Source organism: Thamnophis sirtalis, unplaced genomic scaffold (genome assembly GCF_051295495.1).
Source record: "Thamnophis sirtalis isolate CommonGarterSnake01/CBP01778 unplaced genomic scaffold, rThaSir2_p1.2 scaffold_18, whole genome shotgun sequence".
NCBI classification, from domain to species: domain Eukaryota; kingdom Metazoa; phylum Chordata; class Lepidosauria; order Squamata; family Natricidae; genus Thamnophis; species Thamnophis sirtalis.
This window is the reverse complement of record NW_028261398.1, coordinates 2,115,326-2,186,363: the sequence shown is the minus strand read 5'-3', so window position 1 is coordinate 2,186,363 and position 71,038 is coordinate 2,115,326. Positions and strand designations below refer to the sequence as shown.

General features: G+C 45.8%; 3 protein-coding genes across 3 annotated transcripts in view; all 3 read right to left on the bottom strand.

Annotated features, from left to right (window-relative positions):
• LOC148042340 (uncharacterized) overlaps positions 1-4,793 on the bottom strand; it is a 13,617-nt gene extending 8,824 nt beyond the window's left edge. Inside the window, exons 1-2 of the mRNA XM_087703034.1 lie at positions 4,512-4,793; positions 2,224-2,430 (exon numbers count right to left, since the gene is read on the bottom strand). Coding sequence (XP_087559160.1) covers positions 2,224-2,430; positions 4,512-4,551 — 247 coding nt within the window. The 5' untranslated portion in view covers positions 4,552-4,793. The remainder of the gene's footprint in view (positions 1-2,223; positions 2,431-4,511) is intronic.
• A 5,553-nt stretch (positions 4,794-10,346) lies between these two features.
• Positions 10,347-28,822, bottom strand: LOC148042339 (uncharacterized). Its single transcript, XM_087703033.1, has 7 exons — positions 28,819-28,822; positions 26,454-26,555; positions 23,650-23,685; positions 18,401-18,453; positions 15,751-15,849; positions 13,026-13,121; positions 10,347-11,530 (listed from the first exon to the last, which is right to left on the bottom strand). The coding sequence occupies exons 1-7, from the start codon at positions 28,820-28,822 to the stop codon at positions 11,444-11,446; spliced, it is 477 nt and encodes a 158-aa protein (XP_087559159.1). The 3' UTR covers positions 10,347-11,443.
• A 12,246-nt stretch (positions 28,823-41,068) lies between these two features.
• Positions 41,069-45,603, bottom strand: LOC148042338 (SLAM family member 6-like; the record flags this gene model as incomplete). The annotated part of the gene is made up of 3 exons (XM_087702940.1): positions 41,069-41,710; positions 44,347-44,604; positions 45,246-45,603. Coding segments are annotated over 3 exons (693 nt in total), but the record flags the coding sequence as incomplete, so codon positions are not given.
• Positions 45,604-71,038: the final 25,435 nt, after the last annotated feature.

Here is a 71,038-nt window from a genome sequence, read left to right as displayed (position 1 = left end):
TATCCTCGGCTTCTCATGACTGCAATAGACATCCAGAAGTGGCGGGGGCTGTCAGGCTGGAAACCCAAGCCCATTAGCCCCAAAAGCCACTTCTGGACATGTATTGGAGTCACGAGGAGCGCACGGGGAAGAGCACGAAGTCCAGCAGAGGCAGGAAGGTTCTCGGTGCTCCCAAGAACCTTCCTGCCTCCGCTGGTTGCTGGTTGCCCAGCTGGCATGGCCCCGCGTGCATCTCCTCCTCTTCCCTCCTCTTCCTCTTCACTCCCCAAAGGCTCTTCTCCTCCTTACCGGAGCTCAGCGGGAGCCGGGCACAAGAGATGGGAGGAAAACCACACCTTGGTAAACTTCGCCGGGAAGGGAGGTGGGGAACCAGAGGGGGGGACACCCTGGAATACCCCTGTGCTTTTCTCGTGGCCACACCTCCAAGGGAAGTTCGGGGAGGTCCTAGGAGGCCGGCCACACCACACAAGCTACTGCCCGCGAGCAGCGACAGAACAGGCGGGGGAAGTGTGCGAGGGGGCGGGCAGGTGCTCTGTGACGAACCTCTTCTAACCGGTTTGGTAGATTTCTGGAACATCTTCTACTGAAGAGGTTAGAACCGGCAGAAACCCACCCCTGGTCATGGGGGATTTTTATTTCTTGGGATACGGGGTCTTTTGATTTACCGTATTTTTCGGAGTATAAAACGCACCTTTTCCCCTAAAAAAGAGGGTAAATATCTGGGTGTGTCTTATACACTGAAAACAGCATTTTTGGCCTGCCCCCTTTGCAAAAATGGATGTGCATAACCTTTAGGAGGCTTTCAGAGTGCTCCCGGGGACTGGGGAGGGCAAAAACGAGCAGAAAATGGGCCGTTTTTGCTCATTTTTGCCCCCCCAAGCCTCCAGGAGCATTCTACAAGCCTCCCAAAACTCTGCATGCCCCCCCTTTTTTTTGCAAAAAAATGAGGCATGCAGAGGAGTGCAAAAACTTTTTTTTTTAATTTACCTCTTCAAAATCATGGTGCGTCTTATACTCCAGTGCCTCTTATAGTCTGAAAAATATGGTACTTAAGATGCTTTGGGGGGCTTTTGTTGATTTTTGATGACAGATAAAAATATTGCCATCAGCTATCTCTGCAGAATTCTTTGAGGGCGAACAAGGAGCATCTAAGTTCATTTAGCATTTAGCCTCACTTTGGATAGTGAGATGAGCGATGAATACATGCAATGAATAAATATTTCTAAACATCATAATTGTAAATAGTGATATAATAAATCTCCATCTTCTTCCAAATGGATGTTTTTGACTGGCACAGGTACGGCACAGCCATGATGTGAGTCTGCCCAGCCTTTGCCCTCCCAATTTCAAATGTGCCCCTTGGGCATCCCCAAACATTGCTGTCCCTCTAGGTCAGTATTTCTCAACCTTGGCCACTTAAAGTCCTGTGGACTTCAACTCCCAGAATTCCCCAGCGAATGCTGGCTGGGGAATTCTGGGAGTTGAAGTCCGGACATCTTCAAGTTGCCAAGGTTGAGAAACACTGACATAATCCATTGTTAATTCCTAACTTGTCTGTCTATCCATCCTTGTCTGTCTGTCTATCTAATCTCTTATCTATCATCTAATCTATCTACCTGTCGGTCTGTCTAATCCAGTGTTTCTCAACCTTAGCAACTTGAAGATGTCCGGACTTCAACTTCCAGAATTCCCCAGCCAGCGAATGCTGGCTGGGGAATTCTGGGAGTTGAAGTCCGGACATCTTCAAGTTGCCAAGGTTGAGAAACACTGCTCTAGGCTATCCTATTCAGCCCCCTTTTGGGGGCCAAGTGCCCTTTTGAGGCTGGGTGTGAAGCGAGTGGGTGGTCGCAGGGCGAACCAGTGGTGACAGAATGTGAAACCCACCGCTGTTTCCATTGTGGTTGTTAAGCTGAGGACTACAGTATGGTGTAAAAATAGCACCTTTGAGGCTGCAATGTTATTACTTTCTAAAGGGAAAGAGTCGGAAATCAATGCCTTTCTTCCTCCTTTTTCCCCTTCTATCCCACCCTTTCTCCTCTTCCCCTTTTTCCTCCCCTAGATTCCAATTATTTTCACTTCCTTTGTATTTTATATTCCAATGAACTAATACAATTTTAATCGCAGGAAAGAAAGACCTCTGTTATTCTGCATTTGGTCATTCTTTGCTGTGCAACTTCAGAGAAACCCCATGATAGCTAATGTTGGTTCTCCTGAGAAGCTCACAGGGGTCTGGGGCTTGTCTTCTCTCCCTCCCCTCCTTTTGAAGCTTACTGGCTTTGTAGTCGATGCTGCTTTGCACGGTGAGGAGGGGGGCAGTTGTGCTGATTGTTGATCTCCCATGGGTGCTTGTCTCATTTTCCATCCTGTCCTGAAGCCCCTGCAGAATCCCTTTGGAGACCTCCCTGGAATCATGTTCCACCCCTTGGAAGGCTGTAAAAATAAAATAAAATAAAATAAATATCTCAAGACCTTCAAGAAAGAGAATATCTCCCCTCTAATTTTTAATCATATGTTATTTTCCATTGTTTTTCAGAGGTCTGGATTGTGGTTCCAAAGCTGTCAATGCAATCCTGCTGAAATCTCAGACATTCAGACGAACAAAGCATTCTGCTATTTAGCCAACATTTCATGAATCAGCCTGGAATGATTGTCCTGGTTGATAAACCACATCATCTGTTCCGAACCACGATTTGCCACGTGCCCTAAATGTGGTATAATTTTAACAAATGTTGCTCCATCGCCCCCAGATGCTCTGCACCTCAAGGTAGGGTATTTTCCCTCCCAAGCATCACAATTGATAATAAATAAAATAGAATACTGGATTAACCAAAACAAATAAATAAAACAACTAAATTATTAAGATCAGGGAGAGGACCCTTCAGGTGCCAGGCAAAATACCCATAGAAATACCGATGCTCCCAGTCCTGTTTATCCCCAAGTTTGACTCCTTTTCTGCAACCAGAGCTGGCTGGGGCCCGGGGATGGAGGCCTCCGGACTGATGGTGCAATTCCCACACCCAGAGGGGGTGTGACACACAAGCAGTGCCACTCCAGGGTTGTGAAAGAAATGCCACCCTACCATTCTGAAGATGGCAGTGCCTGTGTAGCTTGAATGCCCAGCGTTAATCCCCTGCTCCAAGTTGCTTGGAACTCAGTTGCAAAGAGAACCTCCGATTCTTATAGTGGATCGCAGATAGTCCTCAATTTACAACTGCAATTGAGCCTGGAATTATAGTTGTAAATCATGGCAGTTGTTCATTGAGTCACCACACTTGATTTGATAACCTTTTCTTTGCGGTGGCCGTTAAGAAGATACTGCAGTCACTAACTGGATCATTGTAGCCAATGAGGGTTTTTTTTCTAAATACCAGTTGCCATTAAAAAAAAACAACATCATAAATTACAGTTTTGTTATTGCAGGACTCTGCCATTAATGGCCATAAATACAGGCCAGTTGCCAAAGACCCAAAATGTGATCCTATGGCCATGGGGGGGTATATGTGTCCAACATAAATTCAAAACAGGGCATAAGTGGCTCCATTGTGGCCGTCAGCCGAGGACTACCCCTAATATGAGCTTTCTCACACATTGCAAAGAACTGAAGCAGGAGATTTTTCATGCTCTTTCGACCTCCTCAATTCCTTCATCTCTCCAAAGTGCCCGAAAGGAGAATTCTGCAGAATCTCTAGAAAGGACAGGCAGCCACGCGTGGCCCTTTCTAGATAAATCGCCAATCTCAGTTATTCAACTGACCCATTTTCTGAGCATTCCGTCCTTTGAACCTTAAACCAGTGGCTCCCAAACTTGGCAACTTTAAGACTTGTGGATTTCAACTCCGAGAATTCTCCAGCCAGCTCTGCTGGCTGGAGAATTCTGGGAGTTGAAGTCCACAAGTCTTAAAAGTTGCCAAGTTTGGGAACCACTGCCTTAATCCAACCAAACAAGCTGGATTTGCACACCTGGCTTAGCTGCTCCCTTCCCCCCCCCAAAAAAGGTCAGAAACGACCTTCATTCTAGCCACACTTGACATGGAATGGAAACGCAGCTGCTGCTCCTTTCGCACAAGGGACGCCTGCCTCGTGAATTCAACTCCCGCATTCCTTTTCACCTGGTGCTTTCACCGGTTTTCTTTCAAGCTGATTCAAACGGGGAGATTTGGAGGGAAGTGGTTAGTACAGTTTTTAATGGTGTCTTTTTCGCAGGGCTTCTGAGAAGTGTCTCAGACACCCTGTGAAGCGTTAACCTCAGTTTTTGGAGATGACTCCTTGTACTGACACAATCTGTGCTGTTTTGGGGTTTTTCCTTTTGGTTTTGCTTCTGCTGCTGTCCCCTTCCCCAGGCCCCTTCCTCTCGTGAAGTTCCTCTTGGACACAGGGAGGGAAACCGAGAGGAGTCACAAGCCCTCCTCCTGCCAGCCTCGCCCAACGTCTTTCTCCCGTTCCTTCCAGGGTTTAGGAAGCAGAAACGGGGCTCCTCTCCACCCAGAAATCTTTTGAGACTCGAGAACTTACCTGCAAGATGGAAGAGGGCCGCGATCCAAAGTGGCCACATGGTTCTCTCTGGGTTTTCCTTGACTCGGGTGGGACAGAAGGAACCGAGAGAGTTCCTCTTTCAGGCTGGCTCCGCTTCCTCTTCGCAGGAGGAAGTGAAGAAGATCTGAAGAAATCCCAAGGTGATTAAGGCGAAGTTGTAGAGAGGGCATGTCTCTTCTTGCACTTCCCTGTTGGCTCAGGCACCCGGCTGCATCCAGGCTGAACTTCCGTTGCTGAAGTCCTCTTCCAGCTGTCCTGAGGGCCTCCTCACTCCACCCAACTGGCCACCTTTCCAAGGAGGCCACTTAGGTCCTCCCCATCTTCTAAACCAGTGGTTCCCAAACTTGGCAACTTTAAGACTTGTGGACTGGCTGGAGAATTCTGGGAGTTGAAGTCCATAAGTCTTAAAGTTGCCAAGTTTGGGAACCACTGTTCTAAACCAGGGGTCTCCAACCTTTATGACTTTGGACTTCAATTCCCAGAGTTCCTCGGTCAGCCACGCTGAGTCGAAGTTGTATTCTGGGAGCTGAAGTCCACAAGTCTTAAAGTTGCCAAGTTTGGGAACCACTGTTCTAAACCAGGGGTCTCCAACCTTTATGACTTTGGACATCAACTTCCAGAGTTCCTCGGTCAGCCACGCTGAGTCAAAGTTGTATTCTGGGAGTTGAAGTCCACAAGTCGTAAAGTGGCCAAGGTTGGAGATCCCTGTTCTAAAACCTTCTCGTGTTCTAAGTCAGTGTTTCTCAACCTTGTCAACTTGAAGATGTCTGGACTTCAACTCCCAGAATTCCCCAGCCAGCGAATGCTGGCTGGGGAATTCTGGGAGTTGAAGTCCAGACATCTTCAAGTTGACAAGGTTGAGAAACACTGTTCTAAGCTTTGGAAGAAAGAGATGGTGGCAATCCCTCCCCTGCTAGCAGTTTGCTTTGTGGAGAAGAATGTGGACCTCCAAAGACCTCCTCTTCCTTCCCCCCTCTCCCCCCTGCTCTCTCAAAGGAAGGAGGAAGAAGAAAGAGGAAAGTGAACACAGGTGCCAAAACAGAGGAAGGGTAAACTCTGCAGATGGGCAGGTGGCTCCACCTTTGGATGGAGGCAGCTAGATAAGAAGAGCTGCTGACCCACTTGTTAAAGTTTGTCGCTCCCCACCTGCCCCCCAAAGGCTTCAAACTGCAGATTTCGACAGCAAGAGCCCCAAATGGACTCCTTGCAGCTCAGGGTCAGTTTTTGGAACAAGGTGTAGGAAGAAATATCCATCTGGTTCAGTTCCAAGCACATGGTTTGAGGCCCTGGGCAGATGCCCACATGGAGTGGAAAGTGAAGGTTATTTATACCCTTTTGGGCTCTTTAGCTTCCTGTTCCTGTGCAATAAATGCATTCTATTGGCTGTAATCAGACTCCCCTGCTAGGAGTTGTCATCTGAGATAAGTTTGGTTGAAGCTTGCTGGGTGATGCAATGATGTCCCCAGGTGGTTTTGTGAGCCCTGCGGCTAGAGAATCCTATGATGTCCTGGAGGGGGTCTTGTCTTCATCCCATCACCCTGGAGCTGGATATCTTTTGTTCTGCAGATAGGCTGGCCCAGTCCTTCTCAACGGGCACCAAATATCTGCTGGGGGCAGAGAACTGAAGCTCTGAGTTTCCGTCTCCCTTAAGATTTCTATTTCTCTTTTAGGGGAAATATAATATTCTGCCTTTTTAATGTTTCCTAAAATATTTCATTCTTCCAGGAGGGGTGGGGGATAACTTTCTGCAAAGGTTTTTTTTTCAAGATTTACAAATTATAGCAATAGCAATAGCAGTTAGACTTATATACCGCTTCAAGGGGCTTTCAGCCCTCTCTAAGCGGTTTACAGAGTCAGCATATTGCCCCCAACAACGATCCGGGTCCTCATTTTACCCACCTCGGAAGGATGGAAGGCTGAGTCAACCTTGAGCCGGTGAGATTAGAACCGCTGAACTGCAGATAAAAGTTAGCTGAAGTGGCCTGCAGTACTGCACCCTAACCACTGCGCCACCTCGGCTCTTTTTAAATTTTAAATTTAAAACGGGTGGCCTTCAACTCCCAGAAATCCCCAGCCAGCATGCTTAACCCTAACCCCAACCCTTCTCCTCAATCCCACCACAATCCTGACCCCAGGCCCCATCCCACAGCCACCCTCCCAATTTCCTGGGAGTTGGAAGTCTACCCCTTTTACAGTCCCTAAAGTTGACACACCCTGTCCCAGAGCAGTGATGCCTAACCTTTTTTCTAAAGGCCGGCCCAAATTGTGCACGCGGTCCCAGACCCCAAATGGGATGCTCCGCATCCACCTGCACATGTGTGCGCCTCCCCCAATACAGGGGGGAGTTTTCATTGTCCACAGGCACCAGGGGCTTTCCTGAAGCCTGGGGAGGGTGAAAAGGGCCCAGCGGCCCAGCCGGAAGTTTGGGAATGGAGCTGAGGGCTGGTGTGCTGGCAAATATGACTCCCTGTCCCACCTGTGTGCTATAAGTTCGCCATTATGGTCCCAGAGGAATAACTGTGAGTAGAAGTCCCCAAAGAACTTTGATTTCTTCAGAAACGTCGGAGGTTCTCCAGGTGTTTATGAACGTTTAAAATGGATTTTTTTGGGCGGACTACACTGGATGCTCGATGAACCCAAAGATCGAACATGGCGATTTCTCCTTCGTTCCCCTCCCTTAAGCATGACGGAGAACAGGAGGACGGGTGGCCTCTTCCATCAACGTTTCTCAATATGGGTCACTCCTATTTTCCTGTTTCCTGTTTCCAACTGGAAGGGACCTTGGAGGTCTTCTAGCCCAGTGGTTCCCAAACTTGGCAACTTTAAGACTTGTGGACTTCTGGCTGGAGAATTCTGGGAGTTGAAGTACACAAGTCTTAAAGTTGCCAAGTTTGGGAACCACTGGTGTAGGGCCGTGATGGCAAAGCTATGGCATGCATGCCAGAGGAGGTACCCAGAGCCCTCTCTGTGGCCATGTGAGCCATTGCCAGCAGCTGTTCTTGTGGGCGTGGCTTGATGTGGCATGGCTTGGTGGGCGTGGCTTGGTGGGTGTGGCAGGGGAAGGTTACTGCAAAATCTCCCTTCCTTCCTGATCAGCTGGGACTCAGGAGGCAGAGAATAGATGGGGCGTGGCCAGCCAGAGGTGGCATTTGCCGGTTCTCTGAACTACTCAAAATTTCCACTCCCGGGTCTCCAGAACCTGTCAGAACCTGCTGGATTTCACCTCTGGGTGGTACCCTTTTTGCCCTTCATCATGTCACTGAGAAACACCCGGATGGGGAAAAAGTTTTGCTGCTCTTTTGTGGAGTTAGAGAGAGAAAAAGGATGGCGGGAGAGCTTTGTCGAAAGAGGGACTGTTGATGGTTTGAGTTCTGAGTTGAGAGCTGATGACCGAAGGGGAGAAGAGCAGGAAGGAAGGATGGAAATAAAAGCACGCAGAGAATAAATAGAATGTGAAGTAAAAGGATCAACTGTGCTCAGGAGGAAGTGAGAGAGAAGGACATGCGAATTGTCCATGATGATTCCGTGCAGGGATGAATAAACATATAAAAGCCGTGTTGCTCAACTTCAACCACAAGGTAGGTGGACTTCAACTCCCAGAATTCCCAAACTGGGACATCATCAGTGCTAGAAGGAAACGGGGTATCCGGAGCAAAGGAAGAGGAGGAAGGGAGGAGGAAGGGAGGAGGAGGAGGAGGAGGAGAAGGACTGTGGGGTCCTTGGGGTCCTTCTCTGAACGTGGTTGTTTTCTTGTCAACATTTCATTACCCAAGTAGGTAACATCATCAGTGCTATCGAGTGTGGGGTTTGCTGCCTATTTATGTACAGTAGCTTGCCCTGCCAGTATTGGAGTGGGGCAGGGTGGAGTTTCTCCTTGGGGGTTCCTTGATTGGAGTATTGTTTTCTGCAGGATTGTTTGTCTGGTGTTAATCCCTGCTTGCCCATTGTGAAGGCGATGTGTTTCTGGTGTGATGTTGTTACGTAGTTGGGTTATGAAACATCTGCAGGAAAACAGCCACGCTCAGAGTGCCTTCAGCAGAGCTGGCTGGAGAATTCTGGGAGTTGAAGTCCACAAGTCTTAAAGTTGCCAAGTTTGGGAACCACTGTTCTAGCCCAACCCCTGCTCAAACAGGAGATCCTATACCAGGGGCCGTTCTGACCTAAGCTTAATAAAATCACAAAACAGACTCCTTTTCCTGCAAAAAAAACCTTTTTATTTTGTTAATGTGAATTCCTAGCATTCATACCTAGAAAAGTCCCAGCATTCAGCCTTTTGATGTTTCATTGCAACCACAGACCTATATCCCACATAGGATCCGCCCAGTGTGGTATGAAATGATACTAACGCTTCTTGTGATCTTGAAGCTATCGCTCAGAGTCCCAAAGGGAGTGGGCGGCATACAAATTTCATTAAACATTAAACTAAACTCTGTTCAGGGGTGGGTTACTGGCGGCACTACTGCTGGTTCGGCGCGCACAAAAAAGCTCCGCGCCTGTGCGCATTTGCAACTTAAAAGGTCTGCGCATGTGCAAAACATTATAAAAGGGGGGAAAATACATTTATGCAGTGAAAATTGTTCTCCGCATGCGCAGAACTGAAAATCAAGATGGCAGCACCGGAGGAGAACCGGTTTGGGGGCGTGTCAGGCCTGGGTCCACGCGGGTTCCAACAAGCCAAGTTGCCAAGTTACTACTGGTTTCATACCATAAATATTGGGGAGCCCATTTATCTTTAAAAAAAGCACTTTTTTACACAAAATATCTACCAAGAAAAGCTGCCCTCCTATAAAGCTATACATTATTTCACAGAATTATACACTTACAATTTGACTTACGACTTACAATGGAGCCTGCCCATCGTAGTTGTAATTTGGGACGATTGTCAAATAGCCCACCCACGAGAGTGACCTGCTCTTGTGAGCTTTCTCTGCTGGCTGGAGAATTCTGGGAGTTGAAGTCCACAAGTCTTAAAGTTGCCAAGTTTGGGAACCACTGCATTAAGTGAATCAACAGTTTGCTATTATGAGATGAAAACAGCCCTTTATTCAGAAGTAGAGGACCTTGGTGGAAACTCCTATACTGATTGTCAGTAGGCACCACTTTATAATTAGGATAACCACGCATTCATAACCCAGAGTAACCTAGCCTAAAGGCTGGTCATAAGTCGAGGACTATCTGTACACAGATTCCCCCACTTAATGCCTTTTCTTTTTAATGCTGGTGAAACAATAGTGTAAACTTCAAAGGGCTTCAGAGTGGAATGGATACGGTTCCATTTAGATTTAGATTTAGATTTAGAAGGTTTATTTATATGCCGCCCTTTTCCCTGGGGGGACTCAGGGCGGCTCACAATCCAAAAAGGAAAGGGGGGAAACAGACTTTTTACATATAAGACAATACATAATTAAAACACAACATTCATACCATTCGGGTGGGTTACAATCTTAGCCCCAGGCCTGACGGGATAGCCAGATTCTGAGGGCTGTGCGGAAGGTCTGGAGGGTGGTGAGGGTACGAATCTCCACGGGGAGATCGTTCCATAGGGTTGGAGCTGCCACCGAGAAGGCTTTCCTCCGCGTAGTTGCCAGTCGGCATTGACCAGCAGATGGAACTCAGAGGAGGCCTAATTGATGAGATCTAATAGGTCGTGTGGAGGTAATTGGCAGTAGGCGGTCTCTCAAGTACCCATTTGCGCATCATTTGGAATTATGGAACAAAGAAGAAATAAATTGTTCCTTCGCTCCCCGCTTCCCCTCGAGGGGGTCTAGGACAACTCACCACCACCAAGTCACTGTGGGAAAAGTCAACGCTGTATTAATTGTTTCACTCAGTTACTTTTATTATTGGGGACCAAGAAATTCTTGTCACTCTTGTTTTTCTGGATTGGCTCTTCTTCTTTGTCATTTAATGACCCCCTTTTTCTGGATCGACTATTTCAGGGGTCAGCAAACGTAAACACTTAAAGAGCCACAAAGGTCCTAATCGGAAGCCCCCCATTCAATTCTGGAGCTGACCGGAAGTCTGGTTCTCCCACCATAGATTCCTCTCCTAGAGCGGCGTCCTCTACCTGTCCTAATCGAAAGCCCTATCAGTTGTGGAGCTGACTGGCAAAAGGGAGCCACAGCAGATGGATGAAAGAGCCACATGCAGCTCCAGAGCTACAGATTGCTGACCTTTGCTGTAGAGTCTCCTCCTAGCATGGTGTCCTTATTCCTCTGCTGACTGGAAGTCCACTTCTCTCCCACCATAGATTCTTCTTCTAGCGTGGCGTCCTCTACCTGTCCTAATCGAAAGCCCTATCAGTTGTGGAACTGACCGGCAAAAGGGAGCCACAGCAGATGGATGAAAGAGCCACATGCGGCTCCAGAGCTACAGATTGCTGACCCTTGCTGTAGAGTCTCCTCCTAGCATGGTGTCCTTATTCCTCTGCTGACTGGAAGTCCACTTCTCCCACCATAGATTCTTCTCCTAGTGCGGCGTCCTCTACCTGTCCTATTCGAAAGCCCTATCAGTTGTGGAGCTGACCGGCAGAAGGGAGCCACAGCAGAGGGATGAAAGAACCACATGCGGCTCCAGAGCCACAGATTGCTGATCCCTGAACTATTTTATTATTATTGGCCGTGCTTCAGTCAAAATTAATTTAACTTTGTATTTGTTGAATTGTCCTGCAGCTAGTCGGTCGGGGCGAGTTGTCCCTTCCGACTCCCTAAGTCAGAAGGACGAGCTGCTGGGCCAGTGCAAGTCCAGGAGTGAAAGCCAGCGATGGTCCTGGAATGACCCCTGACGTCTTCTCCGCTTCTGTCTCTCGTGCATGGAGTCCTCTGCAGGCTCTCTTTGGAAGATGGGGCCTAGGCCCTCGACAGCTCTGGGGGAAGGCATCTCTTGCTAGCTTTGCAGAAGGTGTGTGTGTGTTAAACAAAGGCTGACATGCCAGAGTATTTGATGGGCAGGGGTTTTTGCACTGTTTCGTAGATGGTCTTCATCTCTGAGTCTTCACCCTGCCAAGGAGAAGACAAGGAAGTGGTTATTTGGGCGGAAGAGCAGGTAAAGGAAACCATGTTAGCATGGAGTCGGAACTTTGGTTACAGCATAGATTTGGACAATTGGCAAGACTTAAGGGAAAGAAACAGAAAGTTAACTTTAGCCCCCTCGTATAAAGAACAGGATATACAAGATTATACAAGATATTCTATAGGTGGCACATCCCACCCACAAGAGTAGCTAAAAATAACAAAAACTTAACGGCACGATGTTGGAAATGTAATGCTGCACTAGGGACCTTCTACCATATGTGGTGGGAGTGCACGAAAGGGAGGGCTTTTTGGCACCAAATAAGAAAGTATTTGGAAGAGATCCCAAAGACCGATTCGATCGCACAGACTAGGCCTTCTCCGGATTCCATTTGCCAGCCAATGCGGGCTGGCGACCCCCCGGGGGAGAGAGCCTTCTCTGTTGCAGCTCCAGCCCTCTGGAACGACCTCCCCGTTGAGATCCGGACCCTTACTACCCTCCCGGCCTTCCGTAAAACTACTAAGTCCTGGCTGTTCCGGCAGGCCTGGGGCTGTTGAAGTATCCAGCCCCACTTTAATTGCGAATGTTGTTGTATTTTAAATTTTGTATTGTCTTATTTATCCCCCTTCCCTTTTTTATTGTAAGCCACCCGGAGTCCTTCGGGAGTGGGCGGCATACAAAACTAATAAACTAAACTACGAGATGCTAAATCAAAGGATGGAGTTGAGGCCAGAATTAGGGATCGCAAAAGAAAAACATGGCAAAGGTGGACTAGATTTAATGCTGCATATTTTAACCTTGGCAAGATTGCTTTTTGCACAAAAATGGAAAAATAAAGAGACTCCCTTGGAACAAGAAATAATAAATAAGATACCGACGGGCGCAGAAATGGACAGGCTGATTCTAAGAGCTCAGAGATGAGGGTGAGACGGAATATCACGAAATCTGGGACAAATGGTACCGATGGTTAGACACGAGGGGAAAAGGCTGGGACAGAAAAACACGGATAAGTTATGAATTGGAAAATATGGTATTAAGATGGTGTGAGAGGTAGGAATCAGATATGTATTTGCATGGTTAGTAATTATATAAAAGGCCAATGGACAGGTAATCTGACTACACATACCTACGTAATGGATATAAAATGTAATTGTTGTAAGATCTAACCCAGTGTTTCTCAACCTTGGCAACTTGAAGACGTCTGGACTTCAAGTCCCAGAATTCCCCAGCCAGCGAATGCTGGCTGGGGAATTCTGGGAGTTGAAGTCCGGACATCTTCAAGTTGCCAAGGTTGAGAAACACTGAACTAGATTCATTGAGGTGAAATCAGAAGTGGGTTCCTACCAATTTGCCCAAGTAGTAGTAATTCGGTCTGCCACGCCCCTGAACTGGTGGTAATGCTGGCAGCCACCCACCCACCCCCGGGTGAAATGTACACTGGGCTATTGAGATGTCCAAAGCCGGACTAAGAAAGCCACCTGCCTCCTCAGACTTGGTGATCTCGGAATAAATAGTTTTCTCTGCCTGGTTTTGGTGGCTGTGCTGTCCCATCTTCTCATCATCTGTTTGTAAATGATTCTGCAAAAGAGAAGTTGTTAGCCGAATGTTTCTCAACCTCGTCAACTTTAAGGTGTGTGTGGACTTCAACTCCCAGTCAGGCATGCTTGGCTGGCAGGGGAATTGTGGGAGTTGAAGTCCACAGATCTTAAATTTCCGAGGTATGAAAAACAATGTATTAGATGGAGAAACCTTTGCCCTCCCCAAAAACATCTTTAGAATAGGTAGTCCTCAAGTTATGGCCATAATGGAGCTTGCCCATTGCAGTTCTAACTCATGACCGCCCTTCAGGGAGATGTCAGAGATCGGGAAGGAGAGCAGGGTGATTTGTTCCTTAGTTTCTCTATACCCATGATGGCAAACCTATGGCATAGGTGGAACGCAGAGCCATATCTGCCGGCACGCGAGCTGTCAGCTCCAGCGTGAATGCGAGTGCCAACCAACTGGTTTTCAGCTTTCCAGAGACCCGGGGAAGGGCGTTTTCGCTTTCCCCAGGCTTCATGGAAGCCTCCAGAGCCTGGGTAGGGCAAAAACCAGGCACAACGTGTGTGTGTGTGTTTGTGTGTGTGATGCATGCATGGGCAGGTAGGTGGGGGGCGAATTGCATTGTGGGTGTGGGCACACACACACCATTTTGGCACGCGTTTACAAAAAGATTCGCCATCACTGCCCTATAGCAGTGGTTTCCAAACTTGGCAACTTTAAGACTTGTGGACTTCAACTCCCAGAATTCCCCTGCCAGCCAGCATGCCTGACTGGGAGTTGAATTCCACACACACCTTGGTATGGTAAGGTTGAGAGTTGAAGGCTGGGAGTTGAAGTCCACAAGTCTTAAAGTTGCCAAGTTTGGAAACCACTGCCCTATAGCATATGACGGCTATGTGGCGCCATGTTTGGAGGAGTGCCATGTGGCCTCTGTGTAGGAAAGCAGTGTGGCCACTTCCTGAAGGAGATCTATGGAGAAGGTAAGTGGACCGAGTTGTGAGAGGAGGTGGAGAGGAGGGGGGTTTGGGACACAGCAGGGTGGGATGAGGGCTTGATAAGTGAGGTGTCAGCCCTGAAGCTGATCTGGCTGTGGCCATTTTGGGGCTTCAGGGCTGCCACAGCTGGAGCTGTGGCAATGAGAAGGGGGAGTAGAGTTAGCTGGGGTGCCGTAGCCAAAATAAAACACTTTCTCTTGGGAACCAAGGACATTCCCACCAGGTGTCCAGAAGAGGAACTGGACTGCATCCTGATTGGACCATGGGGCTGATTGCTGGGAGAAAGTGAAAGAACTTTTAATTAGATGAAAACTGCGGGAACATTTAGAGTCGGTTTCCCAGGAGATCTGTGCCAATCCAGTAAATCTATTCTTGGATAGAGTTCTCTATCTTGCTATGGGTTTCTTGAATGCTGACACGGGAGGCCACTGTAGTATCCCTGCAGCTGGTTGTAAGGGACTACGTTTTGTTCACGTGCCCCCCCCCCAATGATGCTGCAGCAGTTGTAACTTTTGAGTAAGTATTCCAGACCTTAAGTATTCCACTTTCCCAGAGTGGCTTTGCAGAACGGTTAGTAAATGAAGAAGAAACATTACGGTCCTATTCACGACTTCATCCTTTTTTAAAAATATAAAATTTGCATTCTACATTTTTAGCACACTGGCAGGAAATGGGACTCTTAGAATTTGCATAATCCTTTTCGAAACCAGAAGCAATGAGGCGAAGCCTGAATGGCGAAGCCATGAACACCAAGTCTAAAACTGCCATCTGCCAGAAATGCTGTAGGGCATTGTTGGTGAACCGTTTCCGCGCTCGGAGCGCATGTGTTTGCCGGAAACCAGGGGAGGAGCCAGCCAGTGTTTCCAGCGTGTCCATGTGCACCGGCTGCCTGGGCTTCTGGATTCTGACGCACAGCGTGTGCGAACACCAGCTGTCTGGTGTGCATGGACATGCCAGAAACCGGTGCATGCATTCGCACCAGAAACCAGAAGCCCACGTGGCTGGTGTGCATGCACACGTTGGAAACTGGAAGATCATCTTCCCGGCGCGTGCATCTTCCTGGCACCCCCCGTGCGTAAAGACCAGCTGGCCGTCATGACAGAACCCGGAAGAGCAATGGGCAATGGCTCATGTGCCAAAACAGATCGCTCTGCGTGCCATCTCTGGCATCCGTGCCACAGGTTTGCCATCACGGGTGTAGGGTCTCCTGCTTGGGCAAGGGGGTTGGACTGGATGACCTACAAGGCCCCTTCCAAATCTGTTAATACTGAATGGAGATGGAGCCTTTACGTTGCGATTTCATTGTATGCCTGATGTACCATGACAATACATTAAGATTAAGATTAAGATTAAGATTTAGTTTATTTGTATGCCGCCCTTCTCCGGGAGGGACTCAGGGCGGCGAACAACTCAAAAGGGGAAAAGGGGATACAAGCACAATACACGTAATTAAAATACACAAGAGTCACACAGCCATACCAGTCGAGAGGGGAGGGGAACTCATCAACCCCAGGCCCGCCGGCACAGCCAGGTTTTGACGGCTTTCCGGAATAAAGGCTATCCCACATAGGACTATATTTTGAACGTTGTACGCCCCCCCGAAGTCATCTATGGGTCAATTGGGCAGCCATATAAATTTAATCAATAAATAATCATTAAATATTTCCCACCTGCTTGGCATGCTGCACAGATGTATAAATGGTCTGGGGCAACTCCTGGTTCTGCTTCGCTGGTTTTCTAGCTGGCTGATTTGTCTTTCTCCTGGTTTCCTAAGAGTTTAAAAAGAGAGAGAGAAAGTTAAATATGTATTGACATCTGCCAGGTTTCCAGCCATTCTGAACTGAAAGGGAGTAGATGCTATGGGGAGAGATGGTCCCCTGCTTCTTGGGACTCTGGTTACAGGGTGTGTGTGTGTGTTTGTGTGTGTGTGTTTGTGTGTGTGTGATTCACCCAAGGTAACCTGCATGGACAAGTAAAATGTTTTATTTTAGTATTTTAATTTACTTTTTACTTGAGTCTTTACATTTTTGTTTCTTTGACTTTTCATTCATTTTTTATCTTATCTTACCTTACTTTCACTTTCACTTTTTATATTGCTCTCTATTTTACCTTACTTTCCTTGTAACTTTATTTTACCTTACCTTACTTTACTTAATTTTACTCTCCTTTTTACTAGGACCTTTACTTTACCTCACCTTGATTTTTACTTTTGCTTTCTACTTTTTACTATACTCACCTTACCTCAGTTTCCTTTTTTACTTTACCTTACTTTTATTTTTATTTTCACTTTCACTTCTACTTTTTACTACACTCTTTACCCTACCTTTATTTTTTTTAATTTTCTCCTCTACTTTTTTCTATGCTGCTTACTTTACCTTACTTTACTTTTTATCTTACCATTATTTTTTACTTTCACTTTCACTTTGTATTCTTTACTATGCTCACCTTACCTAAAGTTACTTTTTATTTTACATTAGCTTTGTTTGTTACTTTCATTTTCACTTTGTACTTATTACTCTATTTTTTACTTTATTTTTTACTCAGCTTTACTCTTTGTTCTTTCCTTTATTTTTCAAAGTCACGTAGCCTCTCTAACCCTTTGGGTGGCTACATAGTCAGCTCCACAGTCCTCTTTATGGCAAAGGGCCACCAATGATTTAGGCCAGCATTTCTCAACCTTGGCAACTTGAAGATGTGTGGACTTCCGTGATCCGTCAAAACCGCGGTCCACTAAAGCGCGCCCGATTAAAGCGCGTACCTGACGTCATCAGCAGCGCGACGAAAAAAATTAAAAATAAATTAAAATAAAATAAAAATAAAATTAAAGCAAACCGATTCACATAAAGGTAAGGGTTAGGTTTAGGGTTAGGGTTAGGTTAAGGGTTAGGGTTAGGTTTAGGGTTATGTTAAGCGTTAGGGTTAGGTTTAGGGTTAGGTTAAGGGTTAGCGTTAGATTTAGCGTTAGGTTAAGGGTTAGGTTTAGGGTTAGGTTTAGGGTTAGGTTAAGGGTTAGGTTTAGGGTTAGGTTTAGGGTTAGGTTTAGGGTTAGGTTTGGGGGGGTTAGGGTAAGGTTTTCGCTTTAATTTTAAATTTACCGCTCACAGCGCGATGTTTTCGGCGCGCTGTGATGACGTCACGTACGTGCTTTTGTCGAGCATGCTTTAGTCTACCGCGGTTTTGTGGTGGAACCGTGGACTTCAACTCCCAGAATTCCCCAGCCAGCTTTATTCTGGGAGTTGAAGTCCACACATCTTCCAGTTGCCAAGGTTGAGAAACACCGATTTAGGCAGCCGTAATATATTTCAATGCTGGACCAACAAACAGATTTACTTCACAGTTCATTGACCGTGAGTGTGAAATATTCCTTGCGGAAAATTTAAAATGAAGAAGCCATGCATAATTTTTAGTGAGATTTATTTTCAATTGTATATTTGCTGTGAGAACAAAAGCTGACACATGTTTTCCACTTAAAGAAGCAAAAGTGTCATTTCCTACCAGACCTGAAAGTTACCTGTTATTTCTTTCCTTTTAAGAAAAACCTATCGTAGGATCTGCGTCACAAAACTGAACACGTCTCGAAGAGGAAGTAAAAAGTACAAACTACAGAGCCTCAAAGAACACCCACAGCATCCCAACGCAGAGCAAGTGGGGGCCCGTCACCCAATCTGATTTCCACCCCCTCCCCGCTTTTTTGGCCTTGTGCTCTTTAAGGAGCCTTGTGCAAAATCCTCCTTTGAGAAGGCTTCAAATCAGCAGGAGAAAGAGCAGCCCGTAGCATATAATCCTATTTTGTTCTGTTGAGGAGAGCATTCTTTCTTTCCCACATATGAATATCTTCTGGAAGTGTGGATTTCAATTGCCAGGATCCCACGAACCCGTGATTGAGACCCCTGGGAGTTGGGACCACCTGCCTTAAGGAAGACTCGGTTTTGAAAACCTGATGGCCTTTTCAGATTTCATCCCATAAGGGGTCTTCCTTCCCCTTGTGGAGGAGATGGGATTGAGCTGGTGACATTCAAAAAGACCTTGAGCTGAGTAAATAACTGGAGTCACCTTCAAAGGGGTGGCTTGGACTAGTCCAGGGCTCTCCAAACTGGCCAACTTTAAGACCTGTGGACTTCAACTCCTACAATTCCTCAGCCGGAATGCTGGGAGGTGAAGCCCACAAGTCTTAAATTTGCCAAGTTTGGAGAAGCCTGGATTATAGATCACCTTGGTCCATTCAAGGAGCTTTGGGAGACCTTTGTGAGGGAGCGGGTTGGGCTAGAAGACCTCCAAGGTCTCTTCCAGCCCCATGATTCTATGTTCTTATGAACTTACCTTGGGCTGGCCTCCTATTAAGGCAGAACCACTCCTAGATGAGCTTTCAGTGTCTGCAAAGAAAAATTGTGACCGTTATCCAGATGATGGAACCGTGACTGTTTGGGCTGAGAACTGCCAATCCTTTTCAGGGCAAGATAAAGAAATAAAATTAAGCAGTCAAAGTAGAATTTCCTTTCCTTTCCTCTGGCCTGGCCTTTTATTTCTCTGTTGCTAAAGAGCCTCTTCCCCTCCCAAACAATGCTGAACAGAGCCGACGTTAATTATTGTGTTGATATTCACTGAAGCAGGCAATTAATTTAATTAAAGGGCTCGGTTGAAACACAGGCGCCACTGAGCATGAGAATCAGAAGCGGAGGAAAGTGCATTTAATAAGCATTTAATGATTGTGTGCAAACTTCATTAAGTGGGCCACAAGTCAGTCAGTTAGTCATGCAAGTTTAATCAAGTAGATGTTTTTATTTCATGTTAGCACAAAGAAAACATGCCTCCCCCCCCCCCGATTTATAACAAAAGTAAAAAACCCAGTTTGTACAAAACAACACAGCCAAACAAAACAACCCACACAGTTACAAATCCTGCCTGATCCTTTGGATCCAACATAAAATGAAACATTTTCCTGAGACCCGTTCCAGAGCATGAAACACTCAGCAAAAAAACAAGAGATCTGAGCATTATTTAAAAATCGATTGGTGTTTCTTATTCGGGAACAAGAAGAATGACATTTGCAAATGTAAACAAGTTCCAACTATAAACGCAGCTTTCTGCTCAAGCAGAAATGCTTTACAACACCCCCCAAAAATTCAATTTATTTCTCCTGTCTTTTTGACAATAAATGTATTTTCTTAGGAGATCATTTTCTCCTCTGTTCTGCCATGCCTCTCTCTGCTCCAAGTTCCATGTCTTTTCTGAAGACAGGACGTTCTCCTTCATCTGCCAGGTTGTGCTTGTGGGTTGGGCTTCTGGAGAGGATGTTGGGTGTGCCTATCTGCCCTCTGAATTCCTGTTTTCCAAAGCACAACTCGCAAAAGCAAAATACGTAGAAACTTTCTAGAAAAGCATCCAAGGACTGTGTGAGTTTTCATCAGAAGAGAATGGTCAGAACCAGAATAGAGCTGGAAGGGACCTTGGAGGCCTTCGAGTCCAACCCCTTGCTCAAGCAGGAGATCCTATATACCATTTTCAGACAAGCGACTGTCCAGTCTCTTCTTAAAAACCTCCAGTGATGGAGAGCCCACATTAACCCACAAAACGAAGTCACAACAAGCCAGATTTGGAACATTTGTCGTGGCTGTTGCATCAAACAAGATGGCATTAGATTGTGTGGCATGCAGTGTCATTAGGCAATCAAACAGCGCACTAAGACACACACACAGGCATAAACCCATATCAGCATTTTGACTCCCCTCTCCCATTTCACATGCCTTTGTTTTGTCAGTTTTTTATTTTGCTATAATACATCAGGGGTGTCAAACTCAAGTGCTTACAGGGGAGCCACCCTGGAAACAGCGAAACAACTGTCCTGCAGTGTTTCTGCCAGCAAAAACCGAGTTGTCACAGTCAGAAATAGAGTTCGCAAGGGCATTCCCAAGTTCCGTTTTGGCTGGCACAGGATTGCGGGTGGCCATCGCGGGCGAAAACGGAGCTCTGGAGCCACACGAGTGGCATCACGCCCACCCTGGCCACACCCCCAGGGTGGGTCTCAGTCCTCAGTGAAATCGAGTTTGACACCCCTGCCTTACATAGTAAGTAGTTCATCTACTCTCCCTTTTGTTCAGAAAAAGAGAGGGAAAGAGGAAGAAGGAAAGCAAAAGAGGAAAGGAAGGAAGGAAGGAAAAAAGAGAAAAGAAGGAAGGACTTTGTGTTTAGGTAGTTTTATTTATATGCCGTGTTTAGTGCAGGGGGTCTCAAACTTGCAACCTGCAAGCTGGATGTGTCACGCACTGGCCATGCCCCACCCTGGTTTAGCAAAGGGGAAAATAGTCACGATACGTCATGTGATGACAATGTGACGTCACAGGTTTGACACTCCTGGTTTAGTGGGAATAAGCTTCTACTGAATGGTCCAAGCGCTGCTTGAAAGCAGGAGAAGCACTTATGAGTTTGGCTAGTAGTTGTTGTTGTTATTTATCTGGGCCAACCCAACACTTGTCCCCTGTTCCCAGTCCTGGGGAAAGCAGGGATGGAGGAAGAAGGAGGGGGGGTGCAGAGAAAGTCCCTCTTGTCCCGTTCAGGAACTTGTAGCATCACCTGTCAAACAATTGAGAGAGAAACACACACACCCCAATAGCCTGTGATTAAAACTTCATCATTAGTGACAATTATCGATGTCAGCCTCTGCTTCGCTGCTGCTTCGGCTGCCATTGAAACGGGGAGGGGGGGCATGGTATTTGGGAGGGGAATACTAATTGTGCTGACGGAAGATTCTGGAGTTTCTGCTGCCTGTCTTACTGCGCATGCAGAGGAGGGTTCCCGCCAAGGCCAACTGCACCGACATTCCATCTTGGTGATGCCTTTCGAAGTTATCTCGCACCTGACACTTGGGAGAATTATGATTGGACTGTAACTGGGATGCCAGGGGGAGGGGAATGGGCTATTCTATATATCATTTGCTTTCGCGCCTAAATAATCAGACTTCGCTTTGCTACGCTTCTAATCATTCATAATTAGTAAAAGTACACTTGATTTCTATCAATGGAGTCTCGTGGTTTTCTTTCCTAATTATTCAATGGAGGAGTGCTGACAATCTTGGTTCAACAGTGAAAGGCTCTGCATATTTGCATGGGACTCATTCACCAGAAGGAAGAATGGTTTAAAAGACCCAAACATCATGCCTGAACAATGAGACCCACCTGTGCTGAGAGGGGCAAGCTAACTACTTCATTATGTTCTGCCTATAATACAGGAATCTCCCCAGTGTGGCAGCTTTCCCCCAGAATCCATTAGCCAAGGCTCCAAGGCAGTGTTTCTCAACCTTGGCAACTTGAAGATGTCCGGACTTTAACTCCTAGAATTCCCCAGCCAGCATTCGCTGGCTGGGGAATTCTAGGAGTTGAAGTCCGGACATCTTCAAGTTGCCAAGGTTGAGAAACACTGCTCCAAGGGATTCAGGCAAGGCCCTTTCATGGTTGCACCATGAGTCTAGACTAGCTCCGGGCTGGTCCCTTCCTCCCTTCCCAATACCACCCCAACAATTTTCAGGAGCTGAGCTGCGGGGGGGGGGGAGGGGCTGCTGCCTTGACCGCTTCTCCTGCCGCGGGAAGAAAATTGTAGCCCATTGAACTTCCCTCCTCACTTGTTAAAATGAATATTGGGATTTATTTTCATGATGGTTAACTAGCCGCCCCTCGCTCCCCTCTGCGCTTCCTTCTCCCCCTCCGCCCGTCCCTTAATTCATCTTGCTGCGCTTCCATCGTTTATTTTAATTGCTTCATTGGTTTACTGGTATTACATTCACAATTTGTATTGAGTTTTTCCCCCCTGCGTTACTGTTGTGAGCTGCCCTGAGCAGCCCCCATGGTGAGATGGGCAGCAAGTTAATTTAAGAAAGAAAGAATAAATAAGTCATATCAGAAGATCCGTGACCCGTCAAAACCGCGGTCCACTAAAGCGCGCCCGATCAAAGCGCGTACGCGACGTCATCAGCAGCGCGACAAATAAAATTAAAAATAAATTAAATTAAAATAAAATTAAAGCAAGCCGATTCACATAAAGGTAAGGGTTAGGTTTAGGTTTAGGGTTAGGGTTAGGTTAAGGGTTAGGTTTAGGGTTACGTTAAGCGTTAGGGTTAGGGTTAGGGTTAGGTTAAGGGTTAGGGTTAGGGTTAGGGTTAGGGTTACGTTAAGCGTTAGGGTTAGGTTTAGGGTTAGGTTAAGGGTTAGCGTTAGGTTTAGCGTTAGGTTTAGGGTTAGGTTTAGGGTTAGGTTAAGGGTTAGGCTTAGGATTAAGTTTAGGGTTAGGTTTGGGGGGGTTAGGGTAAGGTTTTTGCTTTAATTTTAAATTTACCGCTCACAGCGTGCCATTTTCGTCGCGCTGTGATGACGTCACGTACGCGCTTTCGTCGAGCGCGCTTTAGTCTACCGCAGATTTGTGGTGGAACCCAGAAGATCACAGGCCACACCTTTGCCCCCTTCCCACCGTCCTTCTAAATTTTGTAATTGCTCCATTTTTTTAAATGTGAGGGCCTCTTGACACATTTCTTCTAACAACTGTTCTGGTTTTGCATCCTTCTCAAAGGAGAATGGATGGGCTGTTCTCTCCTCTTGTGATCTGGTGGTTTGTTGGAAGAGTATTTATAGGATAACTGAGCTGGAGGAGACCTTGGAGGCCTTCTAGTCCAACCTCCTGTTCAGCAGGAAACTCTCTATCATTCCAGACAAGTAACCTTCCAATCTCTTTTTAAAAGCCTCCTGTGAAGGAGCAGCCACAAGTTCTGGAGACAAGCCATTCTACGGGTTAATCGTCCTCACTGTAAGGATATTTCTCCTTTGTTCTAGGTTGCTTCTCTCCTTGATTAGTTTCCATCTATTGCTTCTGGTCCTGCCTTCAGGGGCTTTGGAGAATAGGTTGAGCCTTTCTTTCTGTGAGAACTCCTCAAGTACCCGAAGATAGCTGTTGTGTCATCCCTAGTCCTTCTCCTCGCTAGACTAGCCAGGCCCAGTTCCTGTAACCCTTCTTCTTATATTTTAGCCTCCAGTCCCCTCATCATCCTGGTTGCTCTTCTCTGCACTCTCTAAGAGCCGAGGTGGCGCAGTGGTTAAAAGCAGCACTGCAGGCTACTTCAGCTGACTGCAGTTCTGCAGTTCGGCTGTTCTAATCTCACTGGCTCAGGGTTGACTCAGCCTTCCATCCTTCCGAGGTGGGTGAAATGAGGACCCGGATTGTGGGGCCCGATATGCTGACTCTGTAAACCGCTTAGAGAGGGCTGAAAGCCCTATGAAGCGGTATATAAGTCTAACTGCTATTGCTATTGCTATCAGCCCTCACATGGTCAATGCTGCCAGGACGCTCTTACCGTCCCGAATGTGTACCAGATCCCCAAACCTGGGAGCCCCATAAAATTAGCAATATGTGTATCACACTTGCAATTGACCTCCTGAACATCTCCTTGGAGGGGTTGGACTCAATTCTCTTGCCCTTTGCTATGCTGGTTCCATTTTCTTTGTGCTTTTTGGGGTCTTTCTGTGTTTGTGTGTGCAGCACACCTTCTCATGTGGCAGGCGTTTCTTGGGAGGAAGGGGACTTGTTACCTGTGTTAGTTGTAAAACGCCCACTTCCCTTGGCAGCTGTGAAAAGAAAAAAAAAACCAAGTGAAACACAGGAAGGCGGTGAGTTGTGAACCACAACTGCTATCTTGCTGCAAATAAGTTACGGCTAATCTTGGCGACGCCTACGGAAGGTGTTGGTGAGCGGGGAAGGGGGTGTTCTGACTTAGGCCCCCCCAAGATCATGAAGCAGACTCCTCGTCCTGATAAAATCTCTTTTATTTAGGTCAGTGTTTCTCAACCTTGGCAACTTGAAGATGTCTGGACTTCAACTCCCAGAATTCCCCAGCCAGCATTTGCTGGCTGGGGAATTCTGGGACTTGAAGTCCAGACATCTTCAAGTTGCCAAGGTTGAGAAACACTGGTCTAGAACAATCACTTGTCTAAAGAGGGCTGGACTAGAAGACCTCCAAGACCCCTTCCAGCTTATTCTATTCTACCCAGAAGGGGGTCACCCAGAAGAGTTGGAAGGGACCTTAGAGAACTTCTAGTCCAACCCCCTGCTCAAGCAAGAGGTCCTATATCTCAACCTTGGCAACTTGAAGATGTCCAGACTTCAACTCCCAGAATTCCCCAGCCAGCGAATGCTGGCTGGGGAATTCTGGGAGTTGAAGTCTGGACATCTTCAAGTTGCCAAGGTTGAGAAACACTGATTTAGGTTAAGGAGAATTCCTCTCCAGCAAAGTCCCGGCCAACAGTCTTTCAAGAGATTTCACAACTACAGACCTTTATCAGGCTTGGAGAGCTGCCAGGCCGATATCTTCCAAACTTCACGCTGTAGCAGCAATTACTTGGCAAGAAGTCAGGAAGAGATCTTCACCCTAATGAATTAAACTAATGGTCTCCTGCCAACTCCACTCCTCTTTTATTTCCTATAGGAGGGGCCATTCACTGTCCACCTGTGGCTTTACTCCCAAGTTGACCCCCTGTCCTTTCTACTGTTCCCTTCTACTGGCAGCTCTGCCCGTGCACACATCAGGAACAGGCTCCAGTTGTTCTTCTGCTGATATCCCACTCTGAAGTCAGCTGATAACTGTCAGACAGCCCTGGCCCCATCTCTGCCTCCGACGGAGAGCCCTCATCAGAGCCTTCCCCAGACTCCAGGACTGGCCCAGGTTAGTGGGAATGGCTTGGTGGGCGTAGCAGGGGAAGGTTACTGCAAAATCCCCATTTCCACCCCACTCCAGGGGAAGGATACTGTAAAATCCCCATTTCCACCCCACTCCAGGGGAAGGATACTGCAAAATCCCCATTCTCTCCCCACTCCTCAGGGAAGGATACTGCAAAATCCCCATTCTCTCCCCACTCCAGGGGAAGGATACTGCAAAATCCCCATTCTCTCCCCACTCCAGGGGAAGGATACTGCAAAATCCCCATTCTCTCCCCACTCCAGGGGAAGGATACTGCAAAATCCCCATTCTCTCCCCACTCCTCGGGGAAGGATATGCAAAATCCCCATTCCCTCCCCACTCCAGGGGAAGGATACTGCAAAATCCCCATTCTCTTCCCACTCCAGGGGAAGGATACTGCAAAATCCCCATTCTCTCCCCAGTCCAGGGGAAGGATACTGCAAAATCCCCATTCTCTCCCCACTCCTCGGGGAAGGATACTGCAAAATCCCCATTCTCTCCCCACTCCTCGGGGAAGGATATGCAAAATCCCCATTCTCTCCCCACTCCTGGGGGAAGGATGCTACAATATCTCCATTCCTTCCCTACTCCTGGGGGAAGGATCCTGCAAAATCTCCATCCTACCCCACCCTGGGGCTAGCCAGAGGTGGCATTTGCCAGTTCTTTGAACTACTCAACATTTCCGCTACTGGTTCTCCAGAACTGTCAGAACCTGCTGGATTTCACCCCTGGCTTGGAGGCCAGAAGGGTGCAAGGAAGAGCCCAGATTAAAATTGTTGGGCCCTCCTACCCCTGGAACAGTCATGGAGAAGTAGACGGTGTCCTGGGATGGGGATGAAGGCCTTCCCACCTGGTGGTCCATAGATGACTTTCTGGTTCAGCTTCTTTCTCTTTTGGGATAGAGGCAGAAGGCTCTCCAACATCTTCTGAAAGACTTCCAGTGTTGGGGCATTCTGGAGGCAACTTCTGTTCCACTGATTAATTGTTCTCAGTATCAGGAAATTCCTCCTCAGTTCTAGGTTGCTTCTCTCCTTGATTAGTTTCCACCCATTGCTTCTTGTTCTACCCTCAGGTGCCTTGGAGAATAGCTTGACTCCCTCTTCTTTGGGGCAACCCCTGAGATATTGGAAGGCTGCTATCATGTCCCCTCTAGTCCTTCTTTTCATTAAACAAGACATACCCAGTTCCTGCAACTGTTCTTCATATGTTTTAGTCTCCACTCCCCTAATCCTCTTTGTTGCTCTTCTCTGCACTCTTTCTAGAGTCTCCACATCTTTTCTACATCGTGGCGACCAAAACTGAATGCAAATATTCCAAGTGTGGCCTTCCCAAGGCCTTATAAAGTGGTATTAACCCTTCACAAGATCTTGATTCTATCCCTCTGTTGATGCAGCCTAGAACTGTGTTGGCTTTTTTGGCAGCTGCTGCACACGGCTGGCTCCTATTTAAGCGATTGTCCGCTAGGATTCCAAGATCCCTCTCCCAGTTACTGCTATTGAGGAAGGTACCACCTATACTGTACCTGTGCATTTCGTTTTTCTTGCCTAAATGTAGAACCTGACTCTTTTCACAGGAAAGAGAACAGGAGCGGGGAACCTGGTCAGTGGGGGGGGGGGGGGGGCTTTGCAAGGGGGTGTTCAGCAGAGATCCATCTTGTACCTTTCCTCCTCCGCACATAAAGGACACCGACAATGACAAGCAGAATGATGATAACAAGTACAATCACGCCCGCGATCCATGCTCTGCTCTTAGGCTCATCATCTGCAAGAGAGAGAGAGAGAGAGCAGAGGTTGTGTCAACCCTGGTCAAACCTCAGGAACCCTGCAGAGATCTGCTCCCTATACAGGAAGTCCTCGATTAGTGACCGTTTGCAGTTCTGACAGTGGTGAAAAAATAACCAGGCCTCTCATGGATGACTTTCGCAGGCTTGTAAAGTGAAGAAAAACTGAAGTCAGACCATCAGCACAGTTATGGGGTTTCATTTAACAACTGCTTCGTTTAGCCACCAAGTTGCCAGTTCCAATTGTGGTTGCTAAACGAGGACTCCCTGCATGGGGTAACTTTCCTCTACCCACAATTCCCTGCAACTGACAGAGCTGAGCTGGCAACAGCAGCAAGATGTCATCCAGAAAATTTGCCAGAACAAAGCAGCCTTAACTCTCCCTTCCTTCCCTGTCGGGATTATGCTGTCCTCTCAGAGAACATAAAAAAGTAGGCTTGGAAGGGACCCTGGAGGTCTTCTAGTCCACCCCCCTGCCCATGTAAGGAGATCCTATGCCTCCACGTGAGCTGAAGAAACGTAACTACGAAACTTTTACTAAATCTGCAATGCAGGAATATGGTCCCAATGGCTGAAAATCCCCTTTGAAGCATTTTTTCCAGTTACAAGTATTCTTGTCCAGAAAATCTACTGCTCTGTTAAAATATTGATGGCTGGCAGAGACATGGGATCAAGGTCAGCCAATGAATAGGCATAGCAACTAGGTCAGCCAATGAGAGCTTAAAGAAGATCTGAGCCTGTGCAAAGAATTGAAACAGAAACTTAAGAAGAAAGCAGCCTGCTGCTCTGAGAAGTAAACTAGCCGTCTGTCTGGGCTTGTCTGCTGAAATGAAGCCAATTGCTTGTGTTTGCCTGTAACTCTCCTGCCGTGTGTTTACTTGGAAGAACCACCTGTTGGTGTTGTACATTTATTCATCTATTCTTATGTACCGTATTTTCGGAGTATAAGACACACCTTTTTCCTTCAAAAAAGAGGGTGAAAATCTGGGTGCATCTTATACACTGAATACAGCATTTTTGGCCTCCTGAAATCCTGCCCCCTTTGTAAAAATGGCCATGTATAGCCTTTAGGAGGCTTCCAGAGTGCTCCTGGGGGCTGGGAAGGGCAAAAATGAGCAAAAGACGGGCTGTTTTTTGTTTGTTTTCAACCCCCCAGCCCCCAGGAGCACGCTGGAAGCCTCCTAAAGGCTATGCATGACCCTTTTTTTGGAGAAAAAACGGCCCCATTTTTGCGAAAAACGGGCCGTTTTGGGGAGATCTGCAGAGTGCAAAAACCTTTTTTTTTTAAATTGTCTCTTCAAAATCTTGGTGCGTCTTATACTCTGAAAAGTATGGTATATAAAGAAGTTAATGAATCCAGCTGAATCAGTTATCTGTGTTTGTGCTTCTGGTTTTGAATTTATGCAACAAACTCTTCCTATTGGATAGATGTTGAGAAAACCCTGAGCCATTGAGAGTTGAATATCTTTCAGCTTTTTATTTATAGCTTCAAGATAATATAATTTCCCTGCTCCTGCACAAGAGCTCGGCACAGATTGCTGTTATTGATTGGTTTATTTCAGATTTTCTTAATCTGCCTTCATTATTCTTATAAATAACTTAAGGTGGTGAATGTATCTAACCCTCTCTACTTCTCCTCTGACTGTCTCCTGGTGATTGGGACAAAGCCACACTTCTAGCTTTCGTGCCAAGTTGAGACTCAAACTCACCATCTTTTGGTGATTGGCCCGCTTAGCCAGCAGTCATGCCTAAGGCGGGACTAGAACTCTCTGTCTTCTAGTGATTGGCCCAAAGTCACCTGGCTGTGTTTAATGCTAGGGTGGAATTAGAACTCGGGATCTCATAGTTCCTAGCCTGGTGCCTCTAGAGCAGACTGGCTAAATGGAAGTAAATGGAAGACATGAATTGCAAGAGAGGGATGTGTAACTTGCACAAAAGAAGATTTGGGAGCTGAATTCTAAGCCAAGGACTAGATTTCATGACGTAACTCACTAATAGTTTCATATGATTTTAACCATTCACTTGGTTGCCTTGGTAAGATGGGCAGCATATGCATTTAATAAATAATGCCTAAATATAATTTACAAAGCTTGTCACTAGATAGATCGCATGGATATCATATCTCATCAGGAAGTCAAAATAAAAAATGAAATTATTTCTCAACGTAACGTGTCTCAACACAATCATTTCTCAACATCGCAACGAACCTCATCCTGTAAAAACCGCCAAATCATCTCTCTGTACCCATATACAGGAATACATTTGTATAGAGAAACCCCAGCAACCATTAAAATTCACGTTGTGAAATTCATTTCAAGATTTTTTTCAGCCTCCTCAAAATAACACGTAATTAAGAGCCCTGTTGGATCAGATCAAAGCAGCATCAGGCCTGCAGTTTTAACCCCTTTCTTTACATTTGTTAATTGGCCCTATGAAAACAGTAATTGGGTTTGGCGATTGTAGGCTTTGGCTGGGGGATTCTGGGAGTTGAAGTTCACAGATCTTAAAGTTTCCAAAGTTGAGAAACCTTGTTTTAGGCCAGTGTTTCTCAACCTTGGTGACTTTAAGTCCTGTGGACTTCAACTCCCAGAATCCCCCAGCCAGCTATGCTGGCTGGGGGATTCTGGGAGTTGAAGTCCACAGGACTTAAAGTCACCAAGGTTGAGAAACACTGTTTTAGACAATTATCTCAGTACCTTGGACAGGGACTTATGGAAGTGCCAGAATTCTTCTGATGAAGCCCATATTTATGGCTGTTTGGAGTGATTTACACAATTTACAACATTTTTGCTGAAAATTACTCTTTACTTCTGGTTTTCAGCAAAAATGCCTGCAATGAACAATGGGTCTGCTTAATAACCCTGGCATTCATTATTGGCGGCTGCAGAAAAAGGTTATAAAATTGGGTCTCCTCTTGGGATGATCTGCTTTGTGACCCACAACCATAATGGGCAGTCTGCATTACGGTGTAAATTGAGGACTAGCAGTATAATTTCCCAGTCTTGATAGAAATGGTTAAGGCTGCTTTTGAATACAGCTTAATAAACAATACTGTCAATACCCTGAAAGATTTAACATACATTTTCAAAGGGAGCTGCCTGATCAGTGATAGAATAGAATAGAATAGGATAGGATAGGAATAGAATGCAGAATAGAATGTAGAATAGAATAGAATAGAATAGAATAAAAATAGGATTAGGAATAGAATGCATTATAGAATAGAATAGAACAGGAATAGGAATAAGAATAGGAATAGATTGCAGAATAGAATAGAATAGAGTAGAGTAGAATAGGAATAGAAGTAGGAATGCAGAATATAATAGAATAGGAATAGGAATAGGAATAGGAATAGGAATAGAATGCAGAATAGAATAAAATAGGAATAGGAATAGGAATAGGAATAGGAATAGAAGAGGTACTGGAATAGGAATAGGAATAGGAATAAGAATAGGAATAAAATAGGAATAGAATGCAGAATAAAATTAAATAGAACAGAATTGAATTGAATAGCAAATGAATAGGAATAGAATAGGGAATGGAATGGAATAGAATAGAATTCTTTATTTATCAAGTGTGATTGGACACACAATATAATCAATATAATATAATCTTATAATTTTAAATTCTGTGTTGCGCAATTTTAAATGGGTATGTTGAGTGCGTGAGACTGAATGAGTTAGTATGAAAGACCCACTTTTTAGTACTATTATTGCTGTATTCTTTTTGTGTTTTAATTATATTGTGGGGACTGCCTGTGTGAGTGTCTGAGTATGCCTGATTCGGAGGACCTGGCGGGGCATGCGGGGGCCATTGGGGTGGTTGGGGGAATTATGCCCACGGGAGAGAGTCGGAGCATTGCGGTCATAACAGGGAGAGGCAGATATGGCGGGGACTTTAGGGCTGGCCATTACAGGGGAAGGAGGGTTCGCTATATTGCAGAGATCCCTCCTTCCGGCCCTATGAGTCCCACTCCAAGGTCAGATGGCGTGAGCGATCAGGACCCTGGTCTCAGGCTGCTGTCGCTAAATGCCAGGTCTGTTATCCATAAGGCTCCCCTCGTCCGGGACTTGATTGTAGACGAGGGGGCAGACCTGGCATGTATTACTGAAACATGGCTGGGCACGGAGGGAGGAGTCCCCCTCGTAGAGCTGTGCCCAGACGGGTTTCAGGTGCTTCATCAGCCGAGAGCCCAGGGAAGGGGTGGCGGTGTGGCTATTGTAGTCCGGGAGTCTTTAGCTCCTCGTAGGATCCCTGCTCCGGAGCTTGTCGGGTGTGAGTCCCTGCTAGTGAAGTTGGACCTCAAGGGTCAAGCGGGTTTGCTGCTAACGTACCTGCCTCCCAACTGCGTTGCAGCGGCCCTCCCTGCGCTCCTCGAGTCAATAGCCGAGCTAGCAATTGAGTTCCCTAGACTAATGGTTCTGGGGGACTTCAATTTGCCTTCGCTCGGCGAACACTCTGATGGAGCGCAGGAGTTCATGGCCTCCATGACAGCCATGGGCCTGACCCAGGTAATTCGAGGCCCTACCCACTTGGCGGGACATACACTCGACCTCGTATTCCTCTCGGAGCAGTGGAATTATGATCTTGGTCTGAGGGGAAATGAGACCATTCCCCTGTCGTGGTCAGACCACTACCTACTGAGGCTAGACTTCCGGAGGCCAAACCCCCACTGTAGGGAGGAGGAACCGACCAGGTGGTTCCGCCCCAGGCGACTGATGGACCCTGTTAGGTTCCAGACGGAGCTTGGGGTCATTCCAGATGCTCTCGCCCACAGTTCGGCGGAGACTATTGCTGCGGCCTGGCACTCGGCGGCATCAGAGTCTCTTGACCGAATTGCGCCACTACGGCCCCTCCGGGTCAGCAGCTCGCGGAGACCCCCTTGGTTCACCGAGGAGCTCCGCGAGATAAAGCGCCGGAGGAGACGCCTAGAGCACCGGTGGAGATCCGATAGGTCCGTACCGAACCGAGCATTGTTGACAGCCTGCACCAAGGAGTATATTTGGGCATTGAGAACTGCCAAAAGATCACACATTGCCTCCTTGGTAGCGTCCGCCGAGTCTCGCCCAGCCGCCCTGTTTGGGATAACCCGCTCCCTCCTAAATAGGAGGGAGACGGGGAACCCCATACAGGGAAGGGCTGAGGAATATAGTCAGTTCTTGGCGGACAAAATTGCTCGGTTTCGATCGGAACTGGACTCCACCCCTGCAGATCCAGCCGGGACACAGGGGAATAACTTGGTAGACCATCTCTGGGTTGAGTTTCAGGATGTTGCCTCTGGGGATGTGGACAAGGCTATGCGAGCTGTGAGTTCCTCCACCTGTATACTGGACCCGTGTCCCTCTTGGCTGACTGCCAACAGCAGAGAGGTGACACGAGGCTGGATCCAGGCGGTTGTCACCGCCTCTCTTCGGGAGGGACACCTCCCCACCGCACTTAAGGCGGCGGTGGTGAGGCCCCTCCTGAAGAAACCGTCCTTGGATCCAGCAGTTCTTAACAACTATCGTCCAGTCTCCAACCTCCCCTTTCTGGGGAAGGTTGTTGAGAAGGTGGTGGCCTTACAGCTTCAGCGTACCTTGGAGGAAGCTAACTACCTTGACCCCTTCCAGTCTGGCTTCAGGCCCGGTTACAGCACTGAAACCGCTTTGGTCGCATTGACCGATGATCTCTGGAGAGCCAGAGATGGAGGCTATGCGTCCATCCTGGTTCTCCTTGACCTCTCAGCGGCTTTCGATACCATCGACCATGGTATCCTTCTGCGACGACTGCGGGAGGTGGGGGTGGGCGGCACTGTTTTACAGTGGTTCTCCTCCTACCTCTCGGACAGGTCGCAGTCGGTGTTGGTGGGGAGGGAGAGATCGTCCCCGAGGCCCCTAACCTATGGGGTGCCGCAGGGTTCGGTTCTGTCCCCCCTGCTATTTAACATATACATGAAACCGCTGGGCGAGATCATTCGGAGGCACGGGATTAAGTACCATCAATATGCGGACGATACGCAGTTGTATCTGTCCGCCCCGTGCCAACTCAATGAAGCGGTGGACGTGATGAACCGGGGCCTTGAGGCTGTTAAAGACTGGATGAGAGCTAACAAACTGGTACTCAACCCGGAAAAGACCGAGTGGCTGTTGTGTTTTCCTCCCAAAAATTTGGTTAACGTTCCATCAATCAGGCTGGGGGGGCAAAATTTATTCCCCTCAGATAGGGTCCGCAACTTGGGAGTCCTCCTGGACCCACAGCTGAGTTTTGACCACCATTTGTCGGCTGTGACCAGGGGGGCATTTGCCCAGGTTCGCCTGGTGCGCCAGTTGCGGCCCTACCTGAACCGGGAGGCTCTCACAACAGTCACTCGAGCCCTTGTGATCTCTAGGCTGGAATACTGCAATGTGCTCTACATGGGGCTGCCCTTGAAGAGCATCCGGCGACTTCAGCTAGTCCAGAACGCGGCCGCGCGAGTGATTATGGGCGCACCACGGTTCGCCCATATAACACCAATCCTCCGTGAGCTGCGCTGGCTACCTGTTGATCGTCGGGTGCACTTCAAGGTCTTACTTACCACCTATAAAGCGCTCCATGGTAGTGGATCTGACTATTTGAGAGACCGCCTCCTGCCAATTACCTCCCTGCGTCCCATCAGATCGCACAGAGTAGGCCTCCTCCGAATTCCATTCGCCAGTCAGTGCCGACTGGCGACTACGCGGAGGAGAGCCTTCTCAGTTGCAGCTCCGACATTATGGAACAACCTCCCCGTGGAGATCCGTACCCTCACCACAGTCCAGGCCTTCCGCACAGCCCTCAAGAACTGGCTATCCCGTCAGGCCTGGGGATAGGATTACTCTCACCCCGCCCGAATGTTGAGTGAATGTTGTGTTTTTATGACCAATTTCCTTTAATCACGATTTTTTTTCTTTTTAAGTTTTGTCTTGCACCCCCTTCCCTTTATTGTTGTAAGCCGCCCTGAGTCCCCTCAGGGAAAAGGGCGGCATATAAATTTGCAATAAAACAAACAAAACAAACAAAACAAAAAACAAATAAAACACAAGGAATTTGTCTTTGGTGCCTATGCTCTCAGTGTACATAAAGAGAATAAAATACATTCATCAAGAATAAAACAGGGATAGTCAAAGTTACTAATAAGGTATCAAATCGTGCTAGGAAACAAATAAAAACAATATAAATTGAAAGATACAAGCAACATAACCATAGTCATAAGTGGGGAGGGATAGATATTAGGAAGGAAGAGAATAATAATAGTAATACAGTCTTAGTAAATTGTTGACAATGTTGTGGGAATTAGTTGTTAAGCATGCGGGGGAAAACTGTCCTTGTGGCCAGTTGTTGTGGTGTGTAGTGCCCTATAGTGTCGTTTTGAGGGTAGGAGTTGAAACAATTTATGTCCAGGATGCGAGGGGTGTGTAGATATTTTCACAGCTCTGTTTTTGACTCCTGCAGTGTGCAGGTCCTCAATGGAAGAAGGCAGGTTGGCAGCCATTGTTTTTTCTGCAGTTCTAATTATCCATTGAAGAAGTGTTTTAAGTCTCACCCTTTTCTGATTAGAAAAGGGCTAGTCCAGAAAGCTAAAAGTGTCTGTAGAACATAAAATAATGTTGGAGGGTCCTTAGAGATCTTCTACTCCAACCCATTAAAGGAGGGGATGTTTGAGCTCACAAATACAAAACATTCATGCAAAACCCAGACCGAGTTTTGACAGAGGGCTAAATTGGCAGCTTCAAACATTTGTGAAAACATGCCCCCTTTTTCAAACTCCCTTAATAATACAGTAAGTGATTTATCGGTTCCACCACAAATGCACACAACAAAATGTTCCACACAACAAAAGCGCGCCTGACTAAACCGCGGTGTCTAAAGCGCGGTGACAAAACCGCGCGACGAATTAGCGACTAATTAGCCCTAAAGCACGCCGACAAAAGCACGCCGACAGAAGCGCGCTGTAACGTAACCCTCAACCTAACCCTAACCCTAACCCTAACCCTAACCCTAACCCTAAACCTAAACCTAACCCTAAACCTAACCCTAAACCTAACTGTAAATCTTACCTTAAATGAAATCGCGCTTCTGTCGGCGCGCTGTTGTCGGCGCGCTGTTGTCAGCGCGGTTTTGAAATCGTGGTTTTAGCGCCGCTTATGACGTTCGCGCTTTTGACGGGTCACGGATTTATCAATGCTTCCCTGCCTGCTACGGAGAGTTGAAAACCTAGCTGGGTGTCAGGTGTAAGCAACTATAGTCACTTGTAAATAATGAAAGTCAGTAACTTTATTGTTTATTGCCTATGCTATAAGAATTTGCCCGGGCAAGTTGCTTTCCCCTGGGAAAGCTCAGATAAAGCTTCATCGAGCATGGGAGTCAAGCTTCTGCCATTTGTGGCTGTGTGAGAACTCTAAGCTAGGTCCTCGCTTGACTCCTCCTTCCAGCCTGGTGGCAGATTTCCCACCATTGAAGGAATTCAGCAATCCTTTTCCAAAGCTTAGCTTTGGGACAATCCGAAACAGGAAGAATTGGGGCAGCAAACATTCATGTCCTATCTGCTCGTTGATGGACTGGTAGGTGGCTCTTCAACCCTTATGAGAAAAAGACTTCTGGGTGCTGAGTTGATGAGACGAGGGGTGAAAGAGCTTCACTTTTCTAAAAGGAGGGGAAGAGAAAGGAAGAAGAAGTTTTGGAAAAGGGGGACTGGGGTGTATGCAGAATTGGGTTTCTGCTGGTTCACCCCGGAACCGGCAGAAACCGGCAGAGGTGGGAGAACTGGTAGTGATAGTGGCGGGAGGCTCCGCCCATCTGCCTGGATGTTTCTACACATGCGCAGCAGCGTCGTGTGAGCACACGAGTGAACTGGTAATAAAATAAATGGAAACCCACCACTGGGGTCATGATAGCAGTGTCCAAGTACTTGAGGGGCTGCCACAAAGAAGAAGGGGTCAACTTATTCTCCAAAGGGAAGGACAAGAAACAATGGGTGGAAACTAATCAAGGGGAGAAGCAACCAGGAATTAAGGAGGAATTTTCTAACAGTGAGGACAATTAACCAGTGGAACAGTTTGCCACCAGAAGTTGTGTGTGTTTCATCCCTGGAGGTTTTTAAGACGAGACGGAACAGCCACCTGTCTGAAATGGTAGAGGGTCTGCTGCTTGAGCAGGGGATTGGAGTAGAAGACCTCCAAGGTCCCTTCCAGCTCTATTCTGATTCTGATGGCAGGAGAAGCAGCAACAGATGGAAACTAATCAAGGAGAGAAGCAATTAAGGATGAATTTCCTGACCGTGAGAACAATTAATCGGTGGAAAGACTTGCCTCCAGAAGTTGTGGGTTCTCCATCACTGGAAGCTTACAAAAAGAAACTGAACTGTCTTTGTCTGGAATGGCCTCCTGCTTGAGCAGGGGGTTAGGCTAGAAGACCTCCAAGAGCCCTTCAAACTCTGCTTTCTGTTATTCTGACTAAGAAGGGAGGAGGCTCCAGGAGCCCCTTAAGCATGTGGCCCTCTCCCCCCTTTTTTCCCTGCCCTCAAATGTTGCCTCCTGCTGGGGTATATTCACAACCGGGGATGCTCATTTGAGAGATTGGCCTTGGCCACACTTGTAGAGGGCAGTGGTGGGTTTCACATTTTTTTTAGAAACTATTCTGCAGGTGTAGCCTATTTTGTGGGCGTGGCTTGGCAGTCATGTGACCGGGTGGGAATGGCCAACTTGTAAAATGTGGTGAAACTCATTTAACAATGCTCTTGCTTAGCAACCAAAATTTTGGGCTCAATTGTGATCATAAGTTCTTTCTTTTTCTTTCTTTCTTTCTTTCTTTCTTTCTTTCTTTCTTTCTTTCTTTCTTTAGTCTCTCCCTCTTTCTTTCTTTCTTCCTTCCTTCTTCCTTTCTTTCTTGAGTATCTCTCTCTCCCTCTCCCTCTTTCTTTCCTTCCTTCCTTTTTTTCTTTCTTTCTTTCTTCCTTCCTTCCTTCCTTGTGTCACTCTCCCCCTCTTTCTTTCTTTCTTTCTTTCTTTCTTTCTTTCTTTCTTTCTTTCTCTCTCTCTCTCTCTCTCTCTCTCTCTCTCTCCCTCTTTCTTTCGTTCTTTGGCTGTTTGAAAAGTTTGGCTGTTTGAAAAGCCCCATGTGGAACTCCCCTCCTGTTCCTTCTTCTGCTGTTTGAACAAGCCACGCAGGGGGTGCTCCCTTGTCTTTGACACCCCCACCCCCCGCAATTGGAAACGATGCGGCTGTGAAAGACAAGGGAGCGCACCCCGTGTGGCTTGTTCAAACAGGCGAAGAAGGAACAGGAGGGGAGGATTCATTGGACAAGCCCACGAGCACATGCTGCTCTCTCCTCTGACAGCCGCCTCATTTCCAATGAAGGGGGTGGGTGGGGAATCCATGCAATTTCCTCCCTCTGCATAGATTCCCCACCATCTTAATTGGAAATGAGGTGGCTATCAGAGAGAATAGGGCAGTGCACGCCAGGTGGGCTTGTCGCTTGAGAATTGAATCTCCTAACACCATTTTTTTCCTAGGGAGGTTTGGGGTATTTTGAATATCCATCCAGTGGAATGGCTTGTGGCTGCTCCCTCACTGGAAGTTTTTAAGAAACGATTGGACAATCATTTGTCCACAATGAAATAAGATCTCCTCAGTGGTGAAATCTAATTATTTTCCCTACCGGTTCTGTGGGTGTGACTTGATGGGGGTCATGTGACTGGGTGGACATCAGGGATGTGCAGTCAGGGGAGGCAGGGGAGTCAGAGCCTCACCATTGTCATCATGAAAAGAAAAAAAAATGTAAAAGGAAAAAGGCAAGAGCTGAGGTCAGGCTGAGCTAGTTGCTGCCAGAGCTACCATGGATGATTCTGCTTAACTGTTTAAAAAAGCCTCTAAAAAAGCGCCCTCTACAGGAGGAGGCAGGAGAATGACGTGCCTCATCTAGTCTGACTTTAGCCGTTTTATGATCACTCGAGCAGAGTTAAGCAAGGGTTAAAAGCTGAAAAATGCCTGACATAGGTGAGGCACGTCATTCTCCTGCCTCCTCCTGTAGAGGGCACTTTTTAAGAGGCTTTTTTAAACAGTTAAGCAGAGTCATCCCTGAAACAGCTGGAAAAGGTACGTGTGGGTTGGAGGGAGGGTGAGGAATTCAAACTTCATCCTCAAGTGCACATCCCTCCCCAAGTGTAGTTTGATTGCAGGCAGAGCCACGTTGCCCTTTCAAACACACACACACACACACACACACACACACACACACAGCTGGATAAAACTATATAAGCCCAGCTTCACTGTTTACAAGTTTGAAAAGGCAACGTGGCTCCGCCTGCAATTGAAGGTTCAGATCGGAAGGCAGCAGGGGAATGGCGGGGGTGGTATGGCAGAGGAGCTGCTTTCAAGCCATTGGAAAATATATCCAATCCAACTTCTGTGTTTGTTTGAGAGAGTGTGAGGGAGAGAGGGGGTAGGATAGATAGTCCAATCCAACTTCTCTCTGTGTATGTGTCTGTTTGAGAGGGGGGGAGAGAGGGAGGAAGGAGAGGGAGGGAGAAGGAAAAGAATGAAGGAAACTTTTTCACAAAGGAGAAAAACAAATGCTGTCGCTTTAAATCGGAACTGAGCATGCCTGGCTGTGGAATTCTGGGAGTTGAAGTCCACAAGTCTAAAAAAATTTGAAACCCACCACTGTGTCAGTGCCTCACCAGCCATAAACCTCACCGCATGTCACTGGTGGACATCGCTATGTAGTCTCAAGGTGGGGAAGTCATCGCAAGGTAAGTGAGTCTCCACGGGCCTCATGGCAGGGCAAAGGCTGCAGCACCTCCACTGTCGTTCGTAATAAGTTTTCCAGAAAATAAGACCCTGTCTTATTTCCTTTGGGGCTCAAAAGTAAGCACTAGGGTTTCTTTTTCCTTTTTGGGGGGGTTGATGGAAGTGAGAGTGCTGTGCCGCCGGCCCTACCCTCCATCCGACCGTCCACTTGCCTGTGGCTGCAATGGGCCAAACTCTTGGTGTGCCCCAGCCTATGCTTGCCCTGCCTGCTGGCCCTGCTGCTCCTGGGACACTGGAGCTCAGGCTCAAAAGAGCCGAGGTGGCGCAGTGGTTAGGGTGCAGTACTGCAGGCCACTTCAGCTGACTGTTATCTGCAGTTCAGCGGTTCAAATCTCACCGGCTCAAGGTTGACTCAGCCTTCCATCCTTCCGAGATGGGTGAAATGAGGACCCGGATTGCTGGGGGCGATATGCTGACTCTGTAAACCGCTTAGAGAGGGCTGAAAGCCCTATGAAGCAGTATATAAGTCTAACTGCTATTGCTATGCTCAGGCTATCGCTACGATGAGGCAAAAGGCCATGCCCCTTCCTTCTTTTGCACCCCAAAACCCCGGTGACCAGGAAAGAGGGGGGTTTGGGTGCAAAAGAGGAAGAGGCAACCTCTCATCTGCCCTCCATCCGTCTGTCCCACTGTAGGGCCACCCCTGAGTCTCTACCCGCTGAAGCCATGCAGGGCGGGAGAGGGGTGGAACCACGCTTTGGCAGGCAGGAGTTCCATGGTGGCCCTGCAGTGGGACAGAGGGATGGAAGAGGGCCCCAAAGCCCCGTCTTCCCTAACCACCAGGCAGAAGCCGGCCACCAGGGCAGCCACGAGCAGCATGGCCAGGAGGTTGAAGAGCCCCCACGAGGCCAACAGCAGCCGGGCTAGAGGCCCGAGAAGGGATATTCCGCTTTGTCGTTCTGTAGCAGCAGCCTGAGCAAGACTGAGCTCCAGCTCTGGTGGAGTGGGAACCATGGATGCTCCAGAACCACGAGGGGGGCTGTGGGAGAGAGAGGCCCTTGGCTGTGAGGTTGCCTGGCACCACAGGCAGAGCCGGGCCTGGTTCGAGTGCACTGGAAACCCCTTCAGGCACCTGGAGAGACAGAACAAGAAGGCGCTCCTGGCCCTTGCTGGCTTAGCCAATCCATGGGGCCGTGATTAAGGAGCAGAGTCTCCACGGGGAAGGGAAGGAGCTGCCATGCTAAGCACCACCTCAGGGTTTGCGGCCCTTGTTTGTGAATGGACAATATGCAATAGCAGAGTTGGAAGGGACCTTGGAGGTCTTCTAGTCCAACCCCCTGCCTAGGCAGGAATCCCTGTTTCAGGCAAATGGCTATCTTAAAGACTTCCAGTGTTGGGGCATTCACAACTTCTGTTGCACTGATTAATTGTTCACACTGTCAGGAAATTTCTCCTCAGTTCTAAGTTGCTTCTCTCCTTGATTAGTTTCCACCCATTGCTTCTTGCTCTACCCTTAGGTGCCTTGGAGGATAGCTTGACTCCCTCTTCTTTGGGGCAGCCCCTGAGATACTGGAAGACTGCTATCCTGTCTCCCCTGGTCCTTCTTTTCATTAAACTAGACCTACCCAGTTCCTGCAACCATTCTTCGTATGTTTTAGCCTCCAGTCCCCTAATCCTCTTTGTTGCTCTTCTCTGCCCTCTTTCCAGAGTCTCCACATCTTTTCTACATTGTGGCGACCAAAACTGAATGCAGTATTCCAAGTGTGGCCTTCCCAAGGCCTGATAAAGTGGTCTTAATACTTCACGTGACCTTGATTCTATCCCTCTGTTGATGCAGCCTAGAACTGTGTTGGCTTTTTTGGCAGCTGCTGCACACGGCTGGCTCCTATTTCAATGGTTGCCTGCTAGGACTCCAAGATCCCTCTCACAGTTACTACTACTGAGGAAGGTACCACCTATACTGTACCTGTGCATTTCATTTTTCTTGCCTAAATGTAGAACCTTACTCTTTTCACTACTGAATTTCATTTTGTTAGATAGTGCCCAATGTTCAAGTTTGTCAAGATCCTTCCGTATCTTAAGCCTGTCCTCTGGGGTGTTGGCTATTCCTGCCATCTTGGTGTCATCTGCAAATTCGATGAGTTCCCCATTTATCCCCTCATGTGGTTGAGCTGTGCTGACCATGCCCAACTCCCTCACTAGGGCTTATTTTTGGGAAAACACGGTAAGTGTGAATGATGGTGCTGCAGCATTCAAAATTTTGGGACTGGGTCGTAAGTACTTGGGGGGGGAGTTGGTTGAATCTTTGAACAGCCGCTAAGTGAACTGTTGTAACTCAGGGATTACCTGCAAACTCAAACCAGACATAGTTAGCTTCAATAGTGTAATAACAATATGCTTGTTTCTGTTCTCTGGAGTTCTTTTTTACAGACACCCTGTTTTATGTACAACATACAGAAACACATCAGCTTTATTCATTTGCAACATGTAAAAGCGCATAGCTTTATTAATCTGCAACATGCGAAAACACACCAGTGTTATTTATAGCAGTGTTTTTCAACCTTTTTTGTGCAAAGGCACACTTTTTTTCATGAAAAAAATCACAAGGCACACCACCATTAGAAAATGTTAAAAAAATTTAACTCTGTGCCTATATTGACTATATATAAAGTAATTCTCCCACGGCACACCTTACACTATGTCACGGCACACTAGTGTGCCACGGCACAGTGGTTGAAAAACACTGATTTATAGCATACATAGCTTTATTAATGCACATAAACATACAAAAACACATCTGTTTTATTAATCTGCAACATACATAACACACTTTATTAAGAACATAGCTTTATTAATCTGCAACATGCGAAAACACACCAGTGTTATTTATAGCATACATAGCTTTATTAATGCACATAAAAAACAAAAAAACATCTATTTTATTAATCTGCAACATACATAACACACTTTATTAAGAACAACACATATAAACAGGAGCATAAAAATCAACAGAAATGGACACAGAAAGCTTACAGCTGGATAAACAATTCAATGATACCCAAATGTCTATTAAGTGATTATTATTTTCCCTAATTTAGCCAAATGTATTGTTGATATTGTCCTATTGTTCCTTTCCCCTTTATGGCACTTACCATTTACGATTTTTCCTATATTTATTCCTTTTTTTTCCAGCTAATAACTTTATCTTTTTGGATGGCTTTTGTTGTTCTTTGTTTAATGGCTGATTGATATTTTGTGCTAGCACTGATGATATTCCCTAGTTTGGTCATGAAACGTCTGCAAGAAAACAGTCAAGCTCAGGGAAGGGTGGAAGCTACAAGGAGGGGGTGGAGCTCACCATTCACTTGGGGGTCCTCCGTCCCAGGTCTCTCTTCTGGGGTTCAGCGTGATGGGCAGAATGCAAGTGGAAGAGAGCAGATCGAAAGGAAACAGAGATCAGGCAGTGAGAAATCATGCATCTCTGGTTGGGGGAAGCCATCCGATTAATAGCCAAAAGACCCCATTAACCCTCCCTGAAGCAAAATGCCAAGCCTAGTTAGTTTTGTGATTTTCTCAGGTCAAAGCATTTACTACAAACACAAAACTATTGCAAATGGAAACTGGAGGAATGAGAGCAAAAGTAGAACAGGAAATGCATGCAATGTGATCATTATCATGTCCCTGCGTTAAAAGGCTTGCAAAATGAGTTGAGTAACTGCATTCTCCAAATGGCAATAAGAGGTTTGAAGCATTAATATCCCTTTTGCTTTAAACACAAGGCGTATGCCTCATTAGCCATCTTAAGGTAAAACCATCTTCTTTACCAAACTGAGATATATATATGTTATATTTATGCTGATAAATAAATAAAGGGAGACTAGTATAGATCTATTTCAAGCTATTTAGCTCTCATCAGCTAGCCATACCCTATGTTGGGAATCGAACCTGTGCTCTATTGCCTCTCAGGCAGATGTGTTAACCATTGAGCTACAGAGCTCGATTCCTTATCAGCCAGCCAGGGTGAGAGGTATATATTTAAAGGCATACCAGTTGTGACTATATATATATTTGAACTTTGTGAGTTTATTAACAACCAATGAAAAGGAAGGTGATTGCAAGAAATATAATAATTTGGGTATTTACATTTTCAAAGCAGGAGGCCCCTTAAGTAGCCTGGTTTAGCTTCTCCACCATCTGTTGCTGGATCTTTTTCGGCAAAATATATTTCTATTCAACAGCTTTGCCAATTTTCCTAGATTTAATTAGGTGAAATATCTTCCCAATAACTGGAATCTCCGTGCAGGGTCATCGTCACCAGTGGTGGGATTCAAATAATTTAACAACCGGTTCTCTGCCCTAATGATTTCTTCCAACAACCAGTATCACCAAACTGCACAGAAAGTTAAAAACCGGTTCTCCCAAAGTGGTGCAAACTGGCTGAATCCCACCACTGATTGTCACCATTAGAGATCTGTCCAGCAAAGAATCAAATGAGGAATTGTGACTCCTTGTCTGAGGATCCCTCCAGGTTCCTAACCCCTCCCCCCACTTGATTCTGTGTCCCTGTTGGAGAGCAACTGTCCCTGTTGGGAGGGGGGCTCAGGTGGGGAATTAGCCTACTCTCTATATAAACACAAGAAGCCACAGGTGTGAAAGCCTTATCTGGCCTTTCCCAGCTGCCAGTCAGGGGAGATTCCTGTATTATAGGCAGAGGACAATAAAGTTGCTAGCTTGAACTCTACATAGGCCATGGATCCTACAATCAGGGTAAACCAGAGCAATTTGGCTACATTCCCCAAATTAATTGGTCACCTTTGCTGGAAGCCTGCTCTGCATTTCACTGTCTGTAAAGCACTGTGGAGTGATATCTCCGTCTAAGCGCTGTTGCTCTCGTCTGCGGAGTAAGTTTCTTTTGCTGGACACGGTCTGTAGGGGATTTGCTAACAGAGGCATCCAAATGAAACTTTGCAGGTGAGGCCTTCTCATTCACAAGGGGAAGATGCACCTGGTGTGCCTCAGTCGTCAACCTCAGGAAATGCTGAGATGCTAAGTGGCGCCAGAGCTGGAGAAAATCCTCAACCAGCTATTTTCTAGTTTTTAATGCTGTGCATGTAATCTGATGGAAATGGAAAACTAAAAGGCTAAATAGGATTCCCAAGGCCAGTGGGAGATTCCTTCCCCTCAACGGGATCAAAAGAGTTAAAATTAAAGGGATATAAATTAAAGGTGATGGTTGGTAGGAAGTAGTGCTTAAGGATCATAATCCACATGTTTGTCCAGAATTGTGAATTGTTGGTTGTAGCTCAACCCCTTTCCAAATCCCATGGTTCTTCTGCATGGGAAGATCTACCTTCTCCAGAAACTTTGGTCTCTCAGCTAAATGTAACAGTATAACAGAGTTGGAAGATTTTCTATGCCTTCTTGGGGGTCTCCTAGTCCAACCCCATGGGGGGTGGGTCAAACACAAGGTCTGTGGGCAGGATTCGACCCGTGATGTCTTTGGAACCGGCCTGTGGGACTGTCCTGGGAGATGTAAGGGGCTGGCCGACGTCACTTTGGCCCAGTCTACCCAATGTGAAGAGGAAACATGCCAGCAATTTGGGGAGTGGCATCAAGATGGACACCCCCACCCAGTCAGCCATGCCCACCTGGCCCTCAAGGTCAACTACAGCCCTGATGCGGCCCCAGTGGTGAAATTCAACATTTTTACTAGCGGTTCTGTGGGTGTGGCTTGGTGACAGGGGAAGGATACTGCAAAATCCCCATTCCCTCCCCATCAGCTGGGTCTCCGGAGGTATAGAATAGATGGGGGGGGCAGACAGAGGTGGCATTTACCGGTTCTCCGAACTACTCAAAATTTCCACTACTGGTTCTCCAGAACCTGTCAGAACCAGCTGGATTTCACCCCAATGTGGTCCTCAATGAAATTGAGTTTAACACCCCTGCTCCATCAGGAGAGCTTATACCATTCCAGAGAATCCCAGATTCATCTTTGGTCTCACAGGCTCTTTTAAGAGGAGAAAAACTTACCTGCACAAACTTCCTTTAAGGAGACTGTCCTGGATGTCTGGCTAACAGGGTTTTCTGCTCTGCATGTTGCATTGAACTCCTGGGAGACAAACCGGATCACAGAGCTCCCAGGGGTAGGACCTGTGCTCTGGGCAGATGAGGTCCAGCCGATGTTCACTCTGTCTTCCCAGGTCCCTGTAGAGCAATTCAGCTGCCAGGTTCTGTTTCCAGTCCCCTCAGGAGTGCAGGTCACTTTCAGATCAGAGTCCACCAAACGTTCTTGGCAGGAGAGATGGAGAGACACCATTTGTGAAAGAGCAGAAGGCCAAGGAGGAAGGCCAAGCAGCAACAGTTGAGAGTCAATGAATAGTTTTGCTTGAATGACAGCAGGCAAAATACGTGTCACTCATTTCTCTGACAATGAATTTCTCCCCTCTCACATGGAACACTCATTGTGAAGAGAGAGGCCCACCATGTGTGGGGGGAGGTACCCTTCATCCTCTGCCTTCCTCCAAGCCCTGTTTATACCAAGCCATGGATTGAGGGCAAGAGGATGAGGCTCCAGGCTCAGATCCTCAAGGACCCCCTGACCCCAAAGAGTTTGTGGGTCCAGCCACTCCCACCAGATCCACAAAGAGGATCCTGACTCTCTGGAGATTCCAGCCTCAAAGCCCACCTGCCTCACTCTTCATCCTCATGGGAATCCACTTTTGGCCTGACCCAGTCCAGCCTGTGCCCCATGAGCAGGGGAGCCTGAAGGGAGCTGTGATGGACCCCCATAGACCTCCTTCCAAGGGTGCAAGATATTGCTTGATTTCAGCTTCTAATAGCCCTCCATCCTCCAACAGAAATCTCCCCCACCTCTCCACATCTTCCTGGGCAAAGGAGAGATTCCAGGAATTTGTGGCTGGGATACTTACTAAAAACTCGCAGATCAAAGGACTCGACCGCTGTCCTTTCAGTTGGTAAAAAAATTTCTACACTGTATCTGCCAGTGTCCTCTTTCTCTAGACGGCCAAGATGTAAATTTCTGCAGTTACTGGAGATGTTCAGTCGCTTTTGAAAGTCTGGGCGGAGGAACAAGAAGGGACATGACAGCTCCTTGAAGGTCACCAAAGCAACATTTATAGAATTGCTGTTGACAATTTTACTCAAGGAAATTGTTTGAAATGGTGGAGAGGTCTCCACTTGGAATGTGACAGACTCCCCCTGAATGCCAATCAGTTCTTCTGCTCCAGACGTTCCTGCAAGAAGAAAGAGGAATCCTTCAAAGTTGGGTCAGAAGAGACCTTCTATGCATCCCATTTCTGGCCCTGGAAGCCTTTTCTGAGCAAGGACAGAATGGCTCCAAGATAGAAGACATGATGAGGGCTCTCTGGGCAATGGCCTTTCTTTCATAGAGTAGCAAGTGGGGTTCAAATGTCCCACGTGGGAGCTGAGCCTGCTTAAAAGGAGGATCTGCCCCACCAGAGAGACTCAACAGTCCGCCAAGCCTCAGGATGACCAGGCCACAGGAAGGACTCTCCTGGAGAACACCTGAGTGATCATTGGAAGGTTTGCTTGGGTTTAGCCTCTTTCTGCTACCAGGCTGGTCTCCTGGAACCCCACCTGTGGCATGGGACAACTTGCCACAGCCAACTTGCTGTGGCCAACTCACCAAGGGCAACTGGCTGTGGGACTATTTCACAATAAAATTTAATTATTTGAAATAAACAAAAATTAATTTTATTTTAATTTTTGTCATCCATTTTTCAACTCGTCCCTCCTTTTGCATTCTTTCTTGAATGATTCTATTCCACCATTTCTTTGATATTAGTGTAGCTCCTGTCCTCCAGAGAGTTGTCCCAGGATGAGTTGACTGGTGAGTTGTCCCATGGCAAGTTGACCATAGCAAGTTGACCATGGCGAGTTGGCTGCAGCAAATTGTTTTTTCCTGCAATCAGGGTGGAAACAGCAAAGTAGGGGCCTTGAAATGGTTTTGATGGACCAGATGATTCTCATGGTCCTTTCCAACCCTACAAATTTATGCTCTTGTAAAACTGATAATCTGGAGAAGCCAGGCCTGCTTATTCCGGGAATCTAACCCCCAAGATATAAAATAGTACCAGCGTATTTTAAAAGTTTATTTAGAGTTTATAGTTGGGTATAAAAAGGGTTAGAATGAAAAAGGGCCAGGTGAAGTCAGGAATAATAGGAAGGACCATAAGAATTATGACACAGAAGAAATTTGAACATCAATAAAACTTGAACATCAACATCAATAAAACTTGAACATCAATAAAATTTTGGATGTCCATGAAATTTGGACATCAACAAAAATATTCTAGTGGCAAATCCCACTTAAATCTCCTTGGCTGTTGTTTAGACAGAGACCAGAAGGCCTTCATCTGGAGATGTTGTAGTTGTCAACCCTGAAGATGACTTAGCTGTTTTCTTTTCTGTAGTATTTTCCCCTATCAAGATTTCTTTTCACATGGCTTTGACACAGCTTGGAGCTGAAGTGGCACATACAAAACAAAATAGTTCTCTCATGAGTCAAGGACGTTCCAACTACCAGCTGGCCAGAGGAGGAGGAAAGGAGGAACCAGGCAGGCAGCCCGTTCCTGGATTTGACAATGTCATTTTTTGTTTGGGGAAAGGGGTAACTTTCACTTTTACTGAGGTGGAAAGTGCGGGAATCCTCAGAGTTGGCTTCCCACCACTTTGAATCTCCTAATAAAGCTGTTCTTTGAGGAGCCTACTTGCTTCAGAGTCCTGCTTGTGATGGGTGCATTACTTGGAACCTTGACAGTAGTAGTAGATTCCTACACTGGACTGTATCTTCTCAAGATCTCACCAAGGAGAGGAACAAGCTAGAACTAAAGAGAAATTTCCTGACAGTGAGAACAATTAACCAGCGGTGTGGCTTCCCTCCAGAGGCTGTGAGTGCTCCATCATGGGAGGCTTTCAAGAAGAGACTGAACAGCCACTCGTCTGGAATGGCAAATGGTCTCCTGCTTGAGCAGGGGTTGGAGTAGAAGACCTCCAAGGTCCCTCCCAACTGTTCTGTTACTCTGTATTCCCCAAACTTCTTCCAACCACTGTAATCTGTACTTTTCAAAGAACAATCTGCAGCAAACTCTTCCTTGGTGTTTATCCCAAGGGCCGGGAGCTGCATGTGAATAAGCCAAGTGGCCCAGAGGTTGTTTTTGCAGGTCAGTTGTGTGAATGATCTGGTTTAAGGGGAATGTCTGGATTGTTGTGTTACTGCCAGTGGTGTCTGTTGCAATTTATTTTTTTTAATTTAGAGTAACAGAATTGGAAGGGACCTTATAGGTCTTCTAGTTCAACCCTACGCCCAAGCAGGAGACTCTAAGCCATTTCTGACAATCTCTTCTTGAAAGCCTCCAGTGATGAAGCTCCCACAACTTCCGAAGGCAACTTCTGTTCCATGGGTTGATTGTTCTCATTGTCAGAAAATCTCTCCTTATTTCCAGGTTGAATCTCTCCTTGGTCAGTTTCTGTCCATTATTCCTTGTCCGGCCTTCAGGTGCCTTGGGAAATAGCTTGACCCTCAAATATTGGAAGATGCTCTCCTGTCTCCCCTGGTCCTTCCCTGGACCAGCCATGCCAAGTTCCTGCAACAGTTCATCGTATGTTTTGACCTCCAGTTCCCTCATCATTGTGGTTGGTCAACTGGTCTGCTGAAATATTACTTCTACAAAATTCTGCTTGTGAAACTTGTGTCTATCTTTAAGAGAAGCTGTTTCACAACACCCAGAAACTAATAATGAAATCCAGTTTTGAGCAGTACAAAAGTTGTTGTAATAAACAAAACAAATGATGTACAAGTACGAAGGATGAGTGGAACACAACGTACTAAATGATGACCCCCCCTGTCAGGGTTCCAACTGACTATGGTTGCCCACACGTTTCCCATTATGTCATAGTCTACTTCATCACGGTTTCTTGACTAGGTCATAACTAGCTCTAAACCAGTGTTTCTCAACCTTGGCCACTTGAAGATGTCTGGACTTCAACTCCCAGAATTCCCCAGCCAGCATTCGCTGGCTGGGGAATTCTGGGAGTTGAAGTCCAGACATCTTCAAGTGGCCAAGGTTGAGAAACACTGCTCTAAACTATGCTTTAGGAGCCACAATGGCTGGTATATATAAAGGGAAATCCAAAACCAAGCGACACTGTGTGGGTCCTGAATAAATCCATTTTCAGAGTTCACACAATTCACTTGTCCTTCTTTTCTTGTGTTGAGAAATACTTTAGTTCAGGGCGTGGCCTAACATTTTGCAAAATGGTTAGTATTAACTATGGATTTTGCTCTGTTATGAACTCGATATTGTCCCAAGAAGGTGTATCTTTCACCAATGTGTGCATAGATGTACAGCAGCCATCAGAGGAGGATCTATTCCTCTCCCCTCAGCTGTATTTTTCTGTCTAGGTCACAATGGTCCATTCATTGAGCACATTAGAAGCACCGGCATCTCACAAAAGATAAGAAAGGACAGCTAGATTGTTGGTGGCGCAACAAAGAAGGAAGACTTGCCTACTCTTCAAGAATGGACACTGAAAGTAACAAACCTAGCTGAGATGGCTAAAATACCTGCATATCTCAAGGACCCTTCAAACGAGAGATATAAATTGGAGTGGAAAAGATGGATTGACTATACTCAAAATAAATATGGGACTAAGAAATTTCAGATAGTTTCTGACTAAAGAAACAAGGAATGATATAATTTGTTTAGAGCTAGCCTAGCAAGGAGGAGTTAAAGCTCAAATGAAAGATGATATTAACTTTTTTTAAAGTTTATCTTAGAATGTTTTTGTTAAAGATCTATTATTATTGGTTCTGGGAAGTCGGGGGTGGGGGTGGGGGGTTGGGGGGAGGATTGGGGGAGGGAAGTAAATATTTGTAAAAGTTTTTTTTTTTCAAAATTTTCATTAAACAAAAAAGATAAGAAAGGACACGGAGGGTAGAATTGTGACTTGGCCATGGTGTTTTCTGGCCCATCTGGAATCTGGCATCTTTTTATAAACCCAAATTTCAGTCCTTTCCTTGTGACCTATATTAAACCAAATCCAAGCTCTTTATCACCATTGTTTCTTGGTTAGAAGACAGTTCCAGAATCTCAAGATCCTTTCATGGGGGAATTCTAAAATGATTTTACAATGAGTAACACTCAGCAAGAGTTATTAGAGTTTATACTCATTTATTGCTGTTGCCTTCCTAGAATGATAACATAAAGAGCCTAAGAAGTAATTATGGAATTAAAACCTAAATATTCTAGGGGTTTTTTTCCCCAGCCAGAGGTGGTATTTGCCGGTTCTTTGAACTACTCAAAGTTTCCACTACTGGTTCTCCAGAACCTGTCAGAACCTGCTGGATTTTAGCCCTGCCCTATATCACTCTATATAAATGGTTACCCAATCTTCCAATCAGTCTCCAGAAAGAATTATTGGGGGGGGGGGGCTGTTCTTTGCTAAGCACTTTGCAGGGGCCAAAGGATCCCCAGGTTTCATTTCATGGTTATGAGATCTCCCCAAATGGGAAACTCCACTATTAGCTTTTTTAAAATGACTTATTAAAAAAGGGTTGCTACTCATGTGGTCTTCTCTTCACCCCTCCCCCACATGAACAGCTTCCCTTGTGATGTTTCTTCCCCATTTTGAGTTGTTATTGTAGACACAAAGTCAAACAGGCCCTCAAAATGTTATGACATTTCTTGAAAACCGCTTTTTTGCCACATGGCGTGGAATACCCCATGCTCAGCACCTGGGAGCATCACGTTCTCTGGCAAGCCTCATGCCTAGATGCAACTCCACACACTTACAGTCTTCAGGGTCTCAGTGACTGAAGAAAGACATGAAAGGTCCTTCAAGAGCCTGAATCAACTCAGATGGGCTTACTCTGCCAACTTTGCCAAAGGTTTTCCAGGACTATCGCATGCCTTTTTCTCAAAATAGTTGGCCCACAACGGCACAAGTCTTGCTTGGGTGTTTTTCAGCCTGAATTCCATTTAGTTCCAATCAGAAGTGAAAAAAATGGCAGGAAGAGGAAGGTGAGCCTCACCTGCCCATCCAGGTACTCATTGAGAGCCTGAAAGGAACCTGCTGAGATACCTTGGACCAGGGCTTCCCAACCTTGGCCCCTTTAAGATATGTGGACCAACTCCCTTCAATTCTGGGAGTTGACGTCCACACATCTTAAAGTGGCCAAAGTTGGGAAACCATGCCTTAGACACACCCCCACGGAGCTGTCCTTGGAGGACCACACTCTGGACCTCCAATGAGATGGAGAATACCAGGTTCTCCTCCCTCGACCATGTGCATTGACACATGCCTCCTTCAGATGGGTCTTAGATGACCTCCATCCTCCCATGATGCAGAAACATTGAGCTGAGAAAGGTCCTCAGGACAAATGAGAGAACAAGCTGGAGCATCTTGATGCTCCCGTGATCAACATTAAAGTTGGTCATCCTGATTTTGCGCACCAAATCTTTAGAATAGGTGCTTGCATTAGGTGCTCACTCCACAAAGGGAAAACTCTGGCCTTGTTCTCTTGTAGGATGGAGGAATGTTGCTAAAAAGATCAGTAACTACCGTGTTTTCCCCAAAATAAGACAGGGTCTTATTTTCTTTTGACCCCCGAAATAAGCGCTTGGCCTTATTTTCAGGGAGGTCTTATTATTTTGAGGTGCAGGAGGCAGCAAGCGTGGTCACCTCATGGCTGCTGCTGTGTTGCAATATTTTCAGGGAGGTCTTATTTTTGGGGGAGAGCTTATTTTAGCGCATGTGCTCAAAAGCCCAATTGGGCTTATTATCTGGGGAGGTCTTGTTTTCAGGGAAACAGGGTAAGATTTAGGTAAGTGGGAAGCACTGTTCCCTCTAAGGTGCGCGCCTGCGCGCCCGCTCACATGGCTGCAATACCGCGCGCAGTAATTTCTAATTGCCGCGCAGAGGCAGGTGGGGCAGGTATCTGGACACGAACTACAGAGCGATCGCAATCAAAACCTCCTCCAGCTAAACCTTTTCTACTGCAGTACATTGCCGCCTGACTTCAGGATTCTCTAATCAGTGTAGGTTGAAAAGAAAAAAGGGAAAGGGATCTTAAAGATTTAAAACTCTGGAGCAAATGCTGCAGAGGCCACAACAGTTTTCACGGGGAATTAGAACAGTCAGAGAGCCCTGCCTGGAGTTTTGCTCCCCCTCCACCCCGACTTCAGACCTGCTGCGAGAGGTCGGCTAATTTGCTATTGCCTGGGCTGGCTCTCCCCGGTTACATTTAGCAAAAATGTAGCTCTTTTGAGCTCTTTTTCTCCCTCCTCGCTTCTCGGGGCTCCACCAATGGGGGAGCAAAACCCAGCGCCAGGCTTTGGGCTAACACAGGGGTCTGCAAAGTTGGCTGTTTTAAGACTGGTGGACTTCAACTCTCAAAATTCTGGAAGTTGAAGTCCACCAGTCTTAAAAGAGCCAACTTTGCAGATCCCTTGGCTAACATGATTGATGCCCTTGGAGTTGGAAAGAGGCGAGAGAGCCCGGTCACATGAGTCATGATACGACATCAGCTTTGTGACCACATTGCTGAGTAATAAAAATTCCAGTCCCATGTTGTAACGAAGGAGTACCTATATTTGATAATTCATTGGGATTTTCAAAGTCATTGAGAATACTTTTGCTTTTAATCTAATTAAACTTCCTATCTGTCAGTTTAAAATAGTGACTTCCATAGAGCAAACTAAAATCACTACTTTATAAACAAAAGGAAGGTGTTTTTTCTCTTATTTGGTTATGGTAGAGCCATTTTAACAATCTCTTTATATTTGCAGGTAGTATACAGTTTAGAAATTAGTTTTGCAGTAGTAGTAGGTTACTGAAACCCTCTGTACAGAAAGGAGCAAATTCCCACAAATTTTTAAACAATCAACAAGCATTGTTGAACATGCAGGCAATAAATCCTTGAGTTTACAAATTAACGATGGAAGAAAACTCTTAGATGTGAATGAGACTTTAATTATGGTTATTTTAATAATTTTACTCATTTAAAATAGCAAATTGCATATAATACATTCACAGAAGCATACAGTGTATAGACAACTTTTGCAATTGAATGTTAACTCATTAAAATGAAGTATATCAAGTGAAATTCATTAAAATGAAGTATATCAAACATTGACTATTTTAATATTACTGGTATTAAGTGCCATTTATATATTCATTTCAAAGCTCTTTTTTATTTAATCCAAAATGAATTTGAAAAGATAATGGTAATAATTGATAAACCCTAACCCTATAGGTACATCATCAGTCAGTGCTGATGTCAAAACGTCAAGCTGGAGTAAATGTTGTTAGGAAGAAAAAGTGAAGCTGGAAGTTTAAACTAGAATGGTTGGGACTCAGGCATGAAAATGTGCCGCTCGAACGCTATACTTTTCTGCCCACACTGAAAAAAAATTAGAGGGAACATTGGTGGGAAGTTATCCAATGTCTGTGAAAAAAATCAGTCTTTACCATAAAGGGGAACTTTAAAAAATATATGTTGAAAATATATGTTGAAACTTAGTCAGAAAGTTGAAGTTGAGAAAGTCAAATTTCTCCACACTTACAACACAGAACGTAGAATAATAAGAGTTGGAAGGAACCTAGGAAGCCTCCTCAGCCGCCCCCCCCACAGCCCTGCTGAAGCAGGGAAACATTCAGGAGAAATGGCTGCCCAGCTTCTTCTTAAAAATTTCCATCAATGTTGGAGAAGTTGGGTTCGCAGTCTTGACTGAGTAACTGAACCGACCAGGATCAACCTTGGTGTAAATATACAACTGATATTCCTCATTAATTATGGCTAGAGAATATTTGGAGAACAGAACAGAATAGAGGATAGGATAAGATAGGATAGCATAGCATAGCATAGCATAGCATAGCATAGGATTCTTTATTGGCCAAGTGTGATTGAACACACAAGGAATACGTCCTCGGTGCAGAAGCTCTCAGTGTACGTAAAATATATGTGACAAATCATGATTCATAGTCATCCCAAATACATTCATAAGATACAAAACCTAGTAATAGTCATAAGATATTAAATGAGCAATCAAAATCATGCTAGGAAACTAAATAAAACAATATTAATCATACAGGTACAAGAAACAAGTTTATAGTCATAAGTACCATGTTTCCCCAAAAATATGACTTGTCCTGAAAATAAGGCCATGCCAGATTTTTGGGGTGGGCAAAAATATAAGCCCTCCCCTCCAGCCAGGCAGAGAGCCACTCAACGACCTAGCGCAGTGGTTCCCAAACTTGGCAACTTTAAGACTTGTGGACTTCAACTCCCAGAATTCTCCAGCCAGCAAAGCTGGCTGGAGAGTTCTGGGAGTTGAAGTCCACAAGTCTTAAAGTTGCCAAGTTTGGGAACCACTGACCTAAGCGGCATCCCAAGGGCACCAAGCTGAGATAGCTGGGGGGGGGGGAGGCGCTTGCATGGCTTGGCGCCTTCGGGATACCACTGGGCCGGTGAGTGACGCTCTACCCGGCTGGAGAGGGGAGTTGCTGGATGGCTGCTCGTGAGCTTGGTCACCTCGTGGCTGCTGTGTCGTGGTGCCGTAACACAGCCATTTGCCCCTGAAGCTGTGCCAGGCTCTTCAGGAGCCCGCTCGGAAGACAGCAGCCGCCTGGCAACCCCAAAACAATAAGCCCCCCTCGATAATAAGACCAAGGCCACGTTTTGCGGGGGGTAAAAAGAAAATAAGACACTGTCTTATTTTCAGGGAAACATGGTACAAAAGGAGATTGGTAATAGGAAGGATGAGAAGAAGAATAGTAATACAGCCTTAGTAAATAGTTTGACAGTGTTGTGGGAATGAGTTGTTTAGCAGAGTGATGGCGTTTGGGGAAAAAACTGTCCTTGTATCTTGTTGATCTGGTGTGCAGTGCTCTATAACATCATTTTGAGGGTAGAAATCTCAAAGTTGAAACAATTTATTTCCAGGATGCGAGGGGTCTCTAGATATTTTCCCAGCCCTCTTCTTGACTCAGTGGAAGGCAGGTTGGTAGCCATTGTTTTTTCTGCAGTTCTGATTCTCCTCCGAAGTCTCTGTCTGTCTTGTTGGGTTGCAGAGCCAAACTAGACAGTGATGGAGGTGGAGATGACAGGCTCAATCATTCCTCTGTAGAACTGAATCAGCAGCTCCTTGGGCAGTCTCAGCTAATAGGGTCAACCTATTCTCCAAAGCACTTGAAGGCCGAACAAGAAGCAATGGATGCACACTAATCAAGGAGACATCCAACCAAAAACTAAGGAGAAATTCGCTGTCAGTTAGAACAATTAACCAGAGGAACAGCTTGCCTTCAGAGGTTGTAGGTGCTGCATCGCTGGAGGCTTTCAAGAAGGTTTTTCTGGCCATTGTTGGGCAGCTATTTGTCTGGAGGGTCTCCTACTTGAGCAGGGGGTTGGACTAAAAGACCTCCAAGGACTCTTCCAACTCTTGTTAGTTTTCTCTCCATCCAGGATTCATCAGAATCAGGAAGAGTTATCCCTTTCTTGTGGTATCCAAGTAGCAAGACTTCCTCCAGGGACGGAAAAGGCCATTCTCACAATTATCTCTCAAAAAAGTGTAAGGTGATAAGAAGGAAGACCAAAGAGAAAGAAAGGATCGAAGAGACGAAGGAATGCTTCTTTCCCTCCTTATGGAAGAAGATATGGGACAGGGGGATGAGCTCACATTGATTCCTGCAGGGAAGGAATCAAATCAACTAAAAGAAACAGAGATAATGGAAGACATCCCCAGAGACCTTATTGGGTGGGACAAGGATAAACCACCAGGTCCTTATGGCATCCATGGCTCTTGAAGAGTCCAAATGGGGTGCAATTTGTCCCTCAAACCAGGACAAATTACAAGCCAGACTGGAAAGAGCTAAAGAGACATTCTGGGGGATAAGGAACAGGTGGGCCACCTCTGCAGATTATAGAGTCAAGAATCATGGTTCTTGAAGGACTCTTGAGCTAGAAGGATCCCTTTTGGGGTAAACTGGCAAGCAAGTGGCAAATATAAATGTGATCCCAAAAGGACAGAAATGCTGACTTCAATGTTTTTCGCTCTCTATGCCTTGGGAAAATGTTGATTGTTAGGAGACATGACTGAGACGGCATGGAGAAGGTGGGTAGAGAGAGGTTCTTCTCTACCTCCCCAAACACCTGGATATTTGGGGGTCATCTGATACAGTTGATAGGGCAAAAGGACGTCATTCTTCACAGGGTGCATGGCTTCTATGCTGAATTAACTTCTGTAATTCTTTACCACAAGGCACTCGCCCAGGTGGGTTTCTCAAGATACAATCACGGAGGACAACTCCATCTTGGGTTATTGGTCTTGAAATGCAAGGCTTCGTCTGGGTTGGGGTGAGGACACTTCTGAACGCCATGGGGGTGAATGGGGTGATCGATTGATCCTCCTCCTCCTGCTTCCAAGCACCTCAGAGCCATCAAGTGAGTCATCCAGAAATATAATAATGGATTTGGATGGACTTTTGGCTTGAGTTAGCCGGGGCATTCTTATAGAAATCCTAGAGCAGTGTTTCTCAACCTTGGCAACTTGAAGTCCTGTGGACTTCAACTCCCAGAATCCCCCAGCCAGCATAGCTGGCTGGGGAATTCTGGGAGTTGAAGTCCACAGGACTTCAAGTTGTCAAGGTTGAGAAACACTGTACCTAGAGGAAATGTATTAATTCCCTCGTGATGACAGTCCATTTAAAGTTTGCATCTGAAATTATGCAAAACATTTATATAAATAAAAGGAACAACTGCTGAATATAGCACTGAAGACTTCTGAGTAAGAGGCCTATGACAGCAATATAAAGCATATATTTGTCCATTGATGAACTTCCCCCAACTAGAGGATGACAAGAGGTCATGCGGAAGACTGGGACGGGAATAGATTCTTGCAAATCAGCACTGCCATATACTCATTTCAAGCCAAAGTGGGTATTTTTAGCTTGGGGCTGAAAGGAGGGGTCCTTTGCGATCGTTCAGCTTGGTGGTTTTCCTGCAGATGTTTCATGATCGAACTAGGTAACCTCATCAGTAGAAGGGAGAGGGAAGTTTGCTCTCCCTTTATACTGCTAGTCCTCAACTTACAACCACAATTGGGACCAGAATCTCTGTCCCTCAACAGACTATTGGAACTGGATTTGAAGCAGATCTACCCTGGGTCTCCTGCTAATCATCTACACCTGATTTACTTGGTTTCATCCTGTTTCCAGGGGCGTCCACAGGTTTTGAACATGCTTGAACAATGGGAAAGTAGATGGAGGAAGGGTTTAGAATTTACATTAGATTATAATCTGAAAGAGAATTTCTTTTTTCAAAAAAAGTTCTATTATTTTTCAATTACAAAAATAAGTGTGTCATCTGGGTGCAAACTCCTCTGTGCAAACTCGTTCCTCTTTTGCCACGTCTTTCACATTCATATTCTTTCCCTAAGTTTAGCATTATAATATATTGAGCATTTAAACATTATAAAACTCCCAATTTTTCTTAATATCTTCTAGTAATAATATCATATAAACATTGAACATCATTACTCTTATCATAGGCATACTAACCATACCATATAATATTCAATTTGCTCTTTCTCCTTCATTGCTAATGTGAATCTGTTCATTTCTGCATATTCTAATATTTCTCTTATCACCTTCTCATCAACAGGGATCTCTACACTTCTCCAATGTTATGCAAACACAATTCTAGCTGCGGTTAATAAGAGCCGAGGTGGCGCAGTGGTTAAATGCAGCACTGCAGGCTACTGCTAGATCAGCAGTTCAGCGGTTCAAATCTCACCGGCTCAGGGTTGACTCAGCCTTCCATCCTTCCGAGGTGGGTAAAATGAGGACCCAGATTGTTGTTGGGGGCAATATGCTGACTCTCTGTAAACCGCTTAGAGAGGGCTGAAAGCCCTATGAAGCGGTATATAAGTCTACTGCTATTGCTATAATACGTGAATGATTAAATATACGTTCTCTGAAAGAGGATTTCTATAAGGCCACGTATCGTTGGTATTTAGCACCAGACAAATTATGCAAGATGTCATAAAGGCATGTCAAATAAATGTTGGGAGTGTCAAAATAAAGAAAGGGCTTTTTATCATTTATGGTGGACGTGTGATAAAGCAAAAAATAAATGGGAGTATGATTCATATTTTAATACAGTGAATTCTGAAAACGGAGGTAAAAATGAAATCAGAACTTTTCCTTTTAGGTCTCATTGAAAAAGAACTGGAGAAAAAAAATGGAATGTTGTTACTACCCTGTTTCTCTGAAAATAAGACTTCCCCGAATAATAAGTCCAATCGAGTGCAGGGGCTCAAATAAGCTCTCCCCCCAAAATAAACCCAGCACGAAAATACTGCAACACAGCAGCAGCCATGAGGTGACCACACTCGCCACCTCCTGCACCTCAAAAATAGTAAGACCTCTCTGAAAATAAGGCCGGGTGTCTTATTTTCGGGGACACATGGTGCATAGCAGTGTTGGCGAACCTAGGGCACGAGTACCACAGGTGGCACGCAGCACCCTCACTGTGGGGATGTGAGCCTTTGCCCCAGTTTATTTATTAATTTATTATTAATTAGACTTATATACCGCTTCATAGGGCTTTCAGCCCTCTCTAAGCGGTTTACAAATTTTTTAGCAAATTGAGTCAGCAACTTGCCCCCACAGTCTGGGTCCCCATTTCACCCACCTCGGAAGGTGGGTGGAAGGCTGAGTTTGGCTCCACCATGCATGCATTCGTGCCTTACAATACAATACAATACAATAGCAGAGTTGGAAGGGACCTTGGAGGTCTTCTAGTCCAACCCCCTGCCTAAGCAGGAAACCCTATACCCTTTCAGACAAATGGCTATCCAGCATCTTCTTAAAGGCTTCCAGTGTTGGGGCATTCACAACTTCTGGAGGCAACTTCTGTTCCACTGATTAATTGTTCTAACAGTCAGGAAATTTCTCTTCAGTTCTAAGTTGCTTCTCTCCTTGGTTAGTTTCCACCCGTTGCTTCTTGTTCTGCCCTCAGGTGCCCTGGAAAATAGTTTGACTCCCTCTTCTTTGTGGCAACCCCTGAGATATTGGAACACTGCTATCATGTCTCCCCTGGTCCTTCTTTTCATTAAACTTAGACATATCTAGTTCCTGCAACCGTTTTTCTTATGTTTTAGTCTCCAGTCCCCTAATCCTCTTTCTTGCTCTTCTCTGCACTCTTTCTAGAGTCTCCACATCTTTTTTATATTGTGGCAACCAAAACTGAATGCCGTATTCCATGTGTGGCCTTCCCAAGGCCTGATAAAGTGGTATTAACACTTCACGTGATCTTGATTCTCTCCCTCTGTTGATGCAGCCTAGAACTGTGTTGGCTTTTTTGGCAGCTGCTGCTCACGGCTGGCTCCTATTTAAGTGGTTGTCCACTAGGACTCCAAGATCCCTCTCACAGTTACTACTATTGAGGAAGTTTCCACCTGTACTGTACCTGTGCATTTGGTTTTCCTTGCCTAAATGTAGAACCTGACTCTTTCCTTCTGCCGGCCTGCTGGTTGTCAGGTCTCTGCCACGCACGTGTGGGGGCAGGAGGCATGTGGGTGGCGCATGTGCAGGGGGTGGGACGTGTGCAGGCCCCCCACTTACGCATTGCATGTTGGGGGTTTGGGCACACTTTGGGCACTCAGTCCGGAAAAGATTAGTCATCACTACTATATACGTTGAGAGTAGGTGGGAAAATGGGAGGAGACTTTTGTTCCTTCCATGGAAGAAGAAGAAGGTTGATGGAGTTGATGGAGTTGGTGGAAATGGCAAATCTGACTATACTTTGATTAAAGAAAAGAACAGAAGTACTTTTCTTCCCACGTGGACTTCTGAACTTCTGAACTCATGTGGGAAAGAATGCAAATGTGACTTTGGGTTTTACAGATTACACTGATAGACTTTTTATAGAAATGACTTGTTCACACCATTATGAAAAAGCCCAAAGGTGTGATTTGATGCCTTATTCCAGTGTTTCTCAACCTTGGCAACTTGAAGATGTCCAGACTTCAACTCCCAGAATTCCCCAGCCAGCATTTGCTGGCTGGGGAATTCTGGGAGTTGAAGTCCGGACATCTTCAAGTTGCCAAGGTTGAGAAACACTGCCTTATTCTACTGCAACAGAGAGAGCTGGAAGCCAATGCTTCTTTTTCTCTTTCTATCCCTCTTCCCTTCCCTCTCTCGCTGTTCTTCTATTTATTTTTGTATTTTATAATACTCTATTTTTTGACATAACGATAATTTGGGTTGGGGCAGCTGGCTGTCAGTGTCGGGGTACAGAGCCAATGCAATCAAAACTCCGAGGCCAAACGTCTCCTCAAAAATCCAGATTTATTAGGCATGTCATTTTGGCACATCTGGTGGAAACCTGACTCTGAGGGTCCCGAGGTTTTCTCCACCCAAATTAAAAATCAAAGTTCTTCCCCCCCAGTCCACCTGTCCATCACATGGTCCAACCAGGTCACAGTCCAGGGATGTGCAGTCACTAGAGGCAGGGGAGGCGTGGCCTCACCAGTCATGAGGAAAAGGAAAGGATTTTAAAGAATTTTTTAAAAATAATTAAAGCCAAGGTAGTTGCTGCCAGATTCAAAGTCACAGTGACTTGGAGTCTGCTTAGTGTTGACTATAGGAGGAGGCGAGAGAACTAGGGGCCTCTTTTGCATAGGGAATTTTTCGCTTTTTAAAAGTTAAGCAAGGGTTAAAAAGCAAAAAATTTCATATGCAAAGGAGGCACGTGATTCTCCCGCCTCCTGATCTGGGAGCAGCGAATCACGCCTTGCAGTTGAGCGACTGCGCAATCTAGCAGCAGGAGCCTTGCTTGTAAAACGTGCCTGTGTTGGAAAACTCCATGCTCCGAGCATGTTCAACTCTCCACTTTGCATCGCGGGAGCCGCCAAGAGCAGAACCATCAGAAGACTTAGAGGTCTCTTCTTTCAAAAACTCTCCCTTAAGAATGATTAAGTCTGCAATAAGACATTATTGTTATTATCATCATCCCCGACATGGGAAATTAAAGCAATCTGCATATGGAAGCCACTTGGGAATTTATGGCCAACAAACATGGTAAGCGAATATGGGGATACTGAGAAGTAAAGCCCACAGACTTAACTGCTGGGCTGGCTGCAGGCCGGGGCACTTTGCATCGCGGGAACTTCATCGGCCACCGCTGCCGCTTCCTCACTGCTGCCGCTTTCCCCTCTGCCCTGGCCGCGGCTTATGCTGCATTCGGAGTGCTGCCCTTTCGGAAAGCCCGGCGAAGCCCCAGCACTGTGTCCGCTATAGAGCAGGACGCATCCCGCCTGTATGGCAGACACAGCGTCGGGGCTTTAAAGCCCTGCCGCTGTGTCCGCTATAGAGCGGGACGCATCCTGCCTATATGGCGGACACAGCGGTGGGGCTTCAGTGGGGCTTTTGGAAAGCCCTGGTGCTGGCAGACATAGGGCGGTAAACATATGGTAGCTTTTGCCCGCTTGCCTCACTAGCCATAAAGCTCACCACACGTCACTGTCACAGTCCCAACTCCTGTTGGTTTCCGTCCATGCCTCCCCATCATCACCTGGTGAGAACATCCTTGGTTCCAAGGGCAAAGAATTTTATTTTGGCTACGGATCCCCAGCGATCTCTTCCTCCCCTCTTCCATTCCCACAGCTCCAACCAGGCCGCCCTGAAGAAGCTCCAAAATGGCTTCAGGGTTGAGAAGACAATCAGAAGACAGGAGAATAGAGGTCAAAGGCATCGAGGCTGCCCCACAGCATTTCTCTCTCTGGGCGGTTTACAATATTGAAGCATTATTTGCATATTGCCCCCAGCAATCTGGTCTTCTGGAAGATCCTCAGTCCTCCAGGTCATGGTTCTCCCAAAAGTACTTCACCAAAAGACTTCCTTGGTATTTTTCCTTGAAGACATTTTGCTTCTCATCCCAAGTTCTTCTTCAGCTTCACTTCAGAACTGAAGAAGCTTCTTGGATGAGGAGCAAAATGTCCTCAAGGGAAAAAACCAAGGAAGTCTAGTTGCCTTTTGAAAAAGCACCTTTGAGACAGCCTTGTCTTCATTTGATCAACCCCAGAAGGATAAAAAGCTGAGACAACCTTGAGCCTCGCCAGGATCAAACTCCTGGCTGTGGGCAGAGTTAGCCTGCAATCCGGTACTTTAGCCACTGCATCACCAGGCAGTTACTATTGCGTGTTGCTTATGTTTATAATAAATATAATATTAACAATATATATTATTCAGGTTATTCTAGCACAGTGGTTCCCAAAGTTGGCAACTTTAAGACTTGTGGACTTCAACTCCCAGAATTCTCCAGCCAGCTCTTGTAAATCGAGTAGGAGATATCGCTTACGAATGCAACCCCCCCCCCTCAATGTCCCACATAAAGGAATATAATGATTTAAAATCTAATACTTATATAAACCAATAAGTAATGGGGGAAATAGAAGGCAGAAAGATTTCTCTGCCAATCCTAGGCAGGAGGGTTGCTGGAGGGTGCGATGGGAGGCATATTAATCTAATTTAATAATAATAAATGGGGAGAGGGAGAGTCAAAAGGACCAAAAAGGGACTCTAAACCAGAAGTCTTCAAAGTTGGCAACTTTAAGACTTGTGGACTTCAACTCCCAGAATTCTCCAGCCAGCTCTGCTGGCTGGAGAATTCTGGGAGTTGAAGTCCGCAAGTCTTAAAGTTGCCAACTTTGGGAACCACTGTTCTAGTAGATAAAAACCTGAGTTGTATAAACAGAGGGCATAGAATCAAAACCACATGAAGTATTCGTGCTGCTTTATAAAACCCTCGGAAGGCCAAACCTGGAATCTTGCAACCAATTCTGGTCACCGGACTACAAAAAAGACTTTGAGTCTTTGGAAAAAGTGCAGAGAACTAAGATGATCGAAGGCCTGGAGACTGAAACATACCAAGAACAATTGCAGAATTTGGATCTGGCTAGTCTAAGGGAAAAAGAAGAATTAGGGGAGACAGCATAGCAGTCTCCCAGGATTTGAGGGGCTGCCACCAAGAAGACCTGGTCAAATTATCCTCCAAAGCACTGAAAGACAGGACAAGAAACAATGGTTGGAAACTAACCAAAGAGAGAAGCAATCTGGAATTAAGGAGAAACTTCCTAGCTGTGAGTACAATTAACCAGTGGAACAGCTGGCCACCAGAAATTGTGGGTGCTCCATCACTGGAGGCTTTTAAGAAGAAATTAGACAGCAACTACACAAAGAGTATAGGTTCTCCTGCTTGAGCAAGGGGCTGGACTAGAAGACCTCCAAGGTCCCTTCCTGCTCTATTCTATTGTAGGAATACCAATGCCCTAAAACTAATGCTGGCAATTGGTGTGGGATATTTTTATTTAAGATCCAGTTAAGGGAAAACGATGTTAAGTTTGAAATTCGTTGCAAACTGTTTGTTCCCTAATCTAAGGACGCAGTTCTTTCCACCCATCACATCTGCTCCCCCTCGTAGCTTATCTGCAGCAACTTCTGTTCTCTAAATATGCCAGAGTCTTATCAGAAAAAGCCGAAATGCTTCGTTTTGAAGATCCCGTTTCCACCGCCCCAAATTCCCCATCTAATTGCATTTCCATGCTCTCTTTCTAGTTCTCCATGTGAGTATAAATAGGGCCCCAAAGATGGATCCGCACGCCTCCATGAGACCATGCGTGGTCTGTTGGGGTGGCCTTTGCTCCAGGCTAAAATGCATCACATGCTGCTCACGGGGCTACTCATGTGCTACTCCTTATTTTTCTCTCCCTCCCGTTGTATGTCCTTGTATGCATCTTTTCCACACTGTCCTTGTTGCAAACTAAGAACAGAATAACAGGGGTGGAAGGGACCTTGGAGGTCTTCTAGTCCAGCCCCTTTGCTCAAGCAGGAGATCCTTACAGAATAACAGAGTTGGAAGGGACCTTGGAGGTCTTCTAGTCTAGCCCCTTTGCTCAAGCATGAGAGCCTTACAGAATAACAGATTTGGAAGCGACTTTGGAGGTCATCTAGTCCAGCCCCCTTGCTCAAGCAGGAGATCCTTACAGAATAACAGAGTTGGAAGGGACCTTGGAGGTCTTCTAGTCCAGCCCCTTTGCTCAAGCAGGAGACCCTTACAGAATAACAGAGTTGGAAGGGACCTTGGAGGTCTTCTAGTCCAGCCCCTTTGCTCAAGCAGGAGACCCTTACAGAATAACAGAGTTGGAAGGGACCTTGGAGGTCTTCTAGTCCAGCCCCTTTGCTCAAACAGGAGACCCTTACAAAATAACAGAGGGGGAAGGGAATTTGGAGGTCTTCTAGTCCAGCCCTCTTGCTCAAGCAGGAGATCCTTACAGAATAACAGTTGGAAGGAATAGAATAGAATAACAGAGTTGGAAGGGACTTTAGAGGTCATCTAGTCCAGCCCCTTTGCTCAAGCAGGAGATCCTTACAGAATAACAGAGGTGGATCTTCCAACCTCACTCTGATTCCAATACCACTCCAGAAATGGTTAAGGGCCAGTGGTGGGTTCCAGATCTGGCATTGTCCACATGGACGCGTGCATGCATTGTACCTGCCTGCGATGCCCCCACAAGCCTCCACACCGCTCCAGCTGCTTGGCGGAGCATCGCACAGGTGCTGTATGTGCCATGCGTGTGCATGGAAGTGCCGAAGGCTTAAAGCACCAGTAAGGAGCTCGGGCAGGTGGGTGGGCCCTCCGGAGCACCATCCCGGAACGGTACCCGGTGCTCCAGGCAGGCTCCGGTACGCCCGTACCAGGCCGTATCACCTGCAACCACCCCTGGTAAGGGGGCTCATGAAAGCCCCAGACGCTGCATTCAAAAAGGTGGTCAGAAGAGGGTCCATTACACACACTCGGATTTCAACCTAACAATTTGGTAATTTAGTGCGTTAGCATTTCAGCATCCAATCCCAAAGTAGTTTTACAATTATTTCAATTGCTTTTCAGCATTTAGATATTTTTGTGCTTCACTTTTGTCTTTGTGGTATTTGGCAGTTTGAGATATTTTATTTCCTTTCGCTACTGTTCAAAAAACTGTTTCTGCATTTTCACTTTACACAAAAATTGTATTAAATAAAACCCTCACTGGCCCTAACCAAGATACTGCTGTTAAAAATTGTCTACCTTTACAAATGCATTTGATGATTAAAATATTAGCATATTTTAAATCAATATATTTCTTGGTGATTATAAAATTATTTCTGTATTCTCCAAACTTTGGGTTTTTTGCTTTTAAAAAAATCTGTTTCCTGTTTTTAACTTTTTCAGTTCCTCTCATTTTTTTAAAATGTTTTGTGGTTATTTGACTACATGAAATGAAATGGGACTTTGAAATGTTTATTTACTGCTCTGGACCTGCATTATCTTTGGGTATGAAATTGAATTTTTAGTCCTCTTAATTTAAGTAGCATATTCCCACAAAACATAAATAATGGCGTTATCTATATGTTTCTTATATTTTGTAAAGAAAAAATGCAGAAAATGTTTTCTATTTCTTGTGCTAGAATTTATTTCTAACTTATCTCCCTTTTTCTTGAGGTTCTCCAACTCAGCTTTTTGGGTGGAAATAAAGTTCCACCCCAGTTTTAAATCTTTAAATCTGAAAATTATGATGAACCCCAAAAAACAAAACATTCATTTCAGTCCTGGATTGAATCTGCTAGAAACACAGTAAAAACAACTTACCAGCTCTTAAGAAAAGCACTGAGAAGCACAGTCGGAGAACAATCTTGTGACACATTTCAAAGAAACTTTGTCCAACTTTTTCAAAATGTATCTCGTTGTCCGCAGTTATCACTGTAAACAGGCTTCCCCTTTTGTGGGAGGGGAATGGAAACTTCAAAGTCAAGAAATCCGTTAACCACATTTTATTTAGTGATATATTCAATGTACGTAGCTGCCATTAAAATTAGAACATAAACAACCCCCCAATAAGCCCCCAAAATAAAATAACAATAAAATCATTGAAACTATTTTGTTAAAAAATATACAATAGAGTAAGTAAGTAAGATCTTTATTATGGTCAAAGACCAGCAATATACATTTGTCTTTACACTATATTAAAAATACTAACATTAAAATATAATTAAAAGTATTTACATTAAAAGTGGATAATAACATTATGGTCCAAAGATTGTTAGAGGTTTGTCCAGATAATTAGTACAAGATGACAACTATACTTCTGTAGCCAATTTTTTTTTTATGGACATTGCAGCAGCACAGAACTTTGCCACTGTATACGTGGCATCCGGGTTATTGTCCTGGAGGAGGAAGCCTAAATAAACATTGTCTGCCCTCCCTGGCAATCTCTCTAATAAGGGGAGAATATGTGCAGACCTACAAGCTCTGTATAGCTCACAGTGTAATAGTACATGTGAATTATCTTCCACTTCTCCTTTACCACATATACAAACACATTCGGCTATAGGTGTTCTCTTATACCTGCCCTGGAGGAGTGCTGAAGGAAGAATGTTAAATCTGGCTCTGAAGAAACCTATTCTTTGTTTTGGGGAGACCAGGTCATTCAGATATCTTGCCAATTCCCACACACCCTGTTTTATTCTGTCCCTACTGTGGAGAGGCAACCTATTTAGTTCTTCTTGGAACTCCATGTCCCCCATTCTATTGATTACTACTTGCTTTGCTTGATCAAAGCCTGGGGACATTAAGAATACCAGTGAGAGCCCATAAGAGCCCAGCTTGTGATCAATTGCCTGTTTCCAGGGGGAAGGGAAATTGTCCGTCAACACTAGTGGGGACAGTCCCTCTGGAAAGAAATGCATTTTAAGCCAAGGAACGACCATCATCTTCCAGGCTCTTACCGGAATTTGAGGCATGCCTGTCTCAATTCCTAACTGGGCATTTGGGGTTCCATTGGGAGCAGCTAAGATGGCTCCCAGGAATTTACTTTGTGTGGTTTCTAGCAAGTCTCTCTTTGCAAGGATTCCTGTTTGTGCCCCGTAAAGAATTTGCGCCAATGTTTTGGCCTCAAAAAGTTTAAAGGCAGCAGGTACTAACTGACCTCCACCTGTATAAAAGAAATGTTTGCTTGCATTTGAGGACCTAATGGCTACTTGCAATGTGTGATCCAGGTGTGCCTTCCATCAATGTTCCCTCTAATTTTTTTTCAGTGTGAGCAGAAAAGTATAGTGTTTGAGCGGCATATTTTAATGCCTGAGCACCTGAATTTTTTTCACAGATGTCACCTAAGACAACAACAAAATCAGTATTATTTGAAACTCAAAGTTATGTTTATTCAAGGTACCCTTAAGATTCCCCCCACCTTAAGATTCCCCTTCTATGAAATCTATTTTGCATCATTTGTACTAACACCACATTTGTTTCCAACTTCCAAGTCCAGTTTAAGATACACTGCTAGCATTAGGCTTTAGCATATATAAACAGCTTGGGATCGTGCTATCTGAAGGGCCTCTCCTTCAGACAGCTTGATAGATGGCTATAGATAGTCCACCAAATTTTAAGCTGAACAAGTGGGTAGGTCCTGTCGTCTGGTTTCTGATAGATCAGAGAGAGATGGGCAAGCAGGTGGCCTATAACTAAGTTTTTGTTAACTTTAAAAAGATGTTACATCAGACTACAATACAAGTAATTAAATGAAGACTAAAATAAGTGTTTTGGCATATTGAGCTTTTTATATTTCTTTCTTATATTGCTTCCTTAGTTGAGAACTTCCTCCTCAGCTTACTTACGCATTAACTGTTTGTTGCTTTTATGGTTTATTCATTCACTGCTCCATCTTCAGTTTTTTTCACAGGGGGCAGGGCTTCCTTCCTCCCTCCCTTCCTTCCCTCCACTTTGGCCACCAATTTTGATCCAATTCTCTCTCACTCTCTCTCTCTCTCTCTCTCTCTCTCACACACACACACACACACACACACACACACGTTCTTTGGGGGGGGGGTTGAATTACTCCGCCTCACTGCGCAAAGTCGGCTCAGCATGTGTTCAGCCCCCGCTTACGCTGAATCAAATCCGCGGCTGGCAGGCCAGGAGTTTGCATTTCAAAGCCGCCAGTCCTCTTGCTTCTTCTCCTTCTTTGCCGGTGAAGCCGGCAAAGCTCCCGCTGGCGCCCCGCCCATGGCAGCGGCGGTGGTGCCTCCCCCTCCGCTCGGAGCACCTCAGCTGGGCTCTGGGTTACCCCTGCCGCCGCCTCCACCTCTGCAGCTGACGAGCCCCTGCCTCCACTAGAATAACTGCTGCCTCCTCCTCCTCCAACAGCAGATAGGCCGGTGATGGGAGTTAAAACACTCCTTTGGCCATAAGTGCAGGCAGGCTGCCAATCTGAACTTTGATCATGTGACTGGGGGACTGTAATGGTTTTAACTTATCTTTGTTGCTGGTGTTAAATAAATTCCACCAATTGTTAGCCAAGGAGCCACTCTAATCCAAGTGATTCTGTCCCTCTTATTGGGACTAGCGGAATTATCTACAGATCACTCCGGGTTTGCCTTTGTTCTGAGTCCACTGAAAGAAGAGGCTACTGAAAGGGATATGCTCCTTATTGAAGGCAAAAATCAATTGCTGAATTATTACCCATATTTCATGCAAAGATTTGTGATGAACTGGAAAGAACAACAACAGTGATTTGGGAAATTCACAAACTAAAGACAGGTCATTGCAGAGTTGGTATTTATATATATTGGATTTCCAGACACTGTCAGGGATATGGAATGGAATAAACTTGCTTTGACCAGTTTTGGAAGAGGCTTGCTGACAAATTGAGAAATGAGTTATTGGCATATGAGAGAATTTGGAGAAATTGTTCCAATGTTGTGTTGTAGTTGATGGGCAATTAGAGGAGTTGAGAGACAGAGGAAAGAATAAGAGAAAAGAGCTTTTATAGTTCTCTTCTCTCTAGCCTCCTTAGACTTGAACACCAGAGAAACCATTCAAATAGAAACTGCTGCCCACAGCAGAAACAAACAGCAAGACAAACTTTGGTTTGTATTGCTACTGTAAAGCCCTGATATACATAGCCAAGACTTGCACTGCTAAAATACCAGTTGCTAAGTGCCCACTGCCCACCTGTGGAATTGCAGGCCATGTAGCAAGCAAATGCCTGGATTGCTTCAGAACATTATCTTCAGGAATCTTGGCAGGCTTCTATCCCAACAGCTTGGCAAGAGAGCCCTTATACGATTAAGAAGAGCTCAGGCAATTGACAACAGACTGGTGCATTTTATAATCTGTGTTACTCTTCATGTACTCTCAAGCTTAGAAATACAGGGGTGCTTAAAAATTGTGAACCCATCTGAATTTAAAATATTTCTGCATAAATATGACCTAAAATGTTTAGGTCCTCACTCTTTTAGGGCTCATCCCCTGGTTATTTTAATAAGCGGATTCACTTGAAGATCACTTTATTTTCAGAAGATCAGCTCTCTATTACTGAATAGAGGGCCTTGTTCTGTGTGGTTATGAAAAATCCTGCAAAAAACATTAAGGAAAATAGTGAAAATCAATATCTTTAAATAAGCTTTATGCAGTTCAGTTAATTGTGATTTTAATTTTATTATTTTTTATTTTACTTTTATTTTCAATTGCTATCAGTCACTTGAGTGATTTATAAATAGAAAAGTGGGATATTTGTTTAATAAATAAATTACATCTTGAACTTCTAGCTTAAGACTATTTATAGAGGCTGGGGAGAGTGACACTTTTGGATGAGGGCTTAGGATTTCAGAGGTGCTGAGAGCAAATGCTTTGTTGGTTGTAGGATGTTGGATATGTGTGGCTAGATGGATGGATCCCCAGCTAAGGAAGCAAGAAGACCAGTATTGGGGAAAGGATGAAAGTTCTGGGAGCTCAGGGTGAGTTACAATGTTCAGGTGGTGATAGGCAGGGGATATTTCGGCAGGAGTCAGAGGGTGAACCAACACATTTGCTGCCCAGCGCTGCTGCTGAGGTGAAGCCGGCAAAGCTCCCCCTGGTGCCCCCGCCCATGGCAGCGGCGGTGGTGCCTCCCCCTCTGCTCGGAGCAACTCACCTGGGCTTCGCATTACCCCTGCCACCTCCTCCTCCTCCGTGCTTTTGAGAAGCCATGAGGCCTTTTTTCCCTGCTCCTGTCCCCTCCGTCGCCTTTCTACTGGCTCCCGTGGCCTCATGGCTCTTCAAAAGCATGGTGGAGGAGGAAGTGGGAGGGATAACACGGGGGCTCGGGTGCTCTGCGTGGAGGGGGAGGCACCACTGCCACGGGCGGGGGTGCCGGTGGGAACTTTGACGGCTTCACCTCAATTGCAGCATCGGGAGGCAAATCCAGCAGTACTGTTGGAAGAGGAGGAGGCGGCAGCAGATATTCTGGTGGCGGTGGGGGCTTTGGGGATTCATTTCAGGCGCAGCGCCGGGCTAGGATTGGCCACCCACAAAGGACCTCCCCGGGCTTGCTTTGCTAAACACGGGGCGACTGATGATAGTTTGAGCAGCTGCGGCGGGGGCAAACTACCATCAGTCGCTCCGTGCTCATCAAAACAAGTCTGGGGAGGTCCTTTGCGGGCGGCCAGTTCAAGCCGCCTGCAAAGGACTTCCCCACATTTGCTTTGAAAGAAATCTCTGCGCGGCAGTTAGAAACTGCTGCGCAGGGTTTTCTTGCCATGTGCATGGCCGCGCAGCTGCGCACCTTAGAGGGAACAGTGCCTTCCATGTCCCTAGCGAGTGGAAAACCACACCAAGGTATCTACATGTTTTAACCTGTTCCAAACTATATCCTTCTATTTGCCAGGAATATTGGCGTGGTCTTTTAGCAAAAACTAAAATTTTTGATTTATCGAAGTTAAGGACCAGATTGTTTTGCCTGCAATAGCCGAGTGTTGCCCTAATTCTCTCTTCAGTCCTATGGGGGTTTGTGAAATGATAGCAGTGTCATCAGCATATAAGAGAATTGGCACTTTGCGTTGTGCTAGGTTAGGAGGATGGAAATCTGGGTTCTGTAAAAGGTCAATCAGGGGATTAATATAGAAGTTGAAGAGGGAGGGGGACAGGATGCAACCCTGCCGTACCCCTTTTTGTACTCTTACTGAGCCAGTTAGACTTCCTTGGGGATTGCACCTCACTTTCAGGGTGGAATTGGCATACAATTTTTGTATGAGGAAGAGGAGGCATTTATCGATCGTGGTGCATTTTACCTTCTCCCAGAGGGTGATCCTGGATATTGAATCGAAGGCCTGTTTAAAATCCAAGAAGGCCACAAAAAGAGAGGATTTTTTTTTTATGTGTGTATTTTTGTACTAAATGGTGGAGTACCAAGATATGATCCACCGTAGATCTTCCTTCTCTGAAACCGGCTTGTTCGATTATCCCCCCTGATATTAGCAAATCCTGGAGTTTATAGTTTAGGTGTTTGGCATACAGTTTACTAATAACGCTCAGAAGACTAATGGGTCTATAATTGCCTGGGTCATTTCTATTCCCTTTTTTATAAATTGGTATGATAATTGCTACTCCCCAATCTCTTGGCATATGGCCTGTATTGTCTATAAATGTAAACAGTGGTGCTAAAAGTGGAGCCCACCAACTGGCGTTCTTTTTGATTATTTCTGGCAGGACATTATCAGCCCTGAGTGCCTTATTAGCCTTTAGGGCTCCAATCAACCGGGATATCTCTTCTGGTGTAACGGGGGGCCAGTAAGGAGTTTGGTCCAAACTAGCTTGGCTCTCCTTGGT

Excerpts from the sequence above, each read along its gene's own strand:
- LOC148042339 (XM_087703033.1), bottom strand. Across the intron at positions 15,850-18,400 it reads TAATAGGAGGCCAGCCCAAG|GAAACCAGGAGAAAGACAAA; the intron begins GTAAGTTCATAA and ends TTAAACTCTTAG. Across the intron at positions 11,531-13,025 it reads AGATCACCAAGTCTGAGGAG|GGTGAAGACTCAGAGATGAA; the intron begins GCAGGTGGCTTT and ends TCTCCTTGGCAG.